Source organism: Mus musculus, chromosome 1 (genome assembly GCF_000001635.26).
Source record: "Mus musculus strain C57BL/6J chromosome 1, GRCm38.p6 C57BL/6J".
Classification (NCBI taxonomy): Eukaryota; Metazoa; Chordata; class Mammalia; order Rodentia; family Muridae; genus Mus; species Mus musculus.
The window spans coordinates 107578181-107650269 of NC_000067.6; the positions used below are offsets into that span (position 1 = coordinate 107578181).

General features: G+C 39.1%; 1 protein-coding gene across 4 annotated transcripts; it reads left to right on the forward strand.

Annotated features, from left to right (window-relative positions):
• The first annotated feature begins 11745 nt into the window (after positions 1-11745).
• Positions 11746-30798, forward strand: Serpinb8 (serine (or cysteine) peptidase inhibitor, clade B, member 8). 4 transcript variants are annotated; one of them, XM_006529292.2, is made up of 7 exons: positions 11746-12107; positions 19275-19457; positions 20720-20857; positions 24620-24737; positions 26424-26566; positions 27604-27791; positions 28741-28797. In XM_006529292.2, the coding sequence occupies exons 2-6, from the start codon at positions 19290-19292 to the stop codon at positions 27772-27774; spliced, it is 738 nt and encodes a 245-aa protein (XP_006529355.1). In that variant the 5' UTR covers positions 11746-12107; positions 19275-19289; the 3' UTR covers positions 27775-27791; positions 28741-28797. The 4 variants fall into 4 exon arrangements, with proteins under 4 accessions (XP_006529355.1, NP_035589.1, NP_001153220.1 ...); NM_011459.4 differs by having other exon boundaries at positions 11826-12107; positions 27604-27756; positions 28741-30798; NM_001159748.1 differs by lacking the exon at positions 28741-28797 and having other exon boundaries at positions 11826-12107; positions 27604-27970.
• Positions 30799-72089: the final 41291 nt, after the last annotated feature.

Sequence of the window (72089 nt, forward strand, 5' to 3'; positions counted from 1 at the left end):
GACAGAGCTAACTTAAACACAAGTATCTTAGTCAGGGTTTCTATTCCTGCACAAACATTATGACCAAGAAGCAAATTAGGGAGGAATGAATTTATTCAGCTTATACTTCCACATTATTGTTCATGACCAAAGGAAGTCAGGACTGGAACTCAAGCAGGTCAGGAAGCAGAAACTGATGCAGAGGGCATGGAGGGATGCTACTTACTGGATTGCTTCCCCAGCTTGCTCAGTTTGCTTTCTTATAGAACACAGGACTACCAGTCCAGGGATGGCACCATCCACAATAGGCCTTCCCACACTCGATCACTAATTTAGAAACTTACAGTTGGATCTCATGGAGGCATTTCCTCAAGGGAGGCTCCTTTCTTTGTGATAACACTAGCTTGTGTCAAGTTGACACAGAAAACTAGCCAGTACACCAGGTGTTGTGGGAATCTCAGAGTTGAATCCTACCCAGCTAGCTTTTTGTCTGTGCTTACAAAGGCAGACAGATCTCTGAATTCATTTGCAATATTAAAAAAAATGTACTTGCTGTCTTTTTCTAGGAGTCAAGGGTCTGGGGTCATTCTGCTAGTCAAAAGAGAACCTGAAGTAGATGACTGAATTGATAGTAAGTAAAAGACTGGGCTTTGGTCTGTGAAAGATGAGCTGTCCAGAGATCTCCAGAGAAAGCTGTCACTAGCATAACACAGGCTGTCAGCTTGTACCCACGATTTGACTTTAGGCCATTCTTTTTACAGTTCTGGAACATCCCTTCATCAGAAGCCCTCTCCAAGCCAAGGCTGGTCCTTGGCACCTAACTAAGACGGGCATCAAAGTAAATCCAGAGCAATCTTGAGCTACTTAACTAATGAAATCTGTAGTCTCTCTTTTCAAAAGGAGTCACACTGTAAGGTCTCATGCAAACATGTGTTTTAGGAAATACTACTCAGACCAGCATACATAGTCTATGACATGTTCCACTTCTAGATTACATGCATAGTGCATGACTTTTCCACTTCTAGGTTACAAATCTTAAAAGGTCAGGGGGCTCATATGTCTCAATAGTGCATACCACACTAACCATTTGACAGTAGGCCTGGCTGCCTAAGCAGAATCTGGGTCAGTAATACCACTAAACCATCCAGGATGGGATGAGGCAATGGTGTCTTGTTGCCAGTAGGAATAAAGTATTATAAAGATATTGACAAGGGTCTTTAAAAATAGTACCATAGCCTGGATAGCTGGCTTAAATGGTAAAGTGTCTTGCAAACATAAGAACCTAAGTTCTGATCCCAGAACTGATATAAAACTCCAGGCCCAGTGGCAAGTGAATGCAATCACTGAGATAGCTAGAGAGTTAGACAGGTCCTTGGCATACTTGGTGAAAATGTTTGTAGACAAAACTTCAGCTAAAATGAGACAATAAATCTTACTGGTTATGGAATCCTTAAGATTTTTCATGCCCTCCTTAATATGCCATGAATGTAGATTTATTACAATTAGTTATAGGTTGTCATTTTAAGAGATCATTTGGAGATAGCCATAATTTTGAACAGGGAGGAAGTAGGTGGGGTAGATTACTAAATTTATTTTTAAACAAAACATTGTGTAACCATACTCTTATATTGATAGAAATCTTTATAATTGGTATAAAACTGAATTTATAACTTATAACATTGGTATAGAATTTATTTATATATTGATATGGAATTAAGATTTTCCTTGATATAAATCTGTATATTGATACAAAATTTGAAATTACTATTGATACTCTTCGATAAATATTGTGCCTATGCAACTCATTTAAGAACAAGATGATTAAATAACACAAGTTAAGGGCCAGATACTAAATTCATGGTTAGGTTAGATTCTAATTTAATTATGATAAAATGCTTTCAATTTACTCAAATAGAAATGGCTAAGAGTAACTAAGGTTTAACAGCTCAATATACTTTACATAGATAGTCTTCAAAAACATCAGGAATCCACAGAATATGGCATCTAATATTATTTCATTATTAACGATCATTTGACAATGAGACATGTCTGCTCCTGACAGTTTCCCCATTCTCCCTCAAAGAAAAGTTGAACATCTTTACCTCTAAGCAAGATTACTTATTGTGACAAGGTAAACATGGGGCAAAAATTGCCCATTTCATCAACAGACAAAAATACTGTCCGGAAAAAGGACACACTATGGGGAATAGTTGAGCCAATTGATAATGATTAAAGCTTTATCCCAATTATTCTACCTGATGATATCATAACTACCTGTGGCTGGTTAAAAACCATGCTAGTTCATGTCTGCCTCCATCTTGCTTTCCTCCTCTCTCCCTCTGCTACACCCTCCGTCTCTGCAACTCTTAGCTCCACCTCCCTTTCCCTGTCCAATCACAGGCCTCCTGCTGCCCTAATGTAATTGGACAGAGAAAATCTTACAACATCAGGTAATATTTAAGTCATTCTCAGATTTTGAATAGGGTTGAAGACTAATTAAACTCCCATAAGCACACTTTAGTTGTTTAACATTAAATTATATAATATAGAATGAAAAACATGGTTTTTAGAGGAAATTGATAGGCTGAAACCAAAACATAATACAGGTGTAGAATCTTAAACTCCTTAAGTTAGGAATGATGGTATACTACTCTATCTAATTGATAAATATGATGGCCAAGATATTAATTACATATTATACTCCCTGTTTTGCATACTTGCAGTTGCATTCAATTTATCTCTGAGAGAAGAGGGTTTAGTTTAGTTTTGTTTTGTTTGTTTTTGTTTTTCCTGGACAGAAAAGGTGAGATGTTGGAGATTGGCCCTAATGCTTTGAATCTGCATGTCGAGATCCTGAGGGTCCTTGTCCCCAATTGTTTTGTTTGTTTGTTTTGTTTTGTTTTTTTATTTTGTTTTGATCTATCAATAAAGATGCCAGGAGACAGTGGTTGGGCATGGGGTGGGACACTTAAAATTGTGTGGGTAGGATTCAGAGAGAATCACTGGGACTGGGGAAGAAGAAAGGGATGCTGGAGCATCAGGACATAAAGTCACACAACCATGTGAGACTTCAGGTAAGTGGCCACTGGCTGCCTCATCAATTGGGCCAGGAGTAGCAAGTGAGATTTAGGAGTGCCCAGCCTCTGAGGTAGCCAAGGCATTTTAAAATTAGCTGGTGTATGTGTGTGCTTTCCATTCACAGATCCAAGATAGCTCCTAGGTGGGTGTGCATGTTCAATCAGCCAAGAACACAAAGCAGTACAGCCAAAAAAACTTCACTAGCTAGCAAACCCTCAGAGCACATGTCTTAGACTATTACAGTCTTGGACAAGGAGGAACTCTGGGCATGTGGGAAGGAGGAGGTTTTCAAGAACACATTCTGTGGTTTGCACATAACTGCTTGTTTAGGTTTTCTTGACGGAGAATTGAAGATCTAAAGTAAATTGTAAAGCTTTTTCATGTCCTGTGTTTTGATTTATTTTGTTTTATGGTAAAGCTTTATCTTCTCAAGAGCATAAGAACTTTTATTCTTTTGTTTAATTTTGTGATTTAGTTTATCATAATAGATAGTCTCCAAATTATAAAGTAATGAGCATGATTTTATGTCAATAGCAAGCAATACAATGGAATTAAAAAAAACAATATTTTATTCTAATTCCACTTTGAAGAAATAAACAACCATGTGTATAATCTTCATAGATTGTGTACACAAACAAGAATTTAGATATGGTTCCTTCTGTTCTCTTTGTTTAAAAATGAACTCTTTCAGAAGCTGTGTCATTTTTTCCAGTTTTAGCATTAAAAATGTGATATATAAATTATAGGTTTTAACAATGAAACAAAAAAAATCATGTATACTTATTTACCCAACAAATAAAATATCATCCATGGCTATTAAAAAGCAGAACAAAATTTCAATGAAAATATAAACTTATATTTGCAAAATATTTTCTGAAAATGTATGGTTTCATGTAGCAGTCCTGATGGTGTTAAAGCTGAACAGTCTTCTGAGCAGGGAGTGAGGGATGATAGTTAAGACAGAAAAGAAGACTCAGAGATGACTCAAAGGGGCTTCAGGTCTATACCATGTCAGGCCCAAATGTTTTTCACATAGCTTTTATATACTTTACAGCATCATGGGAAACAGTCACAAGCTAGCAGAGAGAGTGGCTGACATACATAGGATATCTGTTCCTATCTGGAGGCCTTCCTGTTTCTTCCACTAAGATTAATAGAGCATTCAGCTCCTCACCTTAAGCTTCAAGCATAGCTCCTCTTATGGAAATGCATAAGCAAGTCAGGAAATCTGCAGGGAAACCCTGACCTACTTTGACAGGCAGGCTTTCACAGAAGTGGGCAAAGATGGCTCCCAACAGTTTCACATTTGCCATCATGGATGTTCTGTCAGATGCAAATCATACTTTTGCTTTGAGGACTTTGCAAAAGCTGGGTGAAGACAAGTCAAAACATTTCTTCACTCCTAAAATATCTTCTCTTCATTGGCAATGCTCCTCAAGAGGGTGAAGGAAAACACCATTGCCCAGATATCTAAAAGTATTTCTAAACAATCAAAGCTGTTGTGGATTTATTAACACAATCCTTTATATTCCCCAAGGGACTTGCTCTTGTATATTTGCTAGTGTTAGAGAACTTAGGATGGTGAATGGGCAAGATAGAGCCAGGTACCACTTCTTGTACACCCTTGGAGGCTAGAAGCTCACTCATGTGGGTGATGTAGCTAGAAGCTGGGATGTGAGAACCAAGAAAGCCTGAATTACTCACAGTAGAGGGATCAACCCTTCTACAAGGAACAAAGGACCTTTTGATTCCACTAGAATCCTTTTATGTGGCATTTCCTATGGTAGTTTAGACTTCCTATATTTTGGTTGTTGAATTATGAGTCATTGAAAGTGGAAACTCTTCATTTTTGTAAGAACTATGTCTATGCAAGTGTCACTTCTGCTTTCTATAGCTCACAGCTGGTCTCAAAGTGAGTTCCCCAGTGCAGGAGAGAGAATATATAGATAATAGAGATAATAGGAATATCTTGTGTCTTATTTAGGGTTTCTATTGCTGTGATAAAAACACAATGGCCAAGAAGGAAAGAGTTTATTTTAGCTTAAAACTCTCAAGTCAAATTCCATTGCTGATGAATGTCAGGACAGGAGCAGGACTAAAACACTGAGGTAGGAACCAGAAGGTACAGAGGAACTATGGAGTAAGCATGTTGCTTACTGACTTGTTCCTCATGGTTTTCTCAGACTGAATTCTTATACAAACCAGGCCCACCACCTAGGGGTGGAATCAAACATATAATTGGCCTGACGCCCCACCATCAATCATTAGTCAATAAAATGTCCCACAAGTTTGTCTGAAGGCCAATCTAATTGAGCTATGACTTTAGATTGTTTCAATTTACCAAACACTATGTATAAGAAGAGTTGACAGCTACAGTTGAAAGCCACATCTGCAGGTAAACTCCCACCACCAACATGCATTAATAACTTGAGTTATTTAGTCTGGGGTTGAGAAAGTCATTCCCATTTGTACTAATTCTTACAGAATTTTGGTTTCCCTTGGGAAGCAATTGGAGCAAACCTTTGGGAGAATTCTAAAATGGGAGTTGGGGTGGCTGCTAAAATTTGGATGTGGTTCTTCCAAAAATTTGACGGTGTCAACATTATATGTGTTGGTATTAAAAGATAACATACCACAAAGGGTTCTTCTCTGATTTTTTAATCTAACAGGGTCATAAAGTTCATGAAGATTTCCATTTGCTTACCCCTGGCATGAGCAAAAGGGGAAGTCAGTACTTGTTTAGAATTGCTAACAGTTTCTTTGGAGAAACATCTGGTAACTTCCTCTCTGCAAGTCATGTTTTTCACTGGAGAGTCATTGAGAGTGATGTGGTGGGGAGTAGGAGGTGATGACCACGAGCTGTCAGTTCCCACAGATGGGCTGCCATTCAGGTAGGCATTTAAAGACCTCACCAAACTCCCAGTTCAGTTTTTCCTCTGCCAAATGGGACTTGTAGCAAATATTGTCCAAAGCTTTGTGATGCTTAGATGGCTACTTCTGGAAGAACATAGAGCTAGAACAGTTGCATATGAATGAGTCAAAAAGAGGAAGTGATCAGAATCAGTGTTCTTAGTCATCATTTTCAATAATGTGACAGACACTTGCATACTTCTTCACATGTATAAATATTGTAATGGGTTTCCAAGCATTGAAACTATTTCCTTTTCCTTTGACTGATTTTATTACTGCATTGCCCTAACACTGCATTTTTGTTTGTGTTATTGTTGTTGTTTTACTTCTAGCTTCTTCCCATTTTTTTCTCAATTCTTTAAGAGTTTCCACAATGTGTTTTGACTATCCTCATTCCTCTCTCCCAACTCCTCATCCATCCCTTCCACTTTTGGCTCCCTATACACTCAGGTTTGAATTTTCTTCTATTTATTGCTCCAAACCAAATGCAGTTTCTGTTGCAAGACTACTATTGGAGTGGGGATTCTCTGGAGTTGGGTCAACCTGTTTAAATATCACTAACCCTTCATCACATAACAGCTTTCAAATGCCAATAGTTCCTCAACTAGGCATGGGATTTCATTTGTGTCTCCTCCTTTCAACCTACAATTTTGTTTGGTTTGTGCATGTGCAAGTCTTGTGCATGCTGTCACAATCATTGTGAATTCATAAGCTCTACCACCCTGTTTTTTTCTGGAAAACATGGTTTCCTTGAAGTTATTTACTGCCTCTAGATTTTTATCTTTCCACTTCCTCTTCCCGCAATGATTCCTGACTGCTATGATGAACATTGTGCAGTCCCTTATTCTCAGTATGTCAGCCAGTTTTAAGGTGGATTTTAGGAGGGAGGGAGCGGGAAAGGAAACTTTGAAATTTTAATAAACACGGTAATTGCTTTTCACCATGCAATACCCAGGGGTATACATGAATTATTTATTTCCATCTACTATCCTCAGCACTAGCTACTGTTTTCCCTTCTGAATATTAATTATTAATGGGACTGAACAGCTTTTCTGGTGTTTATCTTATGTTGTTGTGAATCTGTTTAATACACAAATACCAGCTACATGTTTTTCAAGGTTTTACACAGTTTTCTTGTTAATTTTTAATAATTATTTTATATTTGAGATATTAATAGCATTCTTTTATGTATTCTATCTTAATATTTCTCAGCCTTCAATTACTTTCCAGCAAAGAAATATAGAGTTAAGGTCAATAGATAGTAGCCACAAAAATGGTAAAATGCATAAGATAGTATGATTTTTATTTTTAAATTTATTTTTATCAATGGATCCAATAGAAATATGTTGTTAATTTAGTTTGACAGGCTAGGGCTCATAAAACAGTAACTGAAAAATGCAGATAGCTATATTAAAAACTTTTTATTTTTTATTGGATATTTTCTTTATTTACATTTCAAATGTTATCCCCTTTCCTGTTTCTCTCTGAAACCCACTATTCCACCCTCCTTCCCCTGTTTATATGAGGGTGTTACCCACTTACCCACCCACTCCCACCTCCCTGCCCTTGAATTCCCCTTCACTGAGGCTTCAAACCTTCACAGGACCAAGGCCCTCTCCTCCCATTGATGCCTGACAAATATGCCTCTGATAAATATGCAGCTTGGGCCACAGATCCCTCCATGTGTACTCTTTGGTTAGTGGTTTAGTCCCTGGAAGCTCTGGGGGATTTGGTTGGTTGATATTATTTTTTCTATGGGGTTGGAAACCCCTTGAACTCCTTCAGTTCTTTCTTTAACAAATTGAGAACATCATAGAAGGAAACATGGAGTAATTAATATGTTGGTAGTTGCCACAGACCACCCCAGTCAGGTATGGGGGTCCCTGGAATGAGGTTTCCTCAAAGCTAGTTGGGTAAGGATTTGGCAGTGGTGACAAACAGAAACAAACATAGAGGCAGTTTGAATCTGACTGTATTTTATAGCTCTAAAGCAGGGGATTTTATACATTAAAAAACCAAACATTACATCTCTTAGAAACTATATCCAGTGATACAATCACAAATACCAACAAAAATCATTTGGCACAGTAAAGCACAAGAATCATCAAAGCATTACAACTCTGAAACTATGTATTCAGTGCATCACAAACAGAACAGGTAACAACATTATAAACCATCAAAGTATAACAATTCTAGAAGGATGTATTCAGTGGGGCTGTCGTCCAAGGCTAGTGGCATATTTCCAGGAGCAGGTTAATAAATCTTTAACGGTCAGTGTTCTTAACCGCTGAACTATCTTTCCAGCCCCATGGTCAATTATTATTTAACATCTAGTGCCTGTTTTTTTAAATATATATGTATATCTTCAATGTATAAATTTAATCTATTTTAATTCTTTCTAACTAAGGCTTTCTTTACCATATACCCAAATTCACCTCTGATGACACACATGTAGCCATATGAAATTTTGTTGTTGGAAAAGTTTTTATCATAATAGTTTTGTAAATGATTTAGAAAGTAAAGTGTTAGTTTCTCTGGAGATAAGGTCATGTAAGTGGCCCCATCTCTAGGGATGGTTTCTTTCCCATTATTCTCGCTTAAGATCTTGGCCTAGGCTACCAGGATCATGTAAATAAGAAAAGAAACAGAAAACAAAACAGATAGATTGCCTTATCTTAAGGAGGCATTTTCTTGAGTCTCCCTCCACTCCAATAACTCTAGCTTGTGTTATGTTGACATCAAACTATACAACACCCCAATATCTCTGCATGTATTTCAAATAAAACTCATTGGTACAACAAACTGCTCTTCAGTGTTATCTTTGTTCTGGTTTGTCATCAATTCTCTATTTGGGGCAAGGTGGTGTTCATATCTTCCCAGAAAGAATAGTGACATCCAACAATTAAATAAGCAAAAATCTGACATTTGAATCTATGGATGCAGCTTTGTTCAAATAAAAATAGTGGAATTATAGGAATAAAAGAGCATTTCAAATGAGAGCAAAGGAATTTGGAGATAAGGCCTAGGAAAAAGGAGAGTGTGAGAATGCCAAAAACAAAGGGTTAACTGGAAGGAAGTGGAGGCAGGGCTACGGCAGTTAGAAGAGCAGTTAGAAGAGCTCAGAGGCCTCAGCAGGGCCACATTCAGGGGACACTAGCATGGAAGTCAACCATCAGGGAACTGTGAAGCAAAGGGGAAAGGACAACAGTCAATGCATCTCTTCTGTCTTAGAAACTTGACTATAAACACTATACCACTGTTCGGGATGAAAATTTAGAGTTGTGGTCCTAGGAACAAGGAAGGAATGGTGCTGGTATTAATAGGGGAATCACTGAATATGTTTCATATAAGACTTCCAAGGAGTGAGGAGATAAAAGATAGTGGGGCAAAGCTCAGTTGATGGTGTGCTTGCCTAGCTGGTAGGAAGCTCTGGGTTCTATCCACAGCATGGCACAAAATGCAATTGTGTGACAATTGCAAGCCTGTAATCCCAGCACTCAGCACTCAGAAGACAGAGGCAGGAGGGTGGGAAATTCATTCAAGGTCATCCACAGCTACACAAGGAACTTGAGGTAGCCTGGGCTAAATGATACTTCTCTTAAAGCAAAGCAACTGCAAAATCCAACCAAACAAAGAAAAACAATAAAACAGGAAGGAGAAAGAAGAGAGGAGTGAGGGAGGAGAGGAGAGGAGAGGAAAGGAAAGAAAAAGAAAAGAGGTAAGGATATTGTAAAAAGAGGGGAGGTGATAGCTAGTCATAAGTCCACAAAGAAGAAAAGAGTTAATTCTAGATAAGTGTGCTTGAGAGTAAGGCCTTCCTGGCATAGTCACGTACCTTGGGACTATCTGTTCTACTTAGGTTTAAAGGCAAGCAAGGGCTGCAGTTCATTTTTAATACTTCCTAGGAATAATACTTTGACTAGTAGTGGTGGTGATTTTATATATATATATATATATATATATATATATATATATATGTATATATATATATACATATATATATACACACACACACACACACACATATATATATATACATATATATATATATATATATGCAAGGATTACATTTCAAAATGGTTATGATGCTCTCAATCTTAGTGTCTGTGCCTATATTTCTTGTATGTTAGGCTTTCCAGTCCCTTTCTAGAAGCAGAGTACAGCTCCAAAGACTTTAGAACCAAGAAACATGGTTTTGTACTGCACCTTGGCTTGGAGTCTGCATGGGCACAGAGGGAGAAGCCCTGCTCTATGATGAACAGTGCTGAGAGCTTTTCCTGTTCTCTCAGCAGGGCACTGCAAGGGAAGATTGGCATTGAGTATTACTGCTGTGATTCAAAAGCAATGATTAGAGATGATTATGTGTTGTGTAAGTAGCCCAACAACTACTAACCTATTTTGGTAAACATCAAGGCTTCTATGAGTGTTTTTAAAAGGAAATAATCACATACTTGCAGATTTTAAAATATAATTTTTATTTGAGATATTACATCATTTATCCCTTATCTTTCTTTTATCCATCCAAAAACTCCTATACACCATCCCTGCTCTCTTTCAGATTTGTAGCCATTTCTTTCCTTTCACCACTATCATGTGTATATGTACATACATATATATTCCTAACTATGTAAAAGACAAACTGCTGAGTCTATATGTTACTCATATGTATGTTTCCAGGGCTGACCATCTGTTTCTGAATGACCAGATGGTCGGCTCTTCCCCAGAGCAGAGTCTCCCATTTCAGAGCTCATTAGTTGTCTGGAGTTCTCTGTGTGGGGTTGGAGATTCCCTTCTATTCTGGCATGTCTATTGTTGTTATCCTTGTTCAGTTCTTGTTTTTTAAGGGCCACCAATCTAAGTATGCTGAACTTTTCTGTGTTGGTTAAGTGCCTCCAAGAATATATGGAGAATGCTTTTGTTAAAAAGCACAATTGATCCCCTAGCAGATAAAGGCTCTTTTGTTCAGTCAATGAGATATGAACTGTTCTTTGAAACCGTAGTTACCATCTTAAGAATAACTTACTTGATCTTCACATGGTCATATGCTTTGATGGCTAGAACACATAAGTCTTGGAGGCTTGGAAATTTACCTTCTAACCTTCATAATGATCTTCCAAGTAGAAGTCCAGTGTTCTTAAAATGTTCTTAACATTTTGAATATTTAATACCAAACAAATGAGCTAGCGTAGAAATTAAAAACCAAGGGTAAAGGCTTAAGAAAGAAAGCTTGCATTTCATTTTAATCAGCTCAGTTCCTGAGATGTCTTTTCTTCAGTATAGCCAACAATCCAGTCACTAATAAATCAAAATTAAACCAGGTCTTCAAATCATTGTCAAAATATCCAACTAAAACACACACAAACACAAACACACACACACACACGCACACGCACACGCACACGCACACGCACACACAACCACTCAGGTCTCCAAAAAAGTACATGAATTTTTGCAGTAAAAAATGTGTTTATTCCTAATTTTCAAGCCTTCTTGCTTTTAAAAAAAAGTGTGTGTGTTACAACAGTTGTTTGTGATTAACATTTAGCATATAATCATGTGATTAATTTTGAGGATGCATGCCAAAAGCTAGGTTGCCAAGCAAAACAGTTGCTTTTGCCCTGAGAGCAGTTGCGATTCCTGGTTTGCCTTTGGTTAATTTTGAAAGTTAAATTCCAACTGCCAACCGGCTCTTGCATTCACATAATCAAACACAAATACAAGTGTCAGCTGACACCCACCACCTTCCCACCCTCCCAGCCCCCAACCTACTCCACCCCTGCCCAAGAAGCTGCCTGGCCAGGCTCTGGCTCCTCCCAGATCCCACTGTGGGAAGTGTGAGTCACAGAGTGTTCAAGTCTGTGCATTATGTTCTGAGTCACCCGACAGGCGCCTTGCCCCGATCAGGAGGATCAGGACAGACTTTAAGTATCCACAAAGCAAGAATAGCAGCAGGATCAGCCACAGCAGCAGGTATCTTCAAGGTGAAGCTGTGGGAGAGGCTCTCAAACCTCTCAGACCCCGGGGGCCTAGGATAGATACTGGCACTGAAGAACCTGGACAGAAGCCAAGAAGGAGAAAGGCCAGGATCTCACCAAAGTTAAAGAGCCCAGGAGTTAGCAGAGGACTCCAGTGACAGAGAGGTAAGAAGTGCGGTTGGGCTGTTAGGGGTCAGGTGTGTCTCAGCAAAGCTGACAGAAGGCATGGGCACCCTGAGTTGCAAACCTGCTGTCGGCTTCTAGTGATTGGCTGGGCGCCTGACACTTGCTATTTCAAGCCCTGGGCTTTCATTTCCTTTAGGGAGCGCTGGAGCTTTTTCTAACTGCGACTGGGAGAAGCCAAGGGTACAAAAATAAGGCTAGGGAGCAACCTGCAACATGTCCGGAATTTACCTGGAGCCTCACACTTGTTTGCAGTGCTGGCTCCTTCGGGGCAGAAATACAAGTCCTCTCCACTGTGCAGCTTAAAGCCTTCTTTATTTCCTGTCTCTGACCTCTCTCTCCCACCCACCTATCCACTCCACTAGCCACTCCCCTCCTTTTTAAAGTTCTTTTATCTTTTGTTTATTAATTACTTCTTGTCAACTTGAAACAGTTCTTTTTTACCTACAATCCTTTAACTTGTGTAATGGTTGCTCTTCAGCTAAATTCCCCACTTTCCAGTTTTCAGGCACCCGCCCTACAGCTCTGCACCTTAGGTCCAGACTTCTTCCCAAGGGCTCTCTTTCTCATATCATGGGCTCCTAATCTAGGCTGTGTATCTGTGGAACACACAGTTATATCCTCCGGCTTCTCCCAATAACTCCTTGATCCCGAGGTCATGATTTTGGTTTTATTTGTGTTTTCTCTCTCTTCCTTTTACATGGACAGCACCTAGAGTAAGGTGGGCTTCTCTTACAGTACCTCCACCATTCATAGGATCTAAACCATTTCATCTGTTAGCTTAGGTTGTCTTGGATTCCAGATCCCCAGGGCCCCTAACTCTTGCTTTGGAATGTCTGCTCATCTCTAGCCCTACCTTTATTTCCAAACTACACTGGCTGTCACCTTACAGCCTCAGATGACCTGGTGTGTCTCACACATCTCAAATGGAATGCATCACCTTCCCCATTCCAAGCCAATTCTTCATAGGAACTTGCTAAGATTCTTGACCCAATCTAAGTAAACATTTAGCATGGAACTTTATTTTTGATTCTGGACTCCTCCCTTCTTTGTAATGTGCAGCCATCACTCTGTCTGACAATTCCTACTTCTCCAGGGTTTCATCTGTATCAACACTCACTGGTCCATCATGGTGGCCTACCAAAAGACTCTCCAGCCCCTTTCCACACACAATAGTGAGCTGTGTCATTTTCTTCAAGCCCAAGAGCTACATGTAACATGCTTGGTAGAAAAACTCTATATGGCTTCCAGCTCCCAGTCTATGCTTATACTCACAAATTCAGCAAAAGAGACTCATCTCCCCCTTGTGTCTCACAGGATCCCACATAGATCACACCCCTAAATACCATACAGATGTGATCTGCTGCATTCTTTTTTGTACCTGCCAATTTCTCAGCCTGAAGTTTTGCTTTTTTACCACCTTCAGAATTCCCACTCAGGTTGTCAGAGTCAGCTTCTTTGGGAAGACAGCATGTTTCAGTGTACTTTTTCAAGAATGTTAACAAAGCAAAAAATGATTCAAGGAAGGTTGGTTGAGTTCAGAAAAACATGTAAATAAACACCAGCAAGCACAAAATAAGTATTAATAGAGCAGTCCTGAAAGGAACCTCAAAGTTGGCAACAGGTACCCCAAGACAAAATTTTCAGCACAAAGGATATTTACTTGCCTCAGAGGGACAAAGGACAAGGAATAAGGGATAAAGGCAGGAGACAGAAGATAGAGGACAAGGGGGAAGAGGAAGGGAACAAGGGAGAGGGGAAAGAATATTTTCCCTAAATAGACAAAGTATAACCTCTGTATAGAGAAGAGACAGATGTAGTCCATAGACAAATAGTGATCTATAAAGGTACAAAGGAAAACCTCATTTTTAGATGGATCACGTGTGAGCCAAAAGGAGGCTTTTGATTGCTGGACTTCAATACATTGATATATAGACCTTGGTGGGCAGCCTCGGGAGAAACAAGTGACCAAATAAGGGACTAGACTTTGGTGGCTAGCTAAATGAATATAATCTAAAGGTTTTTAGCAAAGCAGAGAGAATGGGGGGAGGTCAAGGTCTGCCAGAACCATGTTAGCCATGCTCCAGTCTCCTAGAGCCTCTTCAGACCCTTTTCTAGAACTTTCTGGTGGCAGACCAATTTAAATGCAACTGCCTGGCATATACTGTCTATTATATCCAGGAAAGCAGGAAGGCAAGGCAGAAAGCCATATCCGGATTCAGGGTACACTGAGAAAAGCATTCAGTATGTCCTTTCCCCAGACTGGGTTCTATAGCTATGTTCCAACGTTCAACAAGAATAAGCATGTCTTATAAATTGAATGTAAGTGTTTAATGAGGGAGGCACAAAATCATGTCTAAGAACAATCCAGAGAACCAAATGCACTGAAGGTAAAAGGCCTTCTCCCGTTTTTCCTGGAACATCTCTTCCAGTCCTCCAAGGCAGTGTTCATCACCATGGGTCATTTTTTTTTTTGGCTGTGTTCCAACAACCATGAAAGTAGAGTGTAGCACAAGTGCTCTGTGAATGCCTTTATCTGTCACACGTGAGGAGGAACACAGTGTGGCATGCTCCCAGCAGAAGCATAGTGTCACACGCACAGAGCAGGAGGAAGGCTTGGTGTTCCTGTAAATCCCCAGACAGCATTCAATTGTCACTGTCCTCATTTCTCCACTTGTAAAATGAATGTTAGCCAAATGCTTATTCATTTTATTAGCTGAATAGTCTAGTTTCAGAATGAACCCTAAAGCTATTGTTTAGTATTTTACTGAAAATAATTTCACTTTAGATTTACTAGTCAAGATATTTTTGCTTGATATTCCTACTTTCTCAAAAGCTTCTGTGTATAACTGAAATTGAGACACAAAAGTAATGGGGAGTCACATTGTCTTCTAGCTCCTGCCTCTGTTGTAAGCAGGACCATGGTTTACAAGCATGTGAATGTGTGCGTGTGAGTTTGTATGACTGTGGGTGTGTACAGTTGAGTGTGTTTATGTGTGACAGTGTGTGTGTGTGTGTGTGCATGGTCATGTGTCAATATGCAGTTGATAGGCTATGATATGCTACTGACTACCATTGGGGTGTTTAAAAGGAACGGGGACAAAGTAGAGACATGAAGGAAGAAGACACATGAAAAAACTCAGAATTAGAATTTAGCAGTTAAGAGCAATTGCATGTAAAGTTGTGTTTCATGCACTAGTTTTTTGTTCTTTTGGCCTGCTAACACAAGCTGAACATGCCCCCCCACACACACACACACATGACACACCTGTGTGCACACATTTTGTCCTATGGTAGGATCAAATCTGACTTTGGTCATGTTTCGATTATATTCTTATTTCCTTGTTTTGAGTTCCTTGCTGCCACCTTCTGGTTGATAAAGAGGTTTGAGAAATTTTTTATCCTCATACTTTTTAGAATGTCAAGTGTAAGTTGAGGGTGTGGGGACGTGTTGCCTGGTGACAAGATAGATCCTGCTGTACTGGGGCTTTTCTACAACACAAATGTTTCATGATACCTACACTCTTTGCTTCAAGTCCTGAAGAAGTTTCATGATGTGGAGATAGGGAAGAACTTCACATTTTGGTCCATAATAGATGACTTCTTTTAAAAACTGCCTTGGGGTAACTTCAAACAAAATCGTTAATAATAGAGAACCCCTCTTCTGTCTGACCCCACTCATGTCCTACATTTTCTTGCATCTGAAAGATTCAGGAAACCCTCAAGTCATTGGACCCCAATAAAGTACAGTTGCAAAGCTACCGTATGAGGCAATTTGAAATCACTATCTGCCTGTACAGGGAAATGAACATGCACCTGGCCATTCACCTTTATGTTAAGTTTGTAATGCTTTCCATGTTGCTTATGTGTTAATCTTCCAAATTACAACATACTCTTCTTGAAGAGTTTAAAACTTCCAGTTAAGATTATGAGTACATATGAATGAAAAAATAACATTAAAAATAGCTTGCAGGGCTATAGGCCAGTGACTGATTTGATTAGCTTTAACTATTGTAAGGATTAATTGTCAGGGTTTCTATATATTTTAATAGAATTAAACAAATAAATATAAAGTGATTGTTGAAGACACAATTTGTTAAGATTGTGATAACTAATAACAACTACTACAGCTAATGATCATGAGACTCTATTGCAATCATAATTAGTCACAATAACAATAGCACTATAGTGATCCTAACGTTTGTAGAAGTAGTATTACTTCTCATCACTTGAAACAAGAATCCTGCCTAAATTTGACTCTTGTTCTTTGAGTCTATGTTTGTTTATAGTGCTGGTGTGCTGTGGATACACACACACACACACACACACACACACACACACACACACACACACTGGCTGTGCCCTCTTTTTTCTTACTACTTTTAAACAGCCTCTCTCTAAATTGTCTTGGCTGGTATTGAACTTAGTTGGTAGCCCAGACTGTCCTTGAACTTGTGGTCATCATGCTTGCCTCAGTTTCCTGAGTAGCTGGTGTAGGAGTGGTTCTGATGTAAGGTCCTGTTTCCCAATTGCTTCTTAATCTATCAGTAAAGAAGCCATGGGCCAATTGCTGGGTAGAAGGATAATAGGCATGACTTCTGGTCCCTGCAGGCAAACTGGGAGACAAAGGGAGAAGAGAAAGAGTTTGCCATGCTTGGGTGGGAGAAAAGTCAAGCAGTCATGTGAGATTTTGGGTAGAGCGGCCGCAGGCCACTTCTACAGGCAGGAGGAGGTTGGGAATGTTGAGCTGGAACTAAAGGTAACTGAGCAACTAAAGTTGAAGACAGATTTAGGGAGCTGGGCTAAGAGTATTGGGGAGGACATGCTAGCCGTAGGAGACTTATAATGTCCAACAATTGAGCCAATGAGGCAAGTTGAAATTGAGCAACATGTATGTCTGTGTTTTCCATCCGCAGATTCAATATTCTCTGGGTGGGGACTGGTATTGAGTCAGTTCCTGGAGTTTAGGTGGGGTAGCAAAAGCTACATGCAACAAGCTGGGACAACAGGACTGTGCTGCCTGCCCAGACCTAGACTGGGGCATTTCCATTTCCAGACCCAGGTTAATAGGCCTCAACTGGGTAGCTACATTCCAATGGGTAGTTTTAGTTGGTTTTGGTGGGTGAGGTGGGACTGTAAAATTGCCCAGAGGCATTTGACAAAATATACATTTCAAAGGGGCAAAAGCCTAATTAACAATCACAAGTTTCTAAACAGAGATCTTCCAAAGGAAGGAAGTGAGGGCAGCAAGTCTGTTTTGTTTGTTCTTTCGGTTTAGCTTTCTTATTGTTTAGTAAAGCTGAGAGAAAGGTTAAAGTTATCCTGTGCTTCTGCTGTGCCTGGGATGTTTCAGGTGAAATAAACACACACACACACACACACACACACACACACACACACACACACACACACACACACACACACACTCGAGCTCACACACACAGGTTCCCACATCAGTCTCAGCAGATGTTGTAGAAAACATTGCATCTTTTTTTGGAATCACCCTCATTCACATAAATTTTTCATCTAGCAACTATCTACATTCCAGGTTAGGCCACCCTAAATATAACCTTCAAAACTGGGGAAGTTTTATCCTCCAAATTTTCACATTATATGGTAATAGAAATTACACTTTTTATCTGTAGAAAATTATTGATGATTCTTAGAATATTCTTTAATAATTATACTAGAGACTGAATATACATACATACATATATATATATATATAGAGAGAGAGAGAGAGAGAGAGAGACAGAGAGAGAGAGAGAGAGAGAGAGACATACATATATCTGAAAGAGGAAAAAATATCAGTATTCTGATATGTGTGTGTGTGAGTGTGTGTGTGTGTGTGTGTGTGTGTGTGTGTGTGTGTGTGTGTGAATGTGGTTGATGATTAGGAATGACAGGCTGTGAAATCTGGGAGTTTCAGTCACTAATTACTCCCTGGAACTCTGGAAGGGTCATCCACACCCTGCTCAGCCTTCTAGTCCTTCCCTCCTTGAGGCAATGTCTTTACTGACCTCAATGTGACATTTATTGAGGTTATAGACCTGACCCTAAGATCAGCAACTGTCAGGGTAGCTTATTGGCAACTAAATGGAGCGAGTGACTGAGGGAAGGATTAAACTTTTGTCTACTTAATAGAAGGAGTGACTATTTGAGGGAGGGATTAAATAATTTTGCAGGTTGTTTGAGCCCCTGTTTCAGAGAGTTCTACATTCATGGTCCAGTATTTGATTACATTTGTATATATTCAGGGGTATATTTGATTTTGATTTCATATTGGCCCTGTATTATATTTGTTAGTCAGTGATTGATGCTGTCAATATGGAAATGAAGGAAGAAGGTGGTCATCTCCAGGAACAAAATTGTTCTTTAATCATAACAACTCAAGGGCTGAAGTCCTTCTGTGGAAGAAAACTATGTGCATGTGGTATTGGGATTTGGGGATTGTATATGATGAAATGGGGGGGCGAAACTCTCAGGGTGGAAGATTCCATCTGCAGGCCCATTGTCCCCTGCAGTTGGGAGGTGGTGGATACTAGCTGGTTTGCTATGGGTGTCCTCTTAGAAGAAGCTTCCTCACAAGTTGTCAATCAAGTCAACTTTCCTCTCCAGAGCTTCTCAGTCCACCTGAAGGTTAACCTTTTAATTCTCCCACAGACTTAGTGCAATGCAAATAACATGAATTCATTATCTCAAGGTTTTAGAGGTTCAGATCTACCATGATACTTCAAAGCCTGTTACCCACTCTTACAATGCCACCTACAGGCATTCTTATTTCCTTGCCTTTTTCAGCTTCTTGAGATGGCCACATTGATGACCTGGCTTCCCTGTGACTTCTGCTTGCATCTCCCTTTCTCACTCTGAACCTTCTGGCCTCTCTCTCTTCTAGGAATCTTTGCTAGTTTGTTACAGTTTCCTTGATACTATAGGTCAGTGTCCATGCCTAAAATCCTTAATTAAATCACACAAGTATGATACTGACTGCAAAATAAGATAATAAGAGAACATACAGGGTTTAAGGGTTGGAACTGGGTGTCTTTTGAGGTATACATATTCCACCTGATATACCTACTGTCCTCTGATGGACCAGGACCATGCAACTACAGTAAGCTTTGTTGATGTACCTCTGTGCTGTGCCTTCAGTCTAGACCCTCTCAAATGGATGACCTCAGTGAAGCCAATGGGTCTTTTGCCATCAGTCTATTAAAAATACTGAGTGAAAAAGACAAGTCACGAAACCTGTTCTTCTGCCCCATGAGTGTCTCCTCAGCCCTGGCCATGGTCTACCTTGGAGCCAAAGGAAACACTGCTACCCAGATGTCTGAGGTATGCTTACTGGTGGTGCAGGGATGGATACAGGGGAAGAAAAACAACAGGTTAGTTCTGACTCCCTAGAGCATGGGTTTATTCTGTATCAGCTGGTTGGTGAAAGTCAGTTTGGCTAGTAGGTGGGAAGAAATACCTTGTGGTGAACTGACATGGGCCAGTACAGAATGAAGGAAATCCTGTGGGACCATTCATCTCTTCTATAGTTTACAGGAGACACTGAGTGTTAAATTGCTTTATCTAGATAAAAGTCATCAAACATTCTGTAGATTCACATCTTGAAGAAAAATGGTAAATTAGAATCCTATCCTACACAAAGGAACAGACTAAACCCTGCTTTGTTATCTTTTCAGCTTTTGTAGTATTATGTTTTAAATAGAAATGCAGCGGGATAAGTAAGCTTTTGTGGAATGGGTGGTTTTTCAGGTATGATTATACCTAAGTTGAAGAAAATTAACATAAACACAAAATTAGTTCTTTGGGAACCATTTAAAGGGAACATATAATCTGTTATATCTCAAATATTTGTCTGTATCTTTATCTGCAAGTGAGAAAATAGTGATATTTTGAGGACACTGATATTGTCGCCCATATGGGAGAGCATTACACAAATGTCCATGTAGGTATCACGAGAGTGTGTGTGGATGAGGTCCTGCAGTGCATCCGGGAGCTGAAGCTGAGATCTTCTTCTCACTGAATTCCTGGGGAAGAAACGTTGGGAGTGAGACTTGGTAGGAGACAGAAGGGAAATCATAACTATCATCATGTGATCCAATCTGGAAAACAAACAAACACAAACAAGTGAAGCTTCTCCCTTTCCATAACTGCCGTTTTATTCTTGTGTTCTCCAATTATCACATTCACTCTTGCTATCAGGGTTTTATGCTGCCCCTCCATCCTGAGTTATCACATAATGCTTTTCTGGGATGGATGAGTCCTGCAGACCAGTGGCTGCCATTTAAGAGGGGCATTTTGTTTCCCCAGGGACACTTCTTCAGGGCTCAGAGGTTTACTTTTCACAGCAGAGATGTGCTACTGACATCTAGTGGATAAAGCCCACACATGCTGCCAGCATCCTTCAAAGCAGCCATGGCTTCAGATGGCAAGAGTGCTGAGCTAAAACCTCTGTTAAGATAGTCAAACCAGACTTCTTTTACTATAGAAATATTTCCAAGTTTCATCCCTTAGCTGTGCTTGTGTGTAGGAGGGGAGAAAACAATCATGTTAAAAACAGGCTATTTATTTATTTATTCTCTCCCTAGGTACTTGGTTTGAGTGGAAATGGAGATGTTCATCAAAGTTTCCAGACACTTCTCGCTGAAATTAACAAAACTGACACTCAGTACTTGTTAAAAAGTGCCTGCCGACTCTTTGGAGAAGAATCGTGTGATTTCCTTTCGGTATGTGTTAGGAAAAGTGTCTACTCAGGATCCCCAAGACCAAGTTCTCAGCATAAAGGAGATTTATTTGTCTCCAGAGGGACAGAGGATAAGAATAAAGGACAAAGGCAGGAGACAGAAGACAAGGGGGAATGAGAAAGGGATACTTGTCATGGAAGGACAAAGGACTGCCTGTGGATAGAAAAGAGACAGACACAGCACATAGGAAAATGGCAGTTCATAAAGATACACAGGGAAACGTGTGTAAGGATTAGGTGTTTAGTTTTAATTGGGTCTGTTCATTAAGTGAGCTTTTGATTGCTGGATGACAATACTTTGATAGTTGGACATTGGTGGGCAACTTAAGGAGGAGGAAGTATCCAAATAAGGGAATGCACCTTGGTAGCATGCTTTAGGATTGTAATATAATGGCTTTTAACAAGGTGGAGGGAATAGGAAAGAAAGGGAAGGCCTGCCGGAGTCGTGTCCACCATGTTCAAGGCGGTCAGAATCCCTTCATTTCCACTTTTTTTTTTGTTTGTTTGTTTTATTTTTTGTCACTGGATGTTGGGTACATGGATGTCATTTTCTCTTGCTGCTTCCTACTGACACTAGGGCATTGCAGTTAGGAGGCTCAGGGAAGCTGGGTTATTATTGGCCAAGTTTGGGAAGAGCAGGCTGTGTCAGCCTAGGTACAGATTCTGCAGGGCCATCTGCAGGTCAAGAAGTATAATCTGTGAGGCTGGACCAGGAAATAGATTCTGAGGAAACAACTGAGGCTGATGCTGGAGTTAGTGGAGCAGCCTGTAGCTGATTTGAAATCTGCTGGGATGGGTAGACTAGGGACCAAGGAGTTTAGAAAAAAAAATATCCTGATATACATTTGGGACTTTTAGGTTCATGGTCCTGGTGGTTGGAAAGAAGTGTCCCAAGACCAAGGAAAAGGGGAGATGGCCAGGGAAACAAGAAGATATCCCAAAGAAATGAGGATCTCAGTGAAGGTGGAGAGATCCCATTCTTAGGACTAAGCCATAGTCAGGGCAGCTTAGGCTGTTGCTTGGCAGGAATACTTGTCTGGAGTCTGAGAGTTCCCTAGAAGAGCTAGAAAAACTTAGATTAGTTCTATAAGGTTAATTGGGGCACAACTGTTACCTGAAAGCAGTGCCTGGCTGTGTTGGGAAGAATATAATTTGAGAGGAATTTCTTATATCAGAATAGTTCTTTCTGGGGTATTCAGCTGGGTTGTGAAATTAAAATATTTTAGGAACAAATATTTTAGATTAGAGAGGATCTTGGAAAACAGAGAGGCGGTCTGTAACAGGCTTTGGGTTGGTGTGGAAAGATTGAAAAAAACTTGGTTTTGGTTCCCACAGGAGAACATGGATCATTAAGGGGACAAGTAGTCAGTCAAAGGGTGGGGCGTTGGCAACTGTGGTATCTTGGTGAGAGGGACTTTGACTAAGGAGGCCATTTCCTTATAAATCCTTCCCTGAGGTAAAAGTCATCATGTTATCTTCTTGCATGCCAATAGATATCCTCACCCTTCCATCTGTACCTTGAGTGACAATACCATCTACCACATTACACACAGGCGTTCCCCACTCCTACCTCACTTTGGAGGCCAAGTCTTGTTGAGACAGCCTCTCAATGCTTGCTCTGTCTTCTGAATCACCACTGTTGGATTCTGATGGGCTGTGGCCTGTGCCTTCTACATTGATATGGATGGCTTCTAATGGGTCTTTTGTGCCTTCACTGGCCATTTCCTGTTTCACAAACTCAGTCACTGACAAAACAGCCTTTCTAAGATAAAAATGTCTTCATGCTTGAGCATATATCCCCAAACTCACATACCACCTTTCTCCTGGACATGGCCCCTAAAATATTTTAGAATAAGTATTAGGCAGTTAATTGCCACATATATATGGGAAAACTTACTTTTATAGGGAAAATTGTCTGGGTTCTAATGTGTTAGGTAATGTCCTAATTTAACTTCAAGTTACAGTTTTACTTTGCTGATACAAACAAACACGCAGACAGGCTAACATGCACAAACACACTTATTCGTGTATACTTTATGAGTATTCACTCTGATTCACTCTGTCTTCTGCTACTTCCAGAGATGTTTTTATGGCTCTCTGTTTTCCAACAGTTGGTTCCCAACCTTCCGAATGTTGCAATCCTATAATACAGTCCCTTATGCCATGGAGATACCCAACCATAAAATCATTTTCATGGCTAGTTTATAACTGTAATCTTGAAACTGTTGTGAACAATAATGTAAATATTTTTGGAGGTAAAGGTTTTCCAAAGGGGTCGAGATCCAAAGGTTGAGAACCACCCAATCACTGTTTCAAACATAAATATTCTGTTTACTTCCTTTTCTACTTTGAAATTGACATTTTAGCTTCTTACAATATAGTGAGTAAAAGTGTGAGTACCTTCTGGGTTAGGAAACAGAAATTCAAATAAAATCAACCCAGAATGCTTGCAAGAAACATTTCTGTGCTTTGTGCATGGATAACCACAGTGCTAATCTTTGTAAGTGTCTTGGTGCACAAGGCACCTTTCTTAACAGGCAATGGGCTACACAGTGAGGTACATATTTTCACCTGGCATCTCAGGGTAGGGCAGTGTAGAAGGCGCACACATTTCTAAATGCATCTTGAAATGCAGAATCACCTCCACAGAATTTTTTTTAATTTTTATTTTTTTAATTTATTATTTATTTATTTATATTTTTATTACGTATTTTCCTCAATTACATTTCTAATGCTATCCCCAAAGTCCCCCATACCCTCCCCCCCACTCCCCTACCCACCCAATCCCACTTTTTGGCCCTGGCGTTCCCCTGTACTGGGGCATATAAAGTGTGCGTGTCCAATGGGCCTCTCTTTCCAGTGATGGCCTACTAGGCCATCTTTTGATACATATGCAGCTAGAGTCAAGAGCTCCGGGGTACTGGTTAGTTCATAATGTTGTTGCACCTACAGGGTTGCAGATCTCTTTAGCTCCTTGGATACTTTCTCTATCTCCTCCATTGGGGGACCTGTGATCCATCCAATAGCTGACTGTGAGCATCCACTTATGTGTTTGCTAGGCCCCGGCATAGTCTCACAAGAGACAGCTATATTAGGGTTCTTTCAGCAAAATCTTGCTAGTGTATGCAATGGTGTCATCGTTTGGAGGCTAATTATGGGATGGATCCCTGGATATGGCAGTCTCTAGATGGTCCATCCTTTTGTCTCAGCTCCAAACTTTGTCTCTGTAACTCCTTCCATGGGTGATTGTTTCCAATTCTAAGAAGGGGCAAAGTGTCCACACTTTGGTCTTCATTCTTCTTCAGTTTCATGTGTTTTACAAATTGTCTCTTATATCTCGGGTATACTAAGTTTCTGGGCTAATACCACTTATCAGTGAGTACATATCATTTGAGCTCTTTTGTGATTGTGTTACCTCACTCAGGATGATGCCCTCCAGGTCCAACCATTTGCCTAGGAATTTCATAAATTCATTCTTTTTAATAGCTGAGTAGTACTCCATTGTGTAAATGTACCACATTTTTTGTATCCATTCCTCTGTTGAGGGGCATCTGGGTTCTTTCCAGCTAAATCAGTCTGGAGGTTCCTCAGAAAATTGGACATAGTACTACCGGAGGATCCCGCAATACCTCTCCTGGGCATATATCCAGAAATTTATGATAGGGGAAAGGTTAAGAGAAAATACTTTTGTCTACAGTTTTGAGAACCTCGCTGAATAATGTCCAACTTGTGTTTGTGTCGGTAGACCTTCAAGGAATCCTGCCACAAATTCTATCAGGCTGGACTAGAAGAGCTGTCCTTTGCTAAAGACACAGAAGGGTGCAGGAAACACATCAATGACTGGGTGTCGGAAAAAACTGAAGGTAGGAGGTATTCATTTATGCGGACTTTGTAGTTAGGAGCAAGGAAGACTATGACATGCTGGGCCACATCCTCCATGCTGTTGCTCGTATGACTGAGTTCTCAGTGCTGTGATGGCGTGTTTGCTGGACTATCAGGAAACAAGCAAATCTTTTTCCTCAGGATTATGAAATCATAAATAGTAATTTCCTAAGGATCCTAATGTTGAATCTCAGACTGCTTCCCTCTAGACAGTACTAGAAATGCTTAGGTTGTTGCTAATGTTCTGTCAGGGGAAAACCTGTTATGCTCTGAAACTGAAGGGTCAGGAGAGGGCTTAGATGGTGAATCAGTTGGAGTTGGCCCACTGCCTCTCTGTGGAAATCTGAGCAGCTCATCATTTTGCCTTGAAGCCTTTTCCTCTTCTTAACTGACTGTGGTGGCCACATTTGTGTCAGAACATGAAACTTTTAAAAATTGCTCTAGGGTCTAGATAACTTGTTAATATTGTGGTTGCAGTGTTCACAGATGTGATTTCTTCCTAGCCTCCTGAAATATGTTTGGCTATTCTTGACTTGAGTTACAGCAAAAGAGGGCACCCTAAATAATAAACAAGAAACATAAAGACTTCTAAGATGTGAAGGAATTAAGTAATTTACTTCTTCAAGTGACAAAACATTTAATTTATGATATACCCACTGTGTGCCAATTAGCAGCAAATATCCTTGACTATCCTAAAAGTCAGTCAAAGGCTGAGCACAGGAAGGGGAGGGCCTCTTACATTTTATAAGTCATCTGCCTGGTGGGCTCTTCCTTTTCCACTGATGAAATAGTACTAAGTTTTGGAAGGGGTTCTCTGTACCTGGCCTTTCATGTACCATTAGTTCTTCTCTTTAGTGCTTCACCTTCTTTCTCCATGTAAGCTGATCATGTGCATGGTTTCTCAGCATATTAGAGCTCAAGGGTATCTTGCAGACCATCTTGTCCCATTTCATGGGGCAACTGAACTTGGTCCTCTCTATGCCGCTTCCATAACTTCTTTCTCCAGTTTATTCCATTTTGGAGCATTTCTTTCTTCCCCTCTACAGGTCTATATTTCTCATCTTTGGGAAGCCTCTGCTTATCTGAAGGTGATTTGTAGATTAGTACTAAGCAGTGAGTCTTAATCAGGATTGGCTTTGCCTTCCACACATGACTGCAGGTAATTTTGGCTGTTGAAATTGAAGAAAGTATCACTAGGTAAACATCATGCATGAATGCACAATAGAATTTTACCCCAACAAAGAGGTAATCTCAAGCAAAATGTCCATAGTAGTGTAATTCAGATCTTCTAGTGCTATGGCCAAGCAAGCATTGCTAGAATCAAAGGTATTGGGTTGTTGTTGTAGTGTTATCAGCTGCTACTTTTGTAAACTTAGCAGAAGTTTGGGGCAATGTTCTCATCCTGAACTACATACACAAGCTGAAGGATGAGCCATAGTAGCAGCCCTACCTGGTTTAAAACTCATGGTTTTGTCTCATGTCAAGACAAATGAGCATGAGAGAATGTTCATTGTCTCCTCGTCTCCCAAATCAGTATAGGCTTCTCTTACATCCTTCTTCTTCTCCCCCCTCTCCTCTTCCTCTGTCTCTGTATTGTTTTTTTTGTTTTTTTGTTTTTTTGTTTTTTTGTTTTTTTGTTTTTGTTTTTTATCTTATGTTCTATCCAGGTAAAATTTCTGAAGTTCTGAGTCCTGGAACAGTCTGCCCACTGACTAAGCTGGTTCTTGTGAATGCCATGTATTTCAAAGGGAAGTGGAAGGCTCAGTTTGACCGAAAGTACACGAGAGGCATGCCCTTTAAAACTAATCAGGTAGGACAGTACTTTCAATGTGTTGCTGTTTTCTTAAAGTAGTAAGCTGAAAAAGATGATGGATGAGAAAAGGAACAAAATTTTTTCAGAATCTTGATTCTTAATGTTTCTAATGAAAGTGATGCCTCCTCTGTATCTTTAATTAGTAGTAGGACGTAAAACTAGAACATTGTGTAGACTGATAGTATTTCATTTTCTCATCCTTAGTCAATTTCATCTTCCATATCTAGTCAAAGGATCTCTGTTGAGTAAAACCCTGCTTGAGCTGTGTCATCACACTGATGTCATGCTATAATTGTGCTTGCTTAGATATCTTTTGCTGTGTCAATTGTAGATATGTGGATCAGCTATAGAGTTCAAGTTTATAGAATCTTTGATGAGAGAAAAAATTCTAGCAGATGTTAGACTAATTTTAAATATAATTTTCTGCATTCCCTTTAAATATATAACGGAATTTGACTTCTGTCAATTTATGCATAGCAAGATACATAGAGATATTATTGTAAAATATATTTGGTACATCTTTAAAACTGCCTGACTGTATACCTCATGTCATGGTTCCTTCCCTAGAAAAGCAATGATATAAAACTATCTCTGCAACTTGGCAGTGCCAGAATACAAGTATATTTCTCTTTGTTTTGCCTGTCTTCCTAAATGAGATCCAATGGCCGAATGACAGTGAATACCCTACTTAATCTGGAGAAATGATGCCTGTCTATAAATCCTTGGAAGTGCTTCACTATGAGATTTATTAAAAACAATCACAATTTCTTCAAAAACTATGTCAAGTTTTAAAGTTCTGTTTCATTATTACACTGTCCTTTTTTTTAACCTAGTAATAGTTCATTCATAGAACAATAGTCTATTCTACTAATACTGCAATGTGCTAATAAAGATTTTACATTTAACAGACTAAATGCATAGAAATAATGATCATTTTATACTTTTCTGAGTTCCAGGAGCTGCATATAGCTGAGGTTTAGTAATTTATATTTTAATTTGTTTTGGGAGACTAACTTTAATTTTATTTTCATTAGGAGAAAAAAACAGTGCAGATGATGTTCAAGCATGCTAAATTTAAGATGGGGCATGTGGACGAGGTGAACATGCAGGTTCTGGCTCTGCCCTATGCCGAGGAAGAGCTGAGCATGGTCATTCTCCTTCCTGATGAAAGCACTGATCTCGCCGTGGTGAGCCCTGGGCGCTGAGAGTCTATGGAAACTCAGTGAGCTTGTACCTCTAGGTCCATCTCCCAGCTAACATGTGCTCAGTTTCCAGCTAAATGTTATTTCCAGCTAGATGGGTACCCAGTGTACCTTTTAGTGAACGCGCGTATGATGCATTTCTTCCAAGTGTTTAACTGGGAGTAGACAAGTTTTAATAAAACTAGGATGAGGGAGCTCCAAAAATAGAACAGATTTTTTTTTTATGTAGGAGGGTGGGGTTGGTTGATGGCCTAATAATTCTTAAGCAAAAATCCTGGAAGAAAGCTAACATTGAATTGTAGTGATGTTTTCTACATATTAACATGACTGTGAATCCCATGGGCAATATTTTGAGAAATTCAGGTTCTAAGCTAGCAGATGATGGCTTGTGGTTTTGCATTTCTAACAAGATGTCAGATGAAGCAAGTGCGATTGAGTCATGGATGACACTTTGAATACAAGGGTCTAAAGTACAGGCGTGTGTGTGTGTGTGTGTGTGTGTGTGTGTGTGTGTGTGTAGGGGGGAGGCTGGGATTACCTTTGATCATCCTCATGACAGAAAAGGAGCCAAGTGAGGAGAGGAAGAGACTTCAAAAATAGAAGGTGTATGGCCAATAACATTCTGCTAAGGCAACTGTCAATTGGGGACAATGCTACCATAGTTGACTTTAGGTTACCAGGTACTTAAAATTAATACAAGCCAGTGTCAGCATGCTAGTGCACAGGATTGATGGCAGGCTTCTTCATTTCTTTGTCTTTTCTATGTAATCAGAAAGCTGTTGTCATAAGTCAAGAATGAGAGCTGTCACGGCCAACTGAGAAGGAATTTAGAAAAGTCTAGGAATAGAAACAAATCCAGCAAGTGTCACTAGATGAGAGCACTCCTCACTAGGTAAAGGGATAAGGCAATGCAGCCAGCTCCAGCCTACTGTCCTCTTAATTCTAAATGTTGACCCTTTGTCATTCCAGGTGGAAAAAGCACTTACATATGAGAAGCTTAGAGCCTGGACAAACCCAGAAACCCTGACAGAAAGTCAAGTGCAAGTCTTTTTACCCAGATTAAAGCTGGAGGAGAGTTACGACCTGGAAACTGTACTTCAGAATTTGGGAATGACAGATGCCTTTGAGGAAACAAGGGCTGACTTCTCTGGCATGACAACTAAGAAGAATGTGCCCGTGTCCAAGGTTGCCCACAAGTGCTTTGTGGAGGTCAATGAGGAAGGCACCGAAGCAGCTGCGGCCACTGCAGTGATTAGGAACGCCCGGTGCTGTAGAACAGAACCAAGGTTCTGTGCTGACCACCCATTCCTTTTCTTTATCTGGCACCACAAAACCAGTAGCATCTTGTTCTGTGGCAGGTTCTCTTCTCCATAAGGGTCTTCTGGGGCTTAGAATTGGTGAAGTGTTTGCATTTGCATAACAAGCACAAGACCGTGGGCACAGCCCTAAGAACCCTATAAAAATAGACATGATGGTGCCAACCTGCCGATCCAAGCATTTGGGAGGTGCAGGCTAGGTAGGTCACACATTCAAGATCATCCAAAATGATACAGGGGACTCTGCCTCAAACAACAGCAACAACCAAAGTCAAGAAAGGTGAATGTGATTGATTTATATACCATTCTTTGCTGAATGACATAATTAAAATTCCATGCTACCAAATTTGCCAAGGTGATTTCAATGTAAAAGTAAAGAGAGTATGCTTAGTAGTTGGTGACTATTGTTGCTGACTGTCCCAATGCGGTGTATGGCTGTATGGCAGTTTTGAGCTGACAAGAAGGCCATACTTGATTTGGGATGTCTGAGGTGAATCTCTTCACCAGCGATACTAACAACCCAGACCCTAAAGTGCTGCTACGCCCTGTTAACATCTCTAAGCTGTGCACCCCCACCACTGACAGACTTACCAGGGAATGCCAGTGGAGGTCCCCCATTCACAAAGCTAAGGGTAAGAGTTACAGAATAACTGCCGTGTGATTCCCGAGGAGCTGAGAGAGTATCTCCTTCCATCAGTGCTACCCAGTACTCCTGTAGGAGTCAGGGTTCAGGCAACTCTTTCCATAAAGTTCAAGTGCAAGTTCAAGGACTCAGTGAGAACCTTCAGGATGGAGCTGAGAGATAAGGCTCTGAAGTGTTTCCTCATCCCCCCCCCCCAACTTCTTTCTAAAGCTCCAAGTGTTTTTCTTATCTCCTCCTACTCTTTCTAATGGAAACATCACATGGAATGATTCTTACAAACCATAATTAACCACATGCTCAGACATGATTCAAATGTACTCCCAATGCCCTAAATGCATATGCATGCCAGCATTGTACATAGACTCAGTGGGTTGTATTTATACGTCTCTCTGTGTGTGTTTGTGTGTATGTGTGTGTGTGTGCCTCTGTGTGTGTGTGTGCCTGTGTGTGTGTGCCTCTGTGTGTGTGTGTGTGCGCCGTGTGTGTGTGTGTGTGTGTGTGTGTGTGTGTGTGTGTGTGTGTGTAAAACAAAGAAGTCATGAATATGAGAGGGAGTTACAGGGCCACAGGAGGGGACAGGTGAGGAGTGAGGGATGGGAATATAAATAGACTACTTATATATGAAGTTCTAAAATAAATTAAAAATTAAATAAAAAAGACTGAATTATATTTTCTGACTGCATATCATTTGTATTATGGTAGAAAGTGGAAAATTATAGGAAAACATTCAAAGAAAATTTAAGCTTTTTGAAAGTCCCCTTCTCAGAAATCACCACTAATGTGAACATGTATTATCTCTGTTATAGGTATACAAATATACATTCATACTATTTTGCCACAGGATAATGATCATTTTTGTAGCTTATTTTTACTGTAAGTCTTGCTCACAACAATTATCATTCAGTGGCAACATCTTGCTGTGCATTGAATTTCAGGATGGGGCAAAGTTTTCTGTAATTGAACCTACTTTGACAATTTGGAAAATTAAAAATGTATTGCAGACTACTGTGCTGAATATCTTCAATAGTTTATTACACTCTTAATTTCTCAATAAATATTACTGAAATGATAATACTGTCAGTATAATGTTTAGGTATGTGATAAGACATCCAAAATGATCTCCAGAAACTCGAGCTGCCTTAGTCACACTAAGGTTTCATTGCAGTACACTAACTATTGCTGGTCCTGTTAATGTTTAATGAGGTAGACTAAATAATGGTGACTCCTGACTCTGCTTTATTCTCAGTTGACAGTTCCATGAATCCTGCACAATGTAGTTCTTCATTAAATCTCACCCAGCTGTACAGACTGTATCCTTGGGCCACCTTCAGCTCAGGAACTGTGCTTTCCAAACAGGGTTGGTTATGACCCAATCCAGGAGCTGAGAAAGTGGGGCTCTGGGAACTTTGATCTGATTTCCATCTCTAATTTGGAATTATACTTTTCCTGAGGTATAATTGGATAGAACCAGAATAATTGAATGCACGGTTCAGTAAGTTCTGAAACATGCATCTACCCCCTGATGCCATCTGCAGTTAAGGCACAGAACAGGTCTGCCACACCTGCAAATTTCCCCTGGATACTTTTTGAAATATCTCTTTCAGAATTAAAAAATAATAATTAAAATATTATTTAATCCTTTTTCCCTCCTTCCTACTTCTCCCGTGTCCATCCTCCAAATCCGAGCCCCCTCATCTTTAACCATAGTTTTATACATATACATCTAAACGGATTGACATACACATGCAGTCTGCTGTGTCTCTTCAGTGTCCCTGCATGAGTTTTTGTTCCTATGACTGACCACTAAGTATGAGGTAACCAATTCTGGGGCACACCCCTGATGATGACTAATTCTCTGTCTCAGCAGTGTTAATTACAGCTTTTCGTCTAAGGGAGTAGCCCCTTGATATTTTCTCTAGCTACCTGGTGATGTCAACTGTCACTGGAATTTTCAGGTCCTTTTTTTGTGAGGCACATTGTTGAGGTTTCATTGTTTAGTTTCCTTCCCTCTCATAGCTAGAAGGCACAATCTCACAACACATTTCCTGATCTTCTGGCTTTTACAATCTTTCTGCGTCCTCTTCTGTCATGTTCCCTGGGCGTGTAACCTTCGTATCTATCCCCTTTCTGTTCAGTTCCAGCCTCTTACACCACTCTTAGACAAGTACTTCTTTGTTTCCTAATTAATGTTGTGGAATACTGTGTCCATTTCTGTATTGTTCCTGTTGTTCACTGAAAATATGTTTAGATTCTTCTTCATTACATTATTATGTATATATATATAGATATATACATACACACATATATATATACATACATTCACATACATATATAATACCGTAATGAATTTATATATACAGTAATATATGTATGAATATATATGTAAATATGTATTATATATGTAATGAACTATATATAGTTATACATATTAGTATACAGTTTCTTTTCTTTCTACATAATATGTCACTGTATATGCATATGATTTGTTTATCCATTCATAATCTTAGGGATATTTGCAATGTTGTCAAGGTTTGATAACTGTAAATAAAGTTTTTAACAACATGCATGCTCACATATTCACTTATTAATGCTTTCATTTCTTTTGACTACATAGGATTGGAATGGCCTCTATTATTTGGGAGATGCAGCTATAACATTTAAGAAATTGCCAAACCTTTTATGGTTAACCCTAGCCCTTAGTAGGAGAGGTAAAGGTAGGAGGATTGCAATGATTCTGAGGCCAGCCTGATTTATAGAGTAAATTTCAGGCCTGTAGGAGCTACATAGTGAATCTCTGTCTCAGGGATAGGGATAGATAGATGCAGAGAGAAAGAGAGAGAGAGAGAGAGAGAGACAGACAGACAGACAGAGACAGAGAGAGACAGAGAGAGACATAGAGAGAGCTTACAAACTGTTCACCTAAATAGTTTGTATTATTTAACATTCCTAACAAAGATATAGTTGCTGTACACACTAACTGAAATGTTATCATACATTTCTTTTATGTAAAGAGTCACATGTCATAATGGTTTTAGTTCGCATTTCACTAAAATAATAGTCATATTCAGCATTTTCTCAGTAGAATCATTTGCTCTCCATATATGGTCTACAGTGAAATATCCTCTAAATGTTCTCATTTATATTTTATATATTTATATTATTTTGTTTAAAAAATACAATGAGAACAAATTATCAGATATGTGAGTTATAGACTTTATTTACAACTCATTCCTTGGACTTTCCTTCTCACAAAAATACTTTTAAAAATTAAAGTTTATTAATTTTAATGCAGTACTACATATTATTTGGTTGATGCACAATGTGTTTGTTATAATGTCTAAGAACTCTTCATTCAACCTAAAGTTTTAAGAACTAGCTATGTGTCTTTTCAAAATGTTAATACTGTTCAATTATAAATTTAGGCATAAGATCCATTTTGAGTTCTTTATATGGAAATATCCTTTGAGTCTATAACTGTATTAGTGTCTATATTGGAAGCCAATTGATCATGTACATGTGGTTCTGTTTTAATGATTGTGCTTCATTGATCTGCCTGTCTATTTTGATGCAAATAATACCACATGATTTTGATTATTGTACTTAATTCTGAACTCTGAACTAAACTGAGTCTTCCAACATTATGCTTATGTTTTTAAACTGTCTTTCTTATTTTAAGCTCTTGATTTCTCTAAATTTTAGATTTAGTTTGTGTACTTATGTAAAAGCTTGTTGGGATATTTATAAAGATTGCATTGCTATTAACAGAAACCTAAAGTGGATAGACATAAGTGTCTTTCAATATATGAACAAAGCATGTTTCCCCAGTTTTCAGATCTTTTATCTTTGCATTCCATTTGTAGTTTTCAATACACAGTTTTCCCACAATTACTGTTTTATTTTTTACTATCTCTTATCTTAGATTATTATAGTGTTACATTTTATTTTTGATTTATGTTTATTTTTTGCTAGTATATTAAAATGTATTTAGCTCTTAAATTCAATCTTCCTGCAAAAGATATTTAGTTTCTGGTCCACACTGAGGAAGTGGTATGCACCCATTTTCCATGATGAACAGTGAATAAGCAATATGGACAATCAAGGACTGCCTCTCTCATCAAGAACCGCTGTGTTGGGAGTGGAGGAAGCCTTCCTGCTCCAAAGCCTCCCCGAAGTCTCCCACAGAAGGGTCCTTCAAGCTCCTGGACAACTGCTGCTAAACTAAGCCGCATTTCTCCCTTCCCACTGCCCAGGCCTCATTGCAAGCCCTTAAGCCCCCTCCATTCTTGACTCCTCCTTATGATTTTTAGTAGTGTCTGGATATCAAGAGTGAGGGAACCCCAGTTTCTGCCCTAGCCTGTGCCATTCCTCACCAGTACTGGGGTCCCAATCTTAGGCTGCATTTCCCCACCCCTGAGCGGTGCATCAGTGCTTCCCACAAGCTCATCACCCGATGGGGGACACAGGGTCAAATGCAGCGCCCTGCATTTAGTGTACCCAGTACAGTGTCTGCTCATAGACACAGAACCACAACTGTGATAGGTTTGTTTGTGATAGCGCTTCTAAAAAGAAAAGCCTATGAGGTTATGAAAAATTATTCTTACATATGGCTACTTGGCAGCAATTAAATGTGTTACAGTCTTGGTCCCTACTTGCATTCTGTTATTACATTTGTTTTGGACATAGATGTAGTTTACCTCAAGGCTCTAGTGCTACAATCCAAACAAGCACAATGCCAATAAACATGCTATTATGAAAGAGGGAGGTCTCATGAGGCTCTACCCCTGAATAAATTACTTAAGGCAGTTGAAGAATGCTGATGTTGGAAGAGATAGTACCTCCCCATCAAACCCCCAACTTTGTTTGCCAATACAGTTGGCCAACCCTGATATCATATACATATAAGTAACACTAAATAGACTGAGCAAGTTGTATTTACATTTTTGTGCATTGTATACATATATATATATATATATATATATATATATATATACACACACACATACATATATATATACATACGCAACAGTATATATTTATGTATATGTACACACATGTAGCATGTATATGTATATTTAAATATATGTGCACGTATATATGTTATACACACATATAAATATATGTGTACATATGTTATATACATGTATATATACATATATATGTACATGGAATACATACAATAATAATTAAGAAAAAAGAGCATGAATTTAAGAGGGAGCAAGATAGAGGGCATGGAAGGGTCTGGAGGGAGGAAAGGAATGCAGAAAAGAAAGTAATTATATTTTTAAAAAGAAAGTAATTATATTTTAATTTCAAAAGTAAAAGGTATTGAATAAAAATGTTTTTTCAATTCATAAATAAATACTTTTAACAAACTAAAATATAATAAAATAATAAAAAACCTATCATACCAATTACAAACAAGACAAGTCAACAACAAAAATAAATAAATAGAAGAGCCCAAGAAAAGGCATAAAGATCAGTGACCCACATGGTCACAAACTCAAGTCCCATAAAAGTACTAAACTGAAAGCTATGGTAGCCTAGCCTAGCATAATATAGTATATGCAAAAGACTGAGTGCAGACCAGTTTAATCCCTGTGCATGCTGCTTTATTCTCTGTGAGTTCATATAAACTTCGGTCTGTTGATTTAGTGAACCTTGTTCTCTTGGTATCCTTTATCCTGTGTCTTCCTCATTCATCTGCCTTGTCTTCTGTAGGATCGCCTTATCTCTGAGGGGAGACATTTGATGAGGGATACCATTTACAGTTGTGTGTTCCCCCCTCACCCCTCATGCTCTCCGTTCCCCTCCCTCTTCCTCTCCCTGTCCTTCTCCCTGTCCTTCTCTCTCCCTCTCTCTCTCTCTCTGGCTGTGGGTCTCTGTATTCCCATCTGCTGCAGGAGGATCTCTGATGATGGTTGAATGACGCACCAATCTATGAGTATAGCATTATTAGGAGCCATTTTATTGTTCCATTTTTATTTTACCAGTAGTACTTGGTTTTACCATAGGTTTCTGTGCTATTTTCTCTCTGGTCCTTGGTCACACAAGGCCAAGGAATGTCAGGTATGGGTTCCATCTTGCGTAGTAGGCTCTAAGTTAAATCAGACCCGGGTTGGTTACTCCCTCCCACAAACTTTGTTCCTGCTTTACACTAGCATATTTTGCATTCAGGACAGACTGAAGATCAGAAGTATTGTGGCTGGGCTGGTGTTTATGTTTTTCTTCTGTTAGCCTGCAGACTACCTTCCCAACACTCAAGCTTAGAGGTGAAGGTTCTACGCAGGCTCCATCTCGACTTTTCCATGTTCACTGAGTTCTGTGGGTGTTGTCTTCAGCAATGGGACTTTGCTGTCTCTGTGGAGAGCAACCTTTGGTCTTATCAACAGTCTAGGTTGTTTGGGGATTTCTCAACTCTTTTGGCCAACAATTCAATTGGATGAAACCCAGTCCCCATACTGGAAGTTTTGTTCAGGGACAAAATTTAGCCAGTTGGGTTTGGTCTCCCTCATTATTTGGAAATTTTGTTAGGATGGCACTCATATGCTACATGAAGTTTCTACCTACTAGATTTCTAAACCACCCATAAACTGCTTTTCAATTTTAACTCTTTTCATTTACTTCCTCAATCCCCTCCCTCCCTCTTTCCCACTTTCTGAGTCTACATACTGTAGCTTGATTATAATTTACATAACAGATAATATTCACTTATAAGTGAATTCATACCATAATGGTCTTTCAGTGTCTGGGTTACCTCACTCAGGATGATATTTTTCTAGTTCCACCCATTTGTCTGCAAATTTCATTATGTCACTTTTAGCAATTGTATAATACTTCATTGTGTAAATGTACCACATTTTCTTTATCTGTTCTGCTGTTGAGGGATAGCTAGGTTGTTTCCAGTTTCTATTATGAGTAAAACTGCAATAAACGTGGTTGAACAAATGTTTAACTGGCCTGTGAGTTTTGTGTATTCTTAATTTTCTGAGGAACTGTCATTGGTTTCTGTGGTGGCTATATGAGTTTGCACTCCCACATCAATATTGTCTGCACGAGCTGTCCCTTGTCTTATTTATCTTAGACATTCTGATAGGTATAGGATGGAATCTCAAAATAGTTTTGATTTGCATTCCCTAATGGCTAAGTATATTAAAGGTTTCTTTAAGTGTTTCTCAGCCATTTGAGTTTCTTCTATTAAGAATTCTCCCTTTAGATTTGTATCCAACTCTTACTTGAATTATTTACTTTTGATATCAAATTTTTGAGTTTTTATGTATTTTTGATATTAAATCTCTACCACATATGGAGGTGGCATTTTTCCCAGTATGCAGTCTGACTCTTTATCTGTTTGACAGTATTCTTTGCCGTACAAGAGCTTCCCAGTTTCATAAAGTCACATTTATTAAGTCCATCTTAGTGCCTGCATTAGTGCTATTTTATTTAGGAAGGTATCTCCTGTGATACTGCATTTGAGGCTGCTTCCCACCTCCTCTTTTATCAGCTTCCGTATTTCTGATGCATGTTGAGGTCTTTGATCTACTTGGACATGAGTTTTGTGCAGGGTGATAAATATGAATATGTTTTCATTCTTCTACAGACATCCAGTTACACCAGAATCATTTGTTGAAGATGCTCTCAATTTTCCATTGTCTACTTTCGGATTCTTTATGAAAAGTCAGGTGTCTATAAGTGTGTGGATTTATGTCTATGTTTTCATTCAATTCCCTTGATCAATGTGCCTGTTTTTATGTCAGTTCTATGCTGTTGTTATTACTATAGCTCTGTATTACAACTTGAAATCAGGGCTCATGATACCTCCAGCAGTTCTTTTATTGTTCGGTATTGTTTTAGATATCCTGGCCTTTTTATTTTCCCACATAGAAGTAAGAATTGTCCTTTCAAGATCTAAAAGACTTATGTACAAATTCTGATGGATACTGATTTCAGGAGAATAACTACTGTTACTATGTGAACCCTACTGTTTCCTGAAGCCGGGAGATTTTTCCATCTTCTGATATCTTTTTCAATCTCTTTGGAGACTTGAAGTTTTTATCATTCAAGTCTTTCACTTGCTGATTAGAATTACCCTAAGGTATTTTCCTCTGGTTTTTTTCTCTCAGTATGTTTGTCATTTGTGTATAGGAATGTTGCCTTTTTGGTTTGTTTGTTTTGGGATGGCTTTATTTTGTTTTTTGTTTTGTTTTGTTTTGTTTTAGTTAGATAATCTTATATTCAGACACTTTGCTGAAAGTATTTAACAGATGTATGAGTTCCCTACTGGAATTTTTAGGGTCATTTAAGTATAATATAATATCATCTTCAAATCACATAGTTTGATTTCTTCCTTTCCCTTTGATGTGCTTCTGTTGTCATATTTTTGTAGCTAACACTTCAAATACAACGTTGAATAGTACTTGAATGAAGAAAGTCTTGTCTTGTTCCTGATTTTAGTAGGATTGCTTTGAGTTTTTCTCCATTTGATTTGATATTGGCTATAGGCTTGCTGAAAAATTACTGGTACTTTGCCTGTATTCCTAATTTCTTCAATACTTTGATTTTGACAGGGTGTTGGATTTTGTTACAGAGTTTTTCAGGATCATTTTTTTCTTTCACTTTATTTATATGATGGATCACATTTACATGATTCTCCCATGTTGAACCATCTCTGAATATCTGGCATGATACTTACTTGATCATGGTAGATGATCTGTTTCACGTGTTCTTGGATTTGGTTTGCAAGTATTTTATTGAATATTTTTGTATCTATGTTCATAAGGGAAATCAGTCTATAATTCTCATTGTTAAGTCTTTATATGATTTGGTTATAAGGGCAGCTGTGACCTCATAAAATAAATTGGACAATGTCCCTTCTCTTTCTATTTTGTGAAATTACTTGAGAAGTATTGGCATTAACTCTTCTTTGGAACCCTGGTAGAATTATGTGCTTGGATTGTCTGGCCTGGACTCATTTTGGTTGGGAGACTTTTAATGATTGCTTCTATTTCATTAGTCGACATAGGTCTATTTAAATTGCTTATCTAATCTTTATTTAACTTTGGTAACTGGTAACTATCAAGAAAATTGTCAATTTATTTTAGCGTTTCCAATATGGTGGAAATTTGTTTTAAATTATGCCCTTGTGATTCTCTGGTTTTCCATGATCTGTTATTATGTCCCTTTTTTGTTTCTGATTTGGTTAAGTAGGAGATGCTTTCTCAGTATTTCAGTTTATGGATAAGAGTTTGTCTGTCGTGTTGATTTTTTCTTAAAGACCTAACTCTTTGTTTCATTGATTCCTTACATTGTTCTGTTTTTTTTTTTTTTTTGTTGTTGGTGGTGGTGGTTTTTGTTTTTGTTTTCAAGACAGGGTTTCTCTGTATAGTCCTGGCTGTCCTGGAACTCACTTTGTAGATCAGGCTGGCCTCGAACTCAGAAATCCTCCTGCCTCTGCTTCCCGAGTGCTGGGATTAAAGGCGTGTGCCACCACGCCCTGCACTTTGTTCTCTTTATTTATATTTTACTGATTCCTGGCCTCAGTTTGATTATTTCTTGCTATCTACTCCACTCAGGCATGCTTCCTTAATTTCTCCTAGAGTGAGTTTTCAGATGTGATGTTAAGTTGCTAGAATGAGACCTTTTCATCTTTAAAAAAAAATTATATGCATTTAGTGCTATGAACTTTCCTCTTAGTACTGCTTTGTTTGTGTCCCATAAGTAAGGGTATACAGTATATTCATTTTCATTGAGTTGTAGGGAGTCTTTAAGTTCTTTCTTTATTTCTGTCTGTTTTCTTTCAGTAGAGAGTTGTTCAATTTGCAAGAATTTATGAGCTCTGTTGTTTCTGATATCCAGCTTTTATCTATGCGGCTCTGAGAGAATCAAGAAGTTGTTTCAATTTTCTTGTATTATTGAAATTTGCTTTGTGTCTGAGTATGTAGTTGATTTTAGAAAAAGTTTTTTGAGGTGGTGAGAAGTTATATTCTCTTGTGTTTGGATAGAATGTTTTATAAATATCTGTGAGGTTCATTTGGTTCATTAGGTCAGTTATCTCCGACATTTCTATTTAGTTTCTGTTTTGACAACTTGTACAGTAGTGTAGTTGGGTACTGAAATCTCCAACTATTAGTGTGTGAGAGTCAATATGTGATTTAAGCTGTAGTAGTGTTTCTTTTACAAAATGGGTGCCATTGTGTTTGGGGCATAGATATTCAAAATGAAAATGTCATCTTGTTGGAATATGTAGTGTCCTTCCCCATCTCTTTTGATTAATTTTGCTTTGAAGTTTATTTTGGTAGGTATTAAAGTGACTATACTAGTTTGTTTCTTAGGTCCATTTGCTTGGAATATCTTTTCCAACCCTTTACTCTGAGGTAGTATCTTTCCTAGATATTGAGGTATGTTTCTTGTATTCATGAGAAGGATAGGTTCTGTTTTGATATCCATTATGTTAATCTGTGTCATTTTATTTAGAAATTGAGGCCATGAATATTTATATATCTAAATATCAATGACCAATGATTGTTAGTTCCTGCTTTTTGTTGTTGGTGGTGCTGGTGGTGGTTGTTGTGTGTATGTGTGTTTCCCTTCTTTTGTTTTTGGTGGTGTGAAATTATATATTTTCTCAATCTAAAAAAGGAGACACCTATAAACATCTAAGAAGCACAGAGAATACCAAATACATTGGATAGAAAAGAAAGTTCCCTTGCCACATAATACTCAAAACACTAAATTTATACAACAAGGAAAGAATATTAAAAGCTTCACAAAGAAAAGGACCAAGTAACGTGTACAGGAAGCCCTATTAGAATTATATCTGACTTATCAATGGAGACTTTATAAGACTGAAGAACTTGGACAGTTGTCCTCCAGACTCAAAGAGATTACAGATGCCAACCCAGACTACTATACCCACAAACATTTTCAATTTTGTTGAAAATATTTTCTGGGACTTTGAACTAGTATTCTTCTATTTCCTCTAATCCTACTATTTGTAGGTTTTATCCATTAATAGTGTTCCAGATTTCCTGGATGTTTTATGTCAGGAATACTTTAGTTTTAATATTTTCCTTTGACAAATGGATTCATTTTTCTATCATATTTTCAATGCCTGAGATTCTCACTTTCATCTCTTGTGTTCATTTGGTGAAGTTGGCCTTTGTAGTTCCTGTTATAATTTTAATTTTCAGGATTCTCTTCCTTTTTAATTCTTTATTACTTCTATTGTCACTTTTAGGTCTTGAACAGTTTTATGCATTTCCTTCAGCTGTCCCCACCTCAATATTTCCCTTGGTTTTCATTAAGTGATTTATCCATTTCCTTCAATTGTTTGTTTGTGTTTTCTGGAATTTTAAAGGTATTTATACTTTTCATTTCCTCTTTAATCTTCATGTAGTAGGTTTAAGGACTTTTTCTTCTTCTTCGGCTATTTTGGAATATTTAGGGCCTGGTGTGTTAGGATAGCTTTGCTCTGTCATGGGGCTCCACCTCTAAACAAAGAATTAAAGGCAACTAGAGAATACTTATAGTGCAAGAAATAGTACCCAACCCTAAACATTAATTTAGTTATCCACTACAATTGCCAGCCCTGAAGTCATATACATATAAGTAACTTAAAATAGACTGAGCAAGTTGTTCTTACATTTTTGTGCATTTATGTGTAAGTGTATGTAACAATATCAAGTAAGAAACAAAGCTTAGGAGTTAAAAATGAAGCAACATAGACATAGAAGAGGACAGAGGAAGGAAAGAAATGTAGAAAAAGAAGTAATTATATTTTAATTAAAAAAATAAAAACATTAAATAAAAATGTTTTTAAAGAGTTAACTAAAGTTGAAAGTGGGGAATTTGGAGTAACAGGCCTGCCAGAAATGAAGATGTGCCAAAGAGGCATTATTGTCTTTTAATCTGACTGTCAGACTATTGAAAGAATAAATCCTCCCCAAATGGAAATTTCCACCTTGATTAGGACAGATCTTGTTTAGATGTGCATATCCACAACCCTCATTTTAAACTTTGTTCTCACTTCAGGACCTACAAAGAATACTTGGGGGCATTCAGTGTGTCCCTTAGTCCTTCTTGATAACATGGCAATGCTGAAAATAAAAGCTCTCCTTTTCACTTAAAAGGTAGTTAGAAGTAGGTGCTAGTTTTCATCAACTGACATGCATCAGAAATGCAAGACAGATATAATTATCAAACAACTTGGAGGATGTTCTAAGAAATAGTAGAAGGTACTTTGCCCACAGAAAGAGGGTCAGAAAAAGCTGGTATAGTTACCAAGAACTTCATTTTTAAATTTGATAAAATCAAGAATCTTACAAGATATATCTGTTTAACTTTGAATAAATTTACTTCAACATGAATTTGTGGAAGAGTCCCAATGGATAAAAGTTTATAGTAATGGCTTGGAAAAGTACAGATACCAGGAAAATGGTGGGTGAACAATCTATTTTATACCAATTGTCTCTTCACTATGTATTCAGATTCCACAAGGAATAGTATGCATAGATAATGCATTCTGTTTTTCTTTTTTTCTGTTGCAAAGAAAAATTTTTCCACATTATCATTGAATTCTCTGGAGATTATTTTCAGAATATCTTTATCTGAATTATCTGAATACTGTTGTTGTGATTTGGTATTTTTCCTTTTCTGAGACTTTTCTTTTTCCAGCTTTCATTCTCTCTTTCTGACTATCCTCTATCTATCTATCTATCTATCTATCTATCTATCTATCTACATACACACACATACATAAATATGTGTGTGTGTATCCAAAGTCTTTGACACTTCCTAATGCAGGAATGTTGAGAACACCTCATTTATTGACTCATTCTGAGGGTTTCTCACACATTTGCTAATGCAAAAACCTCAGCCCTCATCTTAAAAGAAATAAAAGATAGTTTATGTGTTATTCTGGAGGCATGTTGAGTAACTGTGGCCAGGTTATTGCAAATTTCATGATCCAAATGTGGAGGCAATCTCATGAAATTGGGTAGTTTTACAGAACAAAAATAGTCAGAAGTCAAGGCAAGTTGAGAGTACATTTGTTATAGAGGTGGTTTCTGTAAGATGGGGGAAGCTTTTCTATAGGCCCGATGTTTATCTGATGATATTCTTAGGATTTCAGTTGGTGGTAGTTAGTAGTCTGCTAATTTAATAAATAGCAGAAGGTTCTGGTCAGCTAGTCATAGGGTATTAGTTCTGAAATAGAGAAAAGTAAGGTATAGCTCTTTCACAGGCCAGCGTTACCCTAAGACATGGTAATTAGTCCTTGTACCTGTCATATTCCAGGGTCTCCATAATGCTGATTTTCAAATCAATCAGTCTCTGCAGACACATCTCTTCTCAGGGGTTCTTGTTCACACTATGTAGAATTTGAAAAACACATTTTAACTTTATGCTTGTATGTTTAATATTTAGTACTGTGGCATTCAATTTCTAGGATTTTCCATGTCTTTGCCAGCTCTCCACACTTTTTGCTTGCTACGCTTTGGACATTACAGTCTTTGCTCTCTGCCCTGCTGCCCTGCAGAGGGCAGCTATCTGCACAGGTGTGAGCATTGGTAATGAGGTGGTTCTCTGCAAGTCACTGGTTCAGTGCACATAGACTCTTTCAAAGAAAGGAAGACAAACACTAGGCCATTGAATCTGGTGAACTTGAACTACAGTCCTGAGTGGGGCTGTCTTGACAGGTGGCCAAGGGTGAGTTTGCAGATAGAAGCCAGATAGAGTCTGGCTTCATGTAGGCAGGAGGTGGCTGCTAACAATTCCTAAGAAACTAACTAGTTACATGACCTTGAGTAAGTTAGAGAAAGTTCTTTGAGTCCAGTTTCCTCTTTGGAACATAAAAGGGTTTGCCCAGATGATACCTGAGTGGCTTGAGCCTCTGACATTCTCTAACAAATGTGCGGCACTAGACTATTTTGGGGCCATATACTTTACTTTCTGCATTGATATTTCTTGCTGCTTTATAAGCTTTTGTTATTTCAAAGATGAATTTTGTCGTTAGAAATCCAAGTTGGCTCCAGTGTGCTGTTAAATCGACACCTTTTTCATTTCCGTTAAGGACTTTGATGATAGCTTCCAGCCAGAGCTTGCAAAATAAAACCGTGTTTTCTGTTCTAACATTTGTTTCATCTTTGTCTTTTGTCAGCAGAAATATTGCTATTTGTCATTTCAACATTTTCCAGCGACACCTCTTTCCTCATTTGGGGCCTTTGAAGTTCTTCTCATCAGAATGAAGACTTTTGCTAATAGATCTCCAGGGCCTATCCGTGTGTCAGGCAAAGAGGTTGGGCAAGCCTCCTTCAGTGCCAAGCAAGGTCTCTTGCTGATCTGCTCTGCTTCCTAATTAGAAGACTGACATTCAAATAGAGAAAGGAGCGAATTTGAAAAAAAAAAAAAATCTGCCCCTGGGCTATGTGGCTCATTTTGCTTCATTGGTGCAGAGCTGTTACAAAGAGCATTCATTCCTATTAGAATGCCCAGCAGAAGGACAGTGATTTAAGAATCTAGTCCCCAGAAAACACCCCTGGACCTGTGGCTGGGAAACATGGAGCCTTATCCTTTCCTGAGAAACAAGTGAAGGGTAGAGATGCCTTGCACTCCTTCATTCAGGAATGGTTTCATTTTACTGCTGGGTGATAGGGCTTTTCAAAGGAACAGTAAAGAAAGCTATCTAGCTGTCTAGGTACTTGTCATACTCTCCCTCAATAATCCTTAGTTGGAGCACAATGCAAGGGTGTTTTTAGAGGTAAAAGTTTGGAACCAGGATTGTTCTTTAAAATCCAGGGACTCTGATAACTTTGCTATCATGGAGGAGATGAGGAAAAGTTTTTCTTACCTTTCCCTTAGGTATACAGAGGAGAGAAATATCAATAGTGATGAGTGTGAGCAAAACTTCTAAAAACAGATTGTGGCTGCAGAGACTGTCTGATTAGGGTTTCATCACACACACACACACACACACACACATATAAATACATATATAGAGATGGATAGATATATACACACTCAATATATATAATATATCTATGATTGGAATGTTACAGCCTGGAGCCTAATTGTCTTACCTTGCTCTTGTTCTAGACCTCTGTAATAGGCATTCCTTGTCCACCTGTCCACCTCTGGTCAGAATTTACAATTAAGAGAAACCTTTGTAATCTGTTAACTTAGGAGACCGCTAGTTTCCACTAACCCCAAACCTAAGAATGTCACCAGATAGCATCATGCATGCATCCATACAAAAACTTCCCTCAGTTTGCTCTAGCTGCTTCTCTGATCTACACACCACTGAATTTTAAACTTGCTGTGATTTATGACTTTATTTGTTTTGTAAAACTATACAGCTTCATGAAACTGCCTCCATATTGGATCACAGAATTAAGGGTATATATTCCCAGGCCACGGTCAGTTAATTGACTTCAAAATAAACTAACTTTATTACCTTTCAGATGAAACCCATGATTTTGTGTCAACATAAGGTAAAGAGACATGGAAATTTCAATACTGCAAATAAAGATACGTTATTAGTAGGGAGTCTACTATAATGTTCGAGGGTTGCATATTTATGTAATGGGTGATTTGGATGAATAATCCAGATGCTAATTTTATTTTATAGAATCTAAAACTCAGTTTGCAAGACTTGTCTGGAACCTTTGTAAATGTTCTCATTTATTAAAAGACTTTGCTAAATAGTTTCAGATTTTGTCTATTAGGATAATTATTGTTAGTGGTAGACCTGAGCTAGGGGTATTGAATGAATAGTATTTGTCTTACTGTTTTATTGCTGTGAAGAGACACCAGGACCAAAGCAACTGTTGTAATGGACATATAATTGGGCTGGCTTTCAGTTTCAAAGGTTCAGTCCATTATCATCTTGGCAGGAAGCATGGCAGCATGTAGGCAGACATGGTGCTGGAAGAGTGGAAAGTTCTGCATCTTGATCTAAAGGCAGCTGTGAGCAGACTACATTCTGCAGGCAGCCAGGAGCAGTGTCTCTCCTACTTTGGGCAGAGCCTGAGCATAGGAGGAAACCTCAAAGCCCACCTTCACAGCAACACACTTCTTCCAACACAATCACACAAGACTATACCTTCTAATATTGCCACTTCTCATGAACCAAGCATTTTCAAGCCACTACAGTATTAGACTTTCATTTAAAAGTCAGTGAGAGCATCATATATGATGGCATATTTAATGGTATATGATAACATACATTGGTTGTATTAGCAATTTAGAGTCTAATACAGAAGAATCATATATTTGAAGTCATTATACTTTTGTCCACTGAAACACCTTACAAACATGAGAAGTTTTCCATTGAATCAAAGGTAAAAATAAGACAAGGAGTTTCAGTTGTCTGAGCCCAGTGGTAATAGACCCATTGTTGGTTTGCATCCCTCTCTAACTAGCTTATCCTCACACCCGTGCTCTCTTCTTCACATCAGTGATATCTTCTGACCCAACTATACCAATATGCTGAGGACAAAATCTTTTCCCAGGCCAAATATTGCATGAATTAATTTTCTTAAAGGCATTACTCTTAATTTCTTGGTCACTAGAATCATTGGATCAAAGAAACTTCTGAGCTGATAATTGGTATTGATTATGATAGTGTATAATATTGCTTTAATATTCCTTTCCATGCTTTTTCTAATAAAAGAACAGCCTGGGGTTATTTTGCTCCTGTGGTCAAAATCTCAGAAGGAGCACATGGATTCTCACAGTCTAGGTGGATATATAAGGAAATAAACTCTTTCAGCTCTCATCTATCTGCTCCCTGCAATACATTATGATTTTTTTCCTTCCAGAGCTATCTCCTGTGGGACTGGTACTCCAACAGGAAGCCTCAGAAGTTGTTCTGGCAAGCAAGACACTTTCAACTTTTATGAGATTTCTATCACCACCATTACCCTAGTATTTCCAGGTTAAAGGTCAAGGCTTGTAGCCAGCCCCTGTCTACAGATTTAACAGACATCATGGATCAAGGTTTAACCCTTCTGACTGTTTCAACCCATTCAGTCCTGGGAAAGTTCCTCTTAAGTAATATATTATTCTTTTTTGGTTTCTTGCTGGTTCTTACAAGGTAAGCTAGGAATGAGAGTTCTGAGAAACTGCCTTCGTGTGTGTGTGTGAGTGTGTGTGTGTGTTTCAATTTTATTGGAAAGTTAAGTTCAATAGGAACCAGAGAATAATGATGAATAATGACAACACATAAATATGATTGGAAAGTCAAGGTTGACCCAGGACTTTTGTTTCTTCCTCTGTCTTGGGGAATCTACTCCTGACTCCATAACTGGCTTTCTGAATTGCCTCAGGGACCACCAGCTGGAAAGGAATGCCATGAAGTGTTATGGCTAAAACACTTGATTCAAAGTTTATCTTAGGTACCTTAAAGTTCAAAGCAATTGTTGAAACTTTTACCTTATTTAATATATGAGTAGTTTTCTTCAAAGACAGTGGCAGTGTGCTGGCTAGTTGTATGTCAACTTGACACAAGCTAGTCATCAGAGAGGAAGGAGTTTCAGTTGAGACAGTGCCTCCGTAGCAATCCTGTAGAGTGTTTCCTTAATTAATGCTTGACATGGGAGGGCTTAGTCTACTGTGGGTGGTGTCTTTCCTGGGCTGCTGTTTCTGGTTTCAATAAGAAAGCAGGCTGAGCAAGCTGAGATGAATAAGCTAGTAAGCAGCACCCTCTGTGTCCTCTGTATCAGCTTCTGACCTTAGGTTCCTGTCCTGTTTCTGTCTTGGCTTCCTTCTGGGATGGACTATGATGTTGAAGTATAAGCCAAATATACCTTCTCCTCCTCAAGTTGCTTTGATCATGGTATTTCACTGAAGCAATAGAAACCCTGACCAAGACAGGCTGCTTTAAGAGAATTGTCTTTTCTTGAACAAATAGCTCATCCTTATGTCATTGAGATTCCTTTAAGGCTTAAACATACTGTTTCTCTGAGAAGAGAATGAGTAGTCAGTAATACTAGGATAACTGACTTGAACTTATATTTTCTTTATTTACATTTCAAATGTTATCCCCTTTTCTAGTTTCCCCTCTGAAAATCTCCTATCTCTTCCCTCCTCCCCCTGTTCCCCAACCCACCCACTCCCATTCATGGTCCTGGCGTTCCCCTACACTAGGTCATAGAGCCTTCACAGGACCAAGGTCCTCTCCTCTCATTGATGACCAACAAGGCCATCCTCTGCTACATATATAGCTAGAGCCACACGTTCCACCATGTGTTTTCTTTGATTGGTGGTATAGTTCCAAGGAGCTCTGGGGGTACTGGTTAGTTCATATTCTTGTTCCTCCTATGGGGCTTCAGACCCCTTCAGCTCCCTGGGTACTTTCTCTAGCTCCTTCATTGGGGACCTTGTGCTCCGTCTAATTGATGACTGTGAGCATCTACTTCTGTATTTGCCAGGCACTGGCAGAGCCTCAAAGGAGACAGCTATATCAGGCTCCTGTCAGCAGGCTCTTGTTGGCATCTGCCTAGTGTCTGGGTTTGGTGGTTGTTTATGGGGTGGATCCCCAAGTGGACAGTCTCTGTATGGTCGTTCCTTCAGTCTCTGCTCTGAACTTTGTCTCTGTAACTCCTTCCATGGGTATTTTGTTCCCCTTTCTAAAAAGGATTCTGAGCTTCTGGGCTAATAGCCACTTATCAGTGAGTACATTTCATGTGTGTTCTTTTGTGATTGGGTTACCTCACACAAGATGATATCCTCCAGATCCATCCATTTTCTCAAACCTGGATCATAATCAAAGAGAATTTCTGTTTCCATTTATGAATTTGTACTCAGTTCACTCATTTCTCTCACAGTGCTCTGCTCAGTCTTACTTGCAATATATGTGTTGGATTAGATTTTTCAAAACTTACTTTAATAAGAGTTCTTCAACCTTATTAATGCTTCAACCTCCCATCTAGGCCACCATCCACCAGAGGTCATGGAGAAGAAAGGTTGATAGGTCAAAGGGGGATGTGGACCTGGTTAGAAATAGTTTTTTGGAGGGCATTTCCAATCTTCATTGTCAGCAGTCCAGTCTTCTCACATTACACCAACTTGATTCAGCAGCCATAGTCCAGTCCTCTGAGCAATTACCACTCACAAATCAGCAATGGCAAGAAGCTGCCAGAATATCATGAGAAGTGCTTTGGTGAGTTACTCTCTACAAAGTCGCAACAAGCAAAACTTTGCAACACTGGGCAAGTGTAACCAATGCTGAAGAACCATCAGCGAACAGTAGTAAGGCAGAGCAAGACAATCCAAGGCCAGAAGCTCCTCCCACTCTCTGTGGGGTCATATTTATGTTCTTTTTAAACATCACACATACTCTCATATGTCTGCTTCAGCAAAGCATCCCCTTTTCTGTGTCTGCTTCAGCAAAACATACTTTCATTGCTCTGCCCCAGTAAAGTATTTTATGATATGAATTTCCAGAGAAACCATAAATTTCTACTTCATATACCCCTTTCTGTTTAAGAATTGCCCTTTTCTCTAGCATTAACAATCTACATAAAATAGATATAATACTAACCATAAAACTAGAACTGTACATCACATTTAAATAAAGAGCTTATATATAATATAATCAAACAACAATCCAACAAAACAACCTTAAATTTCCATTAATAGCCAATAATTGAACAAAACGCCTTAAAAATATTATCAATATATAATAATTAAACAAAACTTTAAATTTACATCAATATACAATAATTCAAATAAAACTTGAAATTTTTATCAATCCTTGATCATAATCAATAATAGTCTACCATCCTCAATGATAACAATCATAATACAAGAAACTATCAAACCTATCTACCCCCAACTTAAGGAACCTGGATGATAGTCTTCTTATAATTGCTTCCTGATGAATTAGGGTAAAGAATTAATGTTTGGAGTCCAAGGGGAAAGATGGTTAGTCTGAAAAAAGCTAGCTGTAGCCTTTGTTTTCCAGTCTCTGTGTTATCCAGTCTCTATGTGATCAATCATTTGAGTTAGCCCTTTTGAAGTTGATTTGGATGCATATTTTGGAGAAATCAGTAGCTGAGAAAATCTGTGAGAGTAAATAACCTAGCCTATTTGTTTTGTGGAGACATTCATGTCTCAGTTGATAAGGGTTTTCCCTGGTAAGATATAATTGCTTTAAGTTTTGTTGGTAACTATATTTTTTTCATTCCTTGTAGATATATAAGCATAACCATGTCCCCATCTTAAAATGATCGCAGGTTTACATTCTACTGTCAACACATCCTGATAGTATATTGGTTGGCTTAGTTCCTCAGCTTCTTTGATAACTGAGTGTCTGTCAGCTGCTGTTGTTCCTTTTTCATCAACATTAAGAAAATATAGAATGAAAGGCTGGAAAACAATTTTCCAAGCAAATGGTATGAAGAAACAAGCAGGAGTAGCCATCCTAATATCTGATAAGATTGACTTCCAACCCAAAGTCATCAAAAAAGACAAGGAGGGACACTTCATTCTCATCAAAGGTAAAATCCTCCAAGAGGAACTCTCAATTCTGAATATCTATGCTCCAAATACAAGAGCAGCCACATTCACTAAAGAAACTTTAGTAAAGCTCAAAGCACACATTGCGCCTCACACAATAATAGTGGGAGACTTCAACACACCACTTTCACCAATGGACAGATCATGGAAACAGAAACTAAACAGGGACACACTGAAACTAACAGAAGTGATGAAACAAATGGATCTGACAGATATCTACAGAACATTTTATCCTAAAACAAAAGGATATACCTTCTTCTCAGCACCTCATGGTACCTTCTCCAAAATTGACCACATAATAGGTCACAAATCAGGCCTCAACAGTTTCAAAAATATTGAAATTGTCCCATGTATCCTATCAGATCACCATGCACTAAGGCTGATCTTCAATAACAAAATAAATAACAGAAAGCCAACATTCACATGGAAACTGAACAACACTCTTCTCAATGATACCTTGGTCAAGGAAGGAATAAAGAAAGAAATTAAAGACTTTTTAGAGTTTAATGAAAATGAAGCCACAACGTACCCAAACCTTTGGGACACAATGAAAGCATTTCTAAGAGGTAAACTCATAGCTATGAGTGCCTTCAAGAAAAAACGGGAGAGAGCACATACTAGCAGCTTGACAACACATCTAAAAGCTCTAGAAAAAAAGGAAGCAAATTCACCCAAGAGGAGTAGACGGCAGGAAATAATCAAACTCAGGGGTGAAATCAACCAAGTGGAAACAAGAAGAACTATTCAAAGAATTAACCAAACGAGGAGTTGGTTCTTTGAGAAAATCAACAAGATAGATAAACCCTTAGCTAGACTCACTAAAGGGCACAGGGACAAAATCCTAATTAACAAAATCAGAAATGAAAAGGGAGACATAACAAAGATCCTGAAGAAATCCAAAACACCATCAGATCCTTCTACAAAAAGCTATACTCAACAAAACTGGAAAACCTGGACGAAATGGACAAATTTCTGGACAGATACCAGGTACCAAAGTTGAATCAGGATCAAGTTGACCTTCTAAACAGTCCCATATCCCCTAAAGAAATAGAAGCAGTTATTAATAGTCTCCCAGCCAAAAAAAGCCCAGGACCAGACGGGTTTAGTGCAGAGTTCTATCAGACCTTCAAAGAAGATCTAACTCCAGTTCTGCACAAACTTTTTCACAAGATAGAAGTAGAAGGTATTCTACCCAACTCATTTTATGAAGCCACTATTACTCTGATACCTAAACCACAGAAAGATCCAACAAAGATAGAGAACTTCAGACCAATTTCTCTTATGAACATCGATGCAAAAATCCTTAATAAAATTCTCGCTAACCGAATCCAAGAACACATTAAAGCAATCATCCATCCTGACCAAGTAGGTTTTATTCCAGGGATGCAGGGATGGTTTAATATACGAAAATCCATCAATGTAATCCATTATATAAACAAACTCAAAGACAAAAACCACATGATCATCTCGTTAGATGCAGAAAAAGCATTTGACAAGATCCAACACCCATTCATGATAAAAGTTCTGGAAAGATCAGGAATTCAAGGCCAATACCTAAACATGATAAAAGCAATCTACAGCAAACCAGTAGCCAACATCAAAGTAAATGGAGAGAAGCTGGAAGCAATCCCACTAAAATCAGGGACTAGACAAGGCTGCCCACTTTCTCCCTACCTTTTCAACATAGTACTTGAAGTATTAGCCAGAGCAATTCGACAACAAAAGGAGATCAAGGGGATACAAATTGGAAAAGAGGAAGTCAAAATATCACTTTTTGCAGATGATATGATAGTATATATAAGTGACCCTAAAAATTCCAACAGAGAACTCCTAAACCTGATAAACAGCTTCGGTGAAGTAGCTGGATATAAAATTAACTCAAACAAGTCAATGGCCTTTCTCTACACAAAGAATAAACAGGCTGAGAAAGAAATTAGGGAAACAACACCCTTCTCAATAGCCACAAATAATATAAAATATCTCGGCGTGACTCTAACGAAGGAAGTGAAAGATCTGTATGATAAAAACTTCAAGTCCCTGAAGAAAGAAATTAAAGAAGATCTCAGAAGATGGAAAGATCTCCCATGCTCATGGATTGGCAGGACCAACATTGTAAAAATGGCTATCTTGCCAAAAGCAATCTACAGATTCAATGCAATCCCCATTAAAATTCCAACTCAATTCTTCAACGAATTAGAAGGAGCAATTTGCAAATTCATCTGGAATAACAAAAAACCGAGGATAGCAAAAACTCTTCTCAAGGATAAAAGAACCTCTGGTGGAATCACCATGCCTGACCTAAAGCTTTACTACAGAGCAATTGTGATAAAAACTGCATGGTACTGGTATAGAGACAGACAAGTGGACCAATGGAATAGAATTGAAGACCCAGAAATGAACCCACACACCTATGGTCACTTGATCTTCGACAAGGGAGCCAAAACCATCCAGTGGAAGAAAGACAGCATTTTCAACAATTGGTGCTGGCACAACTGGTTGTTATCATGTAGAAGAATGCGAATCGATCCATACTTATCTCCTTGTACTAAGGTCAAATCTAAGTGGATCAAGGAACTTCACATAAAACCAGAGACACTGAAACTTATAGAGGAGAAAGTGGGGAAAAGCCTTGAAGATATGGGCACAGGGGAAAAATTCCTGAACAGAACAGCAATGGCTTGTGCTGTAAGATCGAGAATTGACAAATGGGACCTAATGAAACTCCAAAGTTTCTGCAAGGCAAAAGACACTGTCTATAAGACAAAAAGACCACCAACAGACTGGGAAAGGATCTTTACCTATCCTAAATCAGATAGGGGACTAATATCCAACATATATAAAGAACTCAAGAAGGTGGACCTCAGAAAATCAAATAACCCCCTTAAAAAATGGGGCTCAGAACTGAACAAAGAATTCTCACCTGAGGAATACCGAATGGCAGAGAAGCACCTGAAAAAATGTTCAACATCCTTAATCATCAGGGAAATGCAAATCAAAACAACCCTGAGATTCCACCTCACACCAGTGAGAATGGCTAAGATCAAAAATTCAGGTGACAGCAGATGCTGGCGAGGATGTGGAGAAAGAGGAACACTCCTCCATTGTTGGTGGGATTGCAGGCTTGTACAACCACTCTGGAAATCAGTCTGGCGGTTCCTCAGAAAATTGGACATAGTACTACTGGAGGATCCAGCAATACCTCTCCTGGGCATATATCCAGAAGAAGCCCCAACTGGTAAGAAGGACACATGCTCCACTATGTTCATAGCAGCCTTATTTATAATAGCCAGAAACTGGAAAGAACCCAGATGCCCCTCAACAGAGGAATGGATACAGAAAATGTGGTACATCTACACAATGGAGTACTACTCAGCTATTAAAAAGAATGAATTTATGAAATTCCTAGCCAAATGGATGGACCTGGAGAGCATCATCCTGAGTGAGGTAACACAATCACAAAGGAACTCACACAATATGTACTCACTGATAAGTGGATACTAGCCCAAAACCTAGGATACCCACGATATAAGATACAATTTCCTAAACACATGAAACTCAAGAAAAATGAAGACTGAAGTGTGGACACTATGCCCCTCCTTAGAAGTGGGAACAAAACACCCATGGAAGGAGTTACAGAAACAAAGTATGGAGCTGAGATGAAAGGATGGACCATGTAGAGACTGCCATATCCAGGGATCCACCCCATAATCAGCTTCCAAATGCTGACACCATTGCATACACTAGCAAGATTTTACTGAAAGGACCCAGATGTAGCTGTCTCTTGTGAGACTATGCCGGGGCCTAGCAAACACAGAAGTGGATGCTCACAGTCAGCTAATGGATGGATCACAGGGCCCCCAATGGAGGAGCTAGAGAAAGTACCCAAGGAGCTAAAGGGATCTTCAACCCTATAGGTGGAACAACATTATGAACTAACCAGTACCCCTGAGCTCTTGACTCTAGCTGCATATGTATCAAAAGATGGCCTAGTCGGCCATCACTGGAAAGAGAGGCCCATTGGACACGCAGACTTTGTGTGCCCCGGTACAGGGGAACGCCAGGGCCAAAGGGGGGGAGTGGGTGTGTAGGGGAGTGGGGGTGGGTGGGTAAGGGGGACTTTTGGTATAGCATTGGAAATGTAAATGAGCTAAATACCTAATAAAAAATGGAAAAAAAAAAAAAGAAAATATAGTTAACAAAGCATTATTCTGTCTGTCCATGGGGGTTTTTACTCTTCCATTTTTTTTTTAAATAAGCATCTCTTTAAGGTTGGATTTATTCTTTCTATATGTGCTTGTCTTGTGGGATTGTGTGGTATACCAGTAACATGCTTTATATTATAAAATGCAAAGAATTGCTTCACATACATAGGCCAGATCATTATTAATTTTATTCTGTGCAGGATACACACAGACACACACACACACACACACACACACACACACACATCCTTTATATAACTGCTGTGATTTACTTTCACTTACACATGCATACCTGCTTTGGAAGACACATGCTATTGCAGCCTTTACTGCCCTACTAGATCTATCTAACTTTAAATGATATATGATAGTTGTACTGGCTAGTTCTGTGTCAACTTGACACAGCTGGGGTTATCACAGAGAAAGGAGCTTCAGTTGAGGAAATGCCTCCATGAGATCCAGAAGTAAGGCATTTTCTCAATTAGTGATCAAGGCGAAAGGCCCCTTGTGGGTGGGACCATCTCTGGGCTGGTAGTCTTGGGTTCTATAAGAGAGCAGGCTGAGTAAGCCAGGAGAGGCAGGCTAGTAAAGAACATCCCTCCATGGCCTCTGCATCAGCTCCTGCTCCCTGCCCTGCTTGAGTTTCAGTCCTGACTTCCTTTGGTGATGAACAGCAGCATGGAAGTGTAAGCCGAATAAACCCTTTCCCTCCAACTTGCTTCTTGGTCATGATGTTTGTGCAGGAATAGAAACCCTGACTAAGGCAATAGTCAACTTTTTAATTTTCATTAAAATTGCAAGCAAACATCTTGGATGTAGGGTTCTATCTTTAGTTCTGATAATCTAATAAGTCTTTGCATGGACTTTAAGGAACTCAAGTCCCATGAAATTACATGATCAATTTTATGTGCACCAGTACAATTTTCTGACAAGATAGAATGTTACATCTGAAAATTTGAACACGATATTTCTCAAGTTGAGGAACACTGATCTTCCCCAACAAGTGGAGCTGGGACTGTCCCTGACACTGTTGCATGCCTACGGATCTTCTTCCCCTAACTGGGCTCCTTTGTCTTACCTCAGCGGGAGAGAACATGCCTAGTCCTGCAAAGGCTTGATGAGGCAAGGTGGGTTGAAACTCAGTGGGGCCTTCTCATTCTCAGGGTGGAAGGGGAGGAAGGAAGAGGAGAAAGGTTCTGTGCAGGGAGACTGGGAGGAGTGGGAGCAGTGATCGGGATATAAAGTGAGTAAATAAACCAATTAATGGGAAGAAGAAATATTGATCTTCAGAATTTTGTATATAAGAGTCACCTAAGTTCACATGTAATTATTCTTCCCATATTTTAGAATTATAACTGCTATACAATTTTTAATCTGAATTTTAAAATTCTCTGAAGTAGTCAGTTTCAATTTCCCTTTAGTACTTTATATTCTGAATTAATATTGGTGGTTAATATTCAACTTCTTTGTTTCACTGGAGAATTTATTTTCTAATTCCACAAATAAATTTTAACAAAAGCACAGGAAAAAGGCTTGCATGTTCTCAAGTAGGACAAGAGCTAAAGTGTGGGCTCCCAAGAGACAAATGTGCTAAACAAGAACACCCCCAAATACATTTATATACATTCCTAAATACATAACACAATTTGCTCAGCGTATATAATGTTCCTCGTATGAATAAGTTTTAAGGGGTAACAATTTAGTATTAGATAAGCAATTGGTGTGCTCTTCCCTGAGTAGGATTATTTTCTGACCCTCAGAATTCTTTAGTTGCCTGTAGTACTTTGTCTGGGGTTGAGGCCTCAGGAGGTCCCCACTCCCCATTTACACTAACATGTTCATTAGTGCCACCTTTGTTGAACTCACATTTAGGTATTCATGTTGGTGAGATGCTATGAAGTATCTTCTGATATGGGCAATAGCTTCCTAGTAGATACAATATCACAGCCTACTCCTGAGTCTCTGGTTCTTACTATCTTCACACTCCTTCTTCAACAATCATCCCTGACATTTATGTTCAGGATTTTCAGTTTAATAGCTGGGACTGGCCTCAGCAACTTGCATTTTGACTGATTGTGGTTCTGTGAAATGGTCTCTGTTAGTTGCACTGAGTAGTTTCCTTAATGAGGGATGAAGCCTTTACTTATCTGGGGATATAAGGAGAGAATGCGGTTAGGAATTATAGTAGTTTAGTAGATTGGTAGTTGTAGGTTCTTCTCCAAGATCCATGACTTCATTAGCTCTGGATAGTTGGCTAGGTTTCCAGTAACAGGCATAATTACCCTGTTAGGGAATAACCTTAGGCTTATTGTGTTATGCTGGTCATTGCTGTCATTCACATGCATGATAGATGGGTAGGATTATTGGTTGATTGCTTTCTTCATTTGGAAGCTTGAGTTTTGTCTTCTGGTGCCACAAAAGCCAGTCCTTTGAATGGAGGCTTTTAGGTCAGTTCCAGCACATGGGGCTCTGTTCCCTGGATGTGAAGTACATGGTGTTTTCAGCAACAGGGATTTACCTTCTGCCTTTTGGAAATAACCAAGGACAATGATAATGCCTATCATGTTTTAGGGGTCTATTGGACAAGCCTGACCAACAATGCAGAAGAAGGATTCTTGTGCATGGTGATGGGATTTTTGTTAGATGGAATATGGCTTGTGGAGGAAACATTTTCTTCTTATCTGGGAACATTTCATTTAAGCCATGTATGTGTAATAACACTGAGTAAGTACTTTATAGATAGTTTTAGGTAGGTTGTCAAATTTTGTGTACCTAATTAAAACAAAAGGATTTGACCTCAGATGATGGATCTTTCTGAAGTATTGATTTGATCATGACTAGCAAGTGATAAAAGTCTATGGGTGTCAGGGAGTGGAATGTAATGGTTTTAATATGTTTCACCCAGGGAGTGGCACTATTAGGAGGTATGACCTTCTTAGAAGAAGTGTGTCACTGTGGAGCAGGCTTTGAGACAGTCTTCTGTTTGCCTTCTAAACAAGATTTAGAACACTTAGCTGCTACACCATGCCTGCCTGGAAGCTGCCATGTTCCTGACTTGATAGTGATAGACTGAACCTCTGAACTTGTAAGCGAGCTCCCCACTAAATGTTATCCTATATAAGAGTTGCCTTGATCATGGTGTCTCTTCACAGTAATTGCAACCCTAAGGAAGACAGAAGTCGATGCCTCTGTAGAGGCTGAATTCATGCAGCCTCTTTCCAAAAACACAAACAAAATTAATTACTTGCATTTACTGTTTTTATTTGTTTATTGATCATGGGTGTACAAATAGAACATCTTATTTGGATCTGGTCTGTGCTGGAGAAAAACATTATTAATGGATTAATTGAAATTGTACTTTACGTATCATATCTTATTTCAAAAGCAGATGATATACCTTGCTGACCACAACCCCAGACATTTACAATGCTGTAATTTCTTTCAAACCTAGATTTAAAACATTTTCAACATTGTACCACATGGTGTCACTCTTGGTCTAGACGTAATTGACGAAGTCAAGTCTTACAGTGTAGACAAGTGACAACTTTTTCAGTTTAAAGACATGTTTTCTGAAATAACTGAGAACGGATCTGTTAAAGTTCAGCCAACATTCCTGCTTTTTGGTTCTTTTCTTTATAAACTTAACAGTGATCAAGTTTGGGTTTATTTCAAAAGACAACTTTTTGCAAACATTTTTTTTTCTTAAATTAAAAATAAAAGGGCTCCGTTGCTGCATCTAAATCTCTTGACACACTGAGTGGAAACAAAAGAAGCACACTTCTCTTGGAGGATATTGTCAAGGTTAAATCAATGCAAAATGAATCGGTATGTTTAGAATTGATTTCTTACAACTTGTAATTTGATTATTATTACAGAGCCAGTTTTATTCTTCAGAAGATATTAAAAGTACTTGGATCTATTAAAGTAGGTATGAAAAATAATGCATATTGAATACTTACAGTGTGAAGATGTGGTGTTCTTCAGCCTAATAATCATTATGATCTTTTGTTTCTTTGCTTTTGTTTAATGTTTTACAGCTAACTTTTATCTTAGTGATTCTGATGAGAGAAGAAAAAAATGTTCCCAGAGAAACTTAGGGAACGCACTGGGAACAAAAGGACAGGAGCCACCTCTGTGAGATGCACTCCCTACCACTATGCTTCCTTAAGTGACTCTGAGCTTAGTAGCCACAGCTGGATATTTAACCAAATGTCTTCCTAGTCCTCACCGAGAATATGGCTACTTCATGGCTTAAAAACCTATTCAAACGAGCAACGTCAAAGTGAAAAGCAATGAGCCTCTCCAGTTCTTGTAGTTCTGAGGACTTTAACCTTCATTTAGGATCAAACAGCAGCTGGATGAAAAGCTGAGCAGCAGCATTGGTTTGACATCTCTAGGCTGGTCCAGAGTGCTCACCTGACGTCTAGACTTATGTGGAAGACCATCCAGTGCAATCATCTTCTGGATGCTTCCTGAATTTCAAACTCAGCACACATCAGCATAAGAAGACTTACCCGCCCAAATTGTTTGCATTATGCCCGATCCCTGTTTGGTTTGTTTCCTCTGAAACCAGTCTCACCAAATGTTGCCTTTTTCCACCCAGTTCTCTTCTCTAAGCAGAAGCCTGTGAACTGTCCTGTCTCCTGATTCCTACATCCATCCACTCTAGCATCCCTGGCTGTTGTTCTCCCCTGTAACTATAAATCTCTTTTATCTGTTTTCAACTTGTTTTACCCAGTCAGTGACCTGGTTCAAGTCTTTAATATCTCTCCCAGAAAAGGGAAATCCTTTCTGAGCTCTTCGTGTTTTGTGTTTGAGATAGGACCTCTCTGTGTGGAGACTGACCTCCTTCCTCAGCTTCCCAGGGGCTGGGATTCTAGATATGTAACATCACACCAGGCTCATTTTGAACCTTTTGCTGCAACATCTCCTTTCTTGTCTTCCAGATTGTTGCCACCACAATCACAAAAATCTAATTGATCGGCAAGCTTGCTCAGAATTTTCCAGTAGCTAACCAATCACTATTGTAAAACGTTCTTTCCTATTACATAAGGATATGGTTCAATGTGTGTTCAAAATTTAACAGTACAGAAACTCTGCTACTAGGCAAGTTCCAAGTATATTGGTTAAACTAATGAAAATAGGGGAGAGTAGACAATGGAATTCGGTGGCTAATGCATTCCTACATCCATCAACCGTCAGCTGCCTTGTCACCTCATCATTGGTAATTTCGTCTTTGATTATTAAAGTTGTTTTTAATTCACAATTCTTGGAAATGAGAATATGAAAAGCTTTGGGAATCAGGGAAAAGTTGGAGAGGATTTAATATGATAAAACCATATAAAACTCTCAACCAACACTTCTTTTAAGCTTTGGGAAAATTAAGCTTTATTTGTTAATACATACGTTTTATGTTAACCAGCTAATTAGCTGCATTATGCCAAGATGGATTCTATGTTTAGAGTCTGAGATGTAGCTGGGGGATGTTGCTGAGGCTCCTGTTCTTCATGAGGTGGCTTCAAGCCATGGCTAGGAGGAACTCTGTTGTGTAACTCTGCCTGCCACAGATCACTGGATAACCTTGGCTAAGTTATTCTACTATGGTTTCTCCTAAGCAAAGTTAAAGTGGCAACATTAACCTACCCCCCACAGGCATGTTAATAAGTAAGCTTTCCCCAAAGTGCAATGTACCAATTTTCATTAGTCATAGCACTACAATAATAGTTAATTGTCCCTGGTTTTCCTTGTTATTTACTGCTCACTCAAGCAAAAGATGTTACTGAAGGGACTGCGGGGTGAAAATTGCAAAATATGCTGATATACCAAATAAGCTGCCAAGAAAATAATAATAAAAAAGTAATCAGGGTTGCAGGAGCCCTTCTGATTTCAATCCCATGGAATCATTAGAGATTCTATTGCAAACTAAATTTCTCATTTCTTATCTCTAAGTCAGATCTTCTGCCAATCCTTAAGGACTCCATTTATCATTCCCCTTAAGAGGAGCCTGGCCTGCTAGTGTACCTTAGCTCTGGCCCTCCCCAGTGGATTAGCAACAGACTCACTCCTGACTCACAGGATTCGTGCTCTTGATTTGAAGCACTCAGGCCTAAATGTGACCTAAGAGAAGATTACAAGACCCTTACTACTTATGTGCAGCTTTTGCCTTCCCATTCATTTCTGCTGGGAGATTAACATTACGTTAACAGTCAACCAAATATATTATACCGCATTTATCTCTCCCTCTTTCTCCAGTATATGAAGAGAAAAAGATAGAATAGAGAGAATTTTATAAGAACTATCTCTAAAGTCTGGTTTCTGAAACTTTTCTACTTGTCATCCATTTCACCCAAGAAATCTTAGTGTGACTCCAGGTGCATAGTTCTATAAAAATAATGATATAAATAGACCATTTCACTGATAATAAAGAAAGGGTATTTTAAAAGCAATTCTTGATATGCATATGATTTTATCACTTACTAATGATGAAAGTTAACTACATAATAATGAAATGGGTGTGCTTGTCTATTTTTACATAGTTACATTTTAACTGAATGTTTATTACTGGAAGATATAGAACACCATCAATGCTTTTCAGAATTTATCAGTATTTTAACTTTATAATTGGTCACACTGAAATTTTATGTATTTTTATTGCTAGTTAATTTCATATCAACTTAACACAAACTAGAGTCGTCAGAGAAGAGGGGGGCCTCAGCTTAGAAAACGCCTCTAAAACAAGATTCTAGAGTATTTCCTTAATTATTGATTGATGTAGGAGGAGGGCCCAGCTTATTGTAGTTGGTGCCACCAAGAGTGGGCTGGTGCTCCTGGCTTCTATATAAAAGCAGGCTGATCAAACCATAGAGAGTAAGCCAGGAGGCAGCACCCATGGCTTCTGCCTCAGTTCCTGCCTCCAGGTTCCTGCCCTGTTCGAGTTCCTGTCCTGAGTTTCTCCAATGATGGACAGTGGTGTGGAAGCATAAGCCTGAAAAACCCATTCCTCCCCGAGTTATTTTTTTAGTCATGGTGTTTCATCACAGCAATAATAACTCTAAGATATTTTACATAAATACATAGTAGAGAATGGAAGAAGTATGTGCACTGCATTTTAGAAATGGCTGGGAAATCTCTCCTAACCTTAAGTCAAAATTATTTAATTCTTTTTAAAAATTAAATTCTTGCCAACATCTTGAAAAGTCACATTTAAAATTGCTATGCTGTGTGCATGTGTGTGCACATGTGGGTAAGTCAGAGGTGCATGTTGGGTGTCTGTCCTCTATTGATCCCAACTTTGTTTTTTGGGACAGGCTCTCTGACTGAACCAAGAACTCACTTATTGTCTAGTCTAGCTGACCATCAAGATACGGAGATCTATTTGTATTTATGCTCCTAGTCTTAGGGTTACCAATGCATTCTAAAATGCCCAGCTTTTTAAGAGAGTGCTAGGGGACTTTAGTCCTCACCTTTACGCAGCAGGTCCTTTACAATCAAGTTAATGCCCCTCTTCTCAAACAAGAAGGTTTTAAAATCAAAATTTCTAACATAACCCAATCCAAATATATACTCACTAATTTCATAATTATGTGCTGAGGAATGATGGTAGAAACTTTTCAGTTTTGCTTTCTGCAGTTCAAGGATTATTCTTCTACATGAACAGGAAACACTGTAAGCAGCAGTAAACATCACAATTCATAACAGCCTTACTTCAGAACCAAGGTGTTAAATGCAATGTTTGTTGGCGTTTTGTGGTGTAACAACATCTACAGGGCACAGTGTGCATGCTGTGTTCTCAGAGCCAAGGCTGCAATTACATTGCACAATCCAACTGAGCAAGCATTGCCAGAAGCACCTTTAACTTGTTTTGAGTTAGAAAGAGTTAAATTTTGGCCATCGTGTGTTCAGAAATATTTTACTGTTGTCAGATTTTTTTTATGGCCTCTACACTAAGTTAGTTCATAGGGGTCCTGATCCACAGTTTCAAAAAGGGGGCTGTAGAACACCAGCAAAACAGCTGACTAAGTTACCTATTTCAGTTCCTCTACCTCTTTTGGTACAGTTGCTACAGCATTGTAAGGCCAAGCACTGATTGATTCTATTCATGGGAAAGAAAAACAAATCAGTGGTTTAAGTGAAGAAAAAAAATCCAGTGGTTCTGGAAACTAAATTTAGGGTCTTGATCACACTAGGTAAATTATTTTAAATTTTGAGACTGGACCATGCCAAATTGCTCAGGACATCCTTGAACTCACACTGTATCCTAGGCAGCCCTTTCATTTGTGGTGTTTCTATGTCTTTCTTAAGTAACTGAGATCACAGGTCTGTGCCATATGCCTGCTGATTTCTTATTTTTACCTTCTCAAAATATATACTTATGATTTCTGATTATTATTGAGTTAATTTGGGGCCAATAGCATCATATATGCCTCCCTGCCCCCACCCCCAACTCAATACACAGCCTGCAAGCATACAATCTAGAATTTCTATTTTAAGCCCAGTCACATTTCCATAACAAGTAGCTCTATCTTTCGACATCTTATTTGGAATATCGTGATAGTATTTCTTCTTTTTTCCTTAGGATGTTGTAATGATTGAAAGTTATATGGATCTAGAACCTCTACTGTTTGAACCTGTAGATACTAGAGACAAATGACTTTTGTGACTAAAGACAGACACTTAGCCACATTTGACCCTGGTTTTCTCACTTTAATAGCTGTTGTTGCTTCTTGGAGAAAGGCCAGATAGTGTTGTGTGTGCATAAGACTGTTTGAGATCTGATTTCTATGGGTTGGAGAAAGAGCTCAGTGGTTAAAGAGCTTGCTGCTGCATGAGCGATGAAACTTTAATTTAGATCCCTAGTACCCACATTGAAAAATGCTGACTGAGTGTGGAAAGGTACAACTTTAACCCCAGAGAGGGAGAATCCGAGGAACTTACTGGCGAGTCAGACTTGCACCATGCTGTGAGTGATGGTACTTACCTTTAATGCCTGTTTCAGTAGTAGGCATAGGCAGGCAGATCTCTATAAATGTGAGGTCAGTCTGATCTATTAAGAGCTCCAGGGCATCCAAGGCTACACAGTGAGACCCTGTCTCAAAAAAAAAAAAAAAATCGAAACCAAAAACAAATAAAAAATGCCATTATCCTTGGTTACCCCCACTCCCTTTGCTATCTCACAATGTACACAGGAATCACACAGTTCATGTTACCCAATCCACCACTGCAGACATCCACACCAAAAGTCTCTTCTGGAGCTTCATAACTCTTCTGTTCAGGTGGTTCTCGTCATGAGCATCTGCTCTCATCTTTCTAGCCCTGACTCTCTTTTTAGACTCTGATTCTGCTTCCCCCAGGAACCCTCCCTTGTGTAGACTGAGATAAGTTATTCTATCTTCTTCCCCGACAACTGATCCTCCAAAAATAAAAATTCTTTAGTGCACAGAAATATTTTCTTATCACTGTATTTCTGGATCTATTGTAGTAGTACAGGGCTATAATTATTTCTCACATGATCCGTGTGTGTGTGTGTGTGTGTGTGTGTGTGTGTGTGTGTGTGTATACAAATATAACATAACTACCATGATGGGAATTAGTAGTGCATATAACATCCCAGAATTTTTTAATCTGGCATGGCTCAAAAAATATAATATTTACAATCACTTCTATTTTACAACTGAAATTTGTACATGCAGTGATACAAAATGTCTAACATAGAGGCACAAGTTGGCATCCATACCTTTTGGATTTGCTTGTTTTGGTAGAGAAAACAGTTTTTTCATTGAGCTCTTGAAAATGAGATGAAAGCTAACAGCTATCTTGAATATGAAAGTACACTCTGAAAAATGCTACTTAATGTTTCACAGAGTTGAACTGTCATAATCTCTTTATGCCCCACATTTAGTTTTTCTTTCCAAGAATGTGACATAAGGCACCATCTATCTCAAACACTGTGAGGGTAGTTTTACCCCAATCTGAATTTCCTATGGCCAGTCCTGTGTGTATGCAGACCAGTCTAGCACCAGAGAAAAGACAGGGCACCTCTCCATGGGCCCTGGGCATCTCTCTAGTGAATAATTTATTAGGATTGCTACTGGCTTGGAAAATCCTTCTACTGATCACCGCCTTTTATCCACTCATTTATCTTCATTAACGATTTTGTTTCCTTTCAAACACTTGTCTCTAATTTTCCCATTTAAAACTATGTTTTCATTTGGCTTCAAGGTTTTAGATAGGCCCTTTTTGTACCAGTCCTAATACTAGCAATTCCCAGTGCAATGAAAGCTTAAATCCTAAAATTACTCTCACTGTTGAGAGACATAATCAAGGGTTGTAAGCTTGGTCTTGATATCAATAAGAGGGCATGGACAAATGGAAATTACCCTTCTGGCCCATTACTGTGATCCTTCATCAGAAACTCATTTTATATAAGGATAATTACCAGTCTTCCCTTGCCAAAATAAATTCAATTTATACAGCTTAGCTTCTAAAGAAGTGGGTTAAAAGTGATCGCCATAAAACATGTTTGAGCATCCACGTCTCTAATATATACACACACAATTCACACACACACAAACACACACACACACACACACACAGTCACAGTGAAAAACCATTGTCATAAATTTTTACATCTGATGTTGAGGCAATAATATTTTTAAAAACCCATTTATAATTATTGTGGTTCTATTGTCACTTTTGGTCATGCACTGAATGTCTAACCTTATAATTTTAATGATTAGTATGATTAGTGGAAATATTACCAGCTGGTGATATCTGAGCTCATTCTTTCTAATCCTCTTCTGAATATGTGTACCATGTTACAGATACACAGTCTGGTATAACAGTTTTAAAAAATAATGCCAAGATAATTGAGTTTCTTGACTAATTTCCTTAATTGCCTATGGCATTTGTCATTTAGACCTATTTGTAACATATGATCACATTTCCCAAACATCTTCTAACTTATTCATTGTAAATAGCAATTTTTACAAAATCTTCATTAGTTTCTAATTGTTCAAATTTATCTTCTTCATTATACCTGCTAAGAACCAATTTTAAAATGAGTTCATTTTCTTTGCTTGGGAGCTGTTATTGTATCTTACCTAATTGTTTATTACAAGATTTAGATTATTCGAGTATATTTTGCTTTTAGTTTGGGGAACAGCTAAAATATCCATTGTATTTGTTTTGCATATTCTATACGTATGAGACATTTTGCGGATGAAAAGTTTTTTTCCCTTGTAGAAATGCCCTTCACTAAGAGTTCAGCACAGGCTGTTATACGGGTACTGCACTGACGAAGATGTCCAAGCATGTCTGCTGAATCCTGAGACCCAATAAGCTTTTCTGGTAATCGTGCCTTACCATCATGAACACACATGTGAAAATCTTCAGTACTCTACTCAGAGAAAAGCCAGTCCTATCTCACAGGATTTCAAGTCTTTCAAAAGTCAGTTGGCACTGTTGATCTTGAAAGAAAGGCTTTGATGTTTTGTACTTTAGACTTTTTTCTTCTGTAATTTTTGTCTATTTCTTTTGCTTTTTGCCACATAAATCATACAAATTCTGAATATCATCAACACAGGTGAAATGTACCTGTCTTTTTGAGCATTTATCACTTCTTTGTGCCAAAACCATTTAGAAAAATCCTTTCTGTTAGTTCCTTTGAAGTATACATTAACTATCTATGGCAGTTCTGCTGTGCAATAGCCCATTATAGCTGACTTCTGCTTGTATTTATTCATTTTAGTATCAGTATCCAGGTAAATTGTAACCTGATCTTTGTAAAACTGCATATATGTTCTCTGCTTGCATCAACTTTGCATTGTAGAAAGCAGAGGCAGAAAAGCCTTGATTCTCATGAAAGATATTATGCCTCCAGAGAAACACGTGAGTCCTAGTGTTCTGATAAGGCATCAGAGTATCTTTGCAACAACAACATAAAGGGCCTTCAATGCCAGCCATTATAGTAGGACAGAAGCTCAAGGTCAACCTGCCAAACTATTGGGACCTTGTCCAGGAATAATAAGTAAAAATATATTTGGAGATGAGTCTTAGTCATACATAGTCTGTCTTCCACATGGGAAAAACTGGTTTCACTCCCCAATGCGGGGGTGTAGGTGGGGCAAGAGGACTCTAAACATCAAAGCTCAAAATGTAAAACACATAATTATTAAGCAGAAATCGTTCCTGCTGCTTATTGGTTTCACTCCTATTTCTTATGCAAGGAGAACTTTGTGATCCCCTTAAATCTGCAGTCTCAAACCTGACTGACTACCATAAATTACAAGATCAAACATCTGGGCATCTCAGTTGCTCCAGCTTTTGACTGAAGTAAAATGCAGGTCTCTCTCTCTCTCTTTCTCTCTCTCTCTCTCTCTCTCTCTCTCTCTCTCTCTCTCTCTCTCTCTGTGTGTGTGTGTGTGTGTGTGTGTGTGTGTGTGTCTGTTTGTCTGTTTCTGTCTCTCTGTGTGTGTTTGTGTGTGTCTGTCTCTTTCTGTCTGTCTCTGTCTCTTTTTGTCTGTCTCTGACTCTCTGTCTCTCTGTGTTCGTGTGTGTGTGTGTGTGTGTGTGTGTGTGTGTGTGTGTGTGTATGCTGGCTCACGTGTTCCTCCATCTGAGCTGTCCCACACTCACCTTCTTTCCCTCTGCCTCCCTCCCTTCCTACGCCCACAGCCGGCTGGCAGTCCAAGAGTCCACCCAGTTCTTCCATCTGGCAAGCAGATTCCGCTTCCCTCACAGCTCCTCTTAAAATTGACAGTTTCCCTAAAAACAACCTAAAAAGTTCCAAACTGCACACAAAACAAACAAATAAAGCAATTAATGTTTTCCTGTCTACATACCAGCAAGGGCTTTCTTCCTCGTGCACTGGAGCTCTGTGTAGTCCTTGAAGGTGGCACAAGATCTCCTTACCTGCCAACCCAGTCATCAGAAGCCCTGGGGGCCCCATTTCAGATTTGAGACCACTGGAAGCCTCCCTTCGCTGCTTTTATACCAAAATGCTTTCTTTCCTCGATTTCAATGTTTGTGCCCAGCCCTGCAGTATCTTCTGTTAACACTCCTCTTTCCCCACAATGCAGCTCCTTGATCTCTGCTGATCTGATAGCTCCTGCCAGTGGTTGTTGCCTGCTCTTTTGTCTCATTCTCAATTTTCTCCCTAAATGAGGAACCAGGAATTCTGGGTAATACTTCATATCATCTTATCATCAGAGGGGTTTACTCTTGGGAGCTCAAAGGTCCCCACCCCTGTGGAGGCAGGTCTCCTACTGCTATCCTAGGGTCCAGGAAGTTAACCATTCTTCTGACCAAGAGTATTTGTCCACATTGCTTATTCGCCTCAGAGCAGTTCATGGTGGGACCAGTCTTTCATCAACAGCTAAGAGGGCCTGTGCAGTCTGTGGAATCCTGAAAGTCTACTTTACAGTAAAGAGCAAGTCTGCAGTGGCAGATAGAGATAATTCCCGAGCACTATTAATACCTTAGAGAGATAGGAAGATGTGTTATTTCCACAAATACCACAGAACAGAAAGTGTGTTGAGTACTCCTTTATGCACATGCTAGATGTCAACGCTGTCCTGAAATAGAAAACCACTATTGGTGGTGAAAAATAAAGTAGCAGTAGATGCAAGGGTTAGGGTTGCTGGTGTGGAATCTGGGACAGAGTAATCATGGACTGTGTATTGGGCTGAGGAGATGGGAACAAGTGCTTGTCTCACAAGCATTAGGAGCTGAATTGAATCCTTAGAAATCGTGTTTAAAACCTGTGTGGAGACAGGAGAAGTTCTGGGACTTGCTGTATTGCCTAGCTCCAGAGTCATTCCAAAGACCCTATCTCAAGGGAATAAGGCAGAGAATGACAGAGCAGGACTCCTGAAATTCTATTATGGCTTCCAGACATAAGTGTAGGCCTCCTCCCATGCACACCCACTACAAACATACCTAATACAGGCATGTCTAAGACATACATTATATACACTCTACACACATATTACATACACACACACACACACACACATACACACACTATACACACACACACACACACACACATACACTGCATGTGTTGCCTTGTAATGTATATTCAGTTCAAAAGATGAGTTTTGAGTATGCAAGGCTATTTGTTGGAAGCTGCTGAGCCTTTCTCCACCAACACACATAGGGCTGTACTTCTAGCAAGTACTGCTGTCAGTTGTCAGTGACAGAGTGAAAGCTGACTCCTTTAGTCTGGTAAGACTGCTCTCATCTTAGGGAAACTTAGCTCTGGTCATAATCATTGGCTCACAATCAAATGTATTTCAGTCTGGGTATGACAGCTTGGCATGCTCAAGTGATGGTTGTTTGTTTATAACAAACATATTAATATTCTGGAACTTTCTGAAACTGGAAGCCCAAACCTATGTTGGAGTGTGTGACAAAGTTTGAGTGTGTCCCTGAGGAGTAAATGCCATTTTACCATTATACAGCTGGAAAAATGAACCCCATGCCCAATAGCACAGTGAAGGCTTTAATTACTCTAATGCCTGAAATCACCAGCAACATATACTGAGCAGTAAGACCATAATGCAAGCACGTTGGGACCCCTAACATTGCACAGGCTTTCCCTTCCCTCGCCTTACGTGGACCTGAGGTGCAACTGGCCACTTGGATGTGAAGCAGTGTAAAGAACGTGTTTATTTTCTGATAAGAAATGCAAGATGTTTATGAAGAAGGAACCGAGGCTCCAAACAATTAGCCTTTGAGGTAGAAAAGTTGATACTTTTTTGTATTGTTCAAAATACATCAGTGAAAAAAAAAATCACCAGAGTAAGGTTGGTCTTGAAATTTTCTTCCTGGGTGGTGTTTATTTAAAAAGTTATATTATCTTATTAAATACTCAGTGAGATTAATGCTTTTTACCAGTCGGCCCCTCCTTCCCTCCCTTGTCTGTCTTCTTTCTCTGTCTCTCTCTCTGTGTGTGTGTGTGTGTGTGTGTGTGTGTGTGTGTGTGATATGAATGTGAGTGCAGACTCATTTACTGGCCATAGGAGAGCATCCGGTTCCTTGGAATCGGAGTTAACAGGTAGTCTGTCTGTGAGCTGCCCTCCATGGGTGCTGAGAAGCATATTTCATTACACATTGTCAACTGCTGTGCCATCTTTTTGATCCCTCATGAGATTTTTCACTGCTGTATTTTGTGGTGGCAGAGCCACATTTCCCTGTGAGTGTAACTTCACAATGATCATCACTATCCAAGACTGTGCTAAGTTGGGCTGTCACATGAATTTGGGCCACTTATGTCTTCTTTACTCAGCACAGTAAGTTGAAACGTATCCCACAGATTTAAGGGTTTCCTTGTCTCTGACTTCTTGGGTAGATTTTACTGTAGATCTTACCTGGCGGCTCCCAACAGTTTTATACAATCCCCAACTGACTCTCTCTCTCTCTCTCTCTCTCTCTCTCTCTCTCTCTCTCTCTCTCTCTCTCTCTCTCTCTCTCTCCCTCTCTCTCTCTCTCACACACACACATATACACACACATACACACACACATACCTCTCTTCATACATCTCTACTCTGACATGTTGGTCTTAACATCCATATTAACATTGATAACTAGAAATGAGCAGAAGTTTAGTTTCTCCTAGAATATTCATAATATTGTAGGGAAAAGTAGAAAAAATGGATATGGAGAACTGCCCTCCCCTCGCAAGACAAAGAAACACTATGCTTAAAATAATTTAGTACAAACTAGTAAGATTTCCTTCCAACTATAGATTATTATGCTAATATAATGAATAATTGTCATTAACTTTCAGTATGAGATGTGGTTACAGCTTATCAAAGAATCACAGATAGGCAGGGAGCACTAGGTTCCTGTCTTTCATAACTAGCAGCCAGTACTGGGCTATCTAGAACCCCTCAGTTTATCCTAGAGTTACAAAGTTACAGGCAGTCTTTGGGCAGAATCCACTAATACTTAACAGGGAATCTCAAATTCCAAGATACACACTAGATAGGGCTTCATATCCTGAGCCAATATAATGGCCAATCTGTGGTAATACTACACACTGGGAAGGTTGAACTTTCTGAAGAAACTAGCCAATGAGAACTAAACAGGGCAGGGAAAGGCAATACAACAACCACTGGTTTGTTGCAAATCCACACATGAGACACTTGTCTCTTCTCTACAGTAGTGCCCAGCTTTGCAGAGTTGTAAAATAAACTGCTTCACTTTCTATACTCTGAAGCTTCAGTACCAATAAAGCAGGGATCACTGTTTCCAGTTTGGAATGAAACAACTTTTATCACCTGCAATTATGAAAAAGTCTATTATATAGGAAAAGATATAAAATACTATCATTAAGTAGATTATAAAACCTTGAGTGTTTTGGGTTACTTTAATTGTGTAACATTTCAGTGAATCACAGTGTAAAATGAAGTATAACTGTTAGCATATGTGCTATCTAACACAATACTACTTTACAAAACTGACTGTGCAAGAGCATTTAATTAGATAATGGGGTGTGGGGCATTGGGCTATGCACAGTTGAGCTGAGGTCTGAACCCCGGAAGGGTGATAATTCACCTACATGACACGATAGTCATTTCCTCATGCTTCTGGAATTCTGGCTCTTGCCTAAGTTACTACCCCCCACAGCCCCCACAAAAGAAGCATGGCTAGAAGTCACTTAGGCAATGTCCCGAGCTTCTGACCTTCAGGCTAAACTCCTCCCCACTTACCTAGCAACAGTAAAATAAGACAGCATACTTTAAAAGGGGCTGTTTGGCCTCTCCTAGCTCTCTCACTTCTCTCATTCTCTCATTCTTTCATTCCTTTGTTCTCTTACCACTCATTTCTCACACTCCTCTCTCTTCTTTGTCTCCTCTCCTCTCCTCTCCTCTCCTCTCCTCTCCTCTCCTCTCCTCTCCTCTCCTCTCCTCTCCTCTCCTCTCCTCTCCTCTCCTCTCCTCTCCTCTCCTCTCCTCTCCTCTCCTCTCCTCTCCTCTCCTCTCCTCTCCCCTCCCCTCCCCTCCCCTCCCCTCCCCTCCCCTCCCCTCCCCTCCCCTCTTCCCCTCCCCTTCCCTCTCCTCCTCTCCCCTCCCCTCCCCTCCTACCTTCTCTCTTTCCCTCTGCATTTCTATAATAAAGCTCTAAAACCTTATAATGTCTCTGCTCATCAAAGCCCACTGCTCTTGGAGGATGGGATAGGCTTTCTCCTAATGAGCCTTTTCTAATCTCCCAATGGAAGGCCTTCCTGTGCTCCAGTCAAGATCTGCTGCACTTTCTCTCACCAGTATGGGAAACTCTCTTCACTCTTCCCTCTCTCCTATAACCCGGAGGCTTTAGGAAAGTAGCCCCTGGGCTCCCAGGTTGGGCTGCACCTTGTCACCCACGAAGAGTGGGTCAGAGGCTTGGATGCCCACCCGAGGCTGAGTGGAAAGAGTCTGGCAGCCCTCCCACGTCCTCCTGACCAGAGCATAGGTAGAACTCTGGCAGGGTGTGGGTCTATCCTCCTTCTCTTCCCCAGGGCCCCCCTTTTTAGTTCCCACAATGGGGTTCAAGTTGTACTTTACCCTCTTAATTATGGAATGGAGCCAAGCAGGTACTCACTTCTGAATTTCTGGTCCTTATGTATAAAGAAGAAGTCACCATACCTATGTCCATGGTCTGCTG

Excerpts from the sequence above, each read along its gene's own strand:
- Serpinb8 (NM_011459.4), top strand. The coding sequence starts at position 19,290 with ATGGATGACCTCAGTGAAGCCAATGGGTCTTTTGCCATCAGTCTATTA. Across the intron at positions 20,858-24,619 it reads AATCGTGTGATTTCCTTTCG|ACCTTCAAGGAATCCTGCCA; the intron begins GTATGTGTTAGG and ends TTGTGTCGGTAG. Across the intron at positions 24,738-26,423 it reads GGTGTCGGAAAAAACTGAAG|GTAAAATTTCTGAAGTTCTG; the intron begins GTAGGAGGTATT and ends TGTTCTATCCAG.